This window comes from Capra hircus, chromosome 12 (genome assembly GCF_001704415.2).
Source record: "Capra hircus breed San Clemente chromosome 12, ASM170441v1, whole genome shotgun sequence".
Classification (NCBI taxonomy): domain Eukaryota; kingdom Metazoa; phylum Chordata; class Mammalia; order Artiodactyla; family Bovidae; genus Capra; species Capra hircus.
The window spans coordinates 55,197,713-55,269,801 of NC_030819.1; the positions used below are offsets into that span (position 1 = coordinate 55,197,713).

Sequence of the window (72,089 nt, forward strand, 5' to 3'; positions counted from 1 at the left end):
TGGGTTTTGGAGGGGGTGGGGTGGCGTAGGAAGTCACCTCCTTGGTCCAGCTGATTGGGAAAGGCTTTGGGAGAGATGCCTGATTTGGGGATTATTTGAATAGTGGTAGGTGGGGGGGTTTCAAGCTAGACACAAAGGGGTGTTTCAGGTTAAGGGTGTGTCCTGAGAAAGAGTTCAAAGGACAGAGAGGATCTTGGTGTAGGGGGAAGGAGACACCCAACCACAGCCAACATTAGTCAAAAGCAACCACTGACCCATAAAAAGAGATGGGTGGCATCCGTGGGTGAGGCTCCTGGAGAGTTGATAGCAGTGTCAGCCTTTACAGAAGCACAAAAAAGTCTCCATGGGCACTGGTTCAGTTTAGGGCCCCAACTTAGAGTGAGTGGCAGGGAACCTGGAGCCATTCCAAAGTCAAAGAGGTTGGGACTCATAATGTGGACAGCAGATGGCTTAGGAAAGACCTAAATTCTCTTCATTCTTTAAACGACTCCCTTGGGGACAGTGTGACTGCCTCTTCTCCATTCCCATTAATGGCAAAGTCACAGAAAGGTTTTGAGTTTCAGCAGAAGAATACAGTCGAGATAAGGAAAAAGCTATGATTCACAGGATTAAGACAAGAGGACAGTTTGATCAGAGGGCTATAAAATTTAACTCCCAAGAGTTCTCTCTGAAGTGGTGAAATCTTCATGCTACATTTGTCCGCAATCCCTCAGTTTATGACATTCTATCAATGGACATTTGCGAGAGCCAAGTTCATAAAGGCAGAAGGTAACCTTAGCACGCCCAGTGCCCAGGGCTCTGCCTTCACGTAAGCTTCAGATCTCCTTTAGCTCATGTTTTAGGAAATCGGCTTCCACCCTCTTCATTCGCAGGTCTCACTGTGGCTGCATCATTCCTGCTCCCCACTTCTGCTCACAGAGACCTTCATCTTTCTTCAACCCGGCAACTTCCCTCCAGCGGGCTCACAGACTTGAGCATGAGCCTCCAGAGAGGAAAGGCGTTCCTCTATCAAGGAATGTGGAAGAAGGAGGGTGGAAGTGAAGGGTTCTGAGCAGAAGTCAGGAGTAAACACACAGGCACGCACAATTCTTAAAATAGACAGTATGGCAGAGACTGCTGTGTGTGTGTTCACTGAAGTCTGTCTCCTTTTCCTCCCAGCAAACAGTAAGTCTGATTTCTCAGTTTCCCTTGCAGCCCCTTGGGTGATGTGGCTGAGTTTTGGGGAATGGCAACTGGGCAGGAGTGATGTGTGCCACTTCCAGGCCTAGCCCTTTAAAAATTCCCACGAGCTCCTCCGACCTGGAAAAGGACTAAGAGGTCACAGGGGCACAGAGGCATAAGATGGAAAGAGCCTGGGTCCTGAGTGACTGTGTGGATGCCTCCTCCCCAACCAGCTCACATTGGCTGTGATGAGAGAGGGAAGGAAACATTTATTGTGTTGGGCCACTGAGATGCGGGGAGATGTTGGTAACACTGTGTGGTCTACCCTGGCTAACATACATGGAGATTAGAGAGTGGCTTCTCTTTGGGTTATAGATACATTAGTGTACATGTTACAGAGGCTCACTTGTGGGAGGGCCTGGCCATGGTGCTGAGCTATGGGGCCAGAAATTATTGAAAATAAACATGTTCAAAGGAATTGGGGTAACACTGAGTGAAAATGTAGGATACCTAAAAATCTATTCCATGCCAAGAGGGTTCAACACAGAAAGAATATTATTTTCAACAAATGGTGCTAGGACGACCGAACATTCACATGCAAAAGAATGAAAATGGACCTGTTTGTTATACTGCACACAAAATTTGATTCCAAATGTATCAGAGATCTAAATGTAAGGGCTAAAACTATAAAACTCTTAGAAGGGAATATAGGAGTAACACCTTATGGAACTGAGTTAGGCAAAACTTCTTAGTAATAACATGAAAAGTGCACCAACAAAACAAAAAGTAAATTGGACTTCATCAAAATTGTAAAACTTTTGTTGTTCAAAAGGACATCAAGAAAGCAGAAATATAACACGCATGATGGGAGAAAATACTTGCAAATCACACGTCCCATGAATCCAGAAATCTTACAACTCAATAGTAAAAAGAATTTTATTTAAAATGGGCAAAAAGTATGAATGGAAATTTCTCCAAAGAAGATACACAAATGGCAGATGAGCAACAAAAATGCTCAAAATCATTAGTCATTAGGGAAATGCAAATCAAAACCACAATAAGATACTGTTTCACATCCACTAGGATGGCTGAAATAAAAAAGACAGTGATGTGTTAGGGAGGATGTGGAGAAAGTGGAATGCTCATACACTACCACTGAAAACGTAAAACAGTGCAGCCTCTTTAGAAAATAGATTGACAGTTTCTCAAATTGTTAAATGTACAGTTATCCAACAACTGAGCAATTCCATTTCTAGGCATGTATACACCCAAGACAAAGGAACGCTTATGTCCACAAAACATCTTGTACATGAGTGTTCATAGCAGCATTAAGTGCTAAAAAGTGGAAATAGCCCAAATAGACATCAACTGAAGAAAGGATAAATATATATCCACACAATGAAATATTATCCAGCAATAAAAAGAGCTGAAGTACTGATACACGGTACTACTTGGATAAACCTTGAAAACACGTTCTGGACCAAAAAAACAGTCTCGAAAGCCCACCTATTGTATAATGTCATTTATTTGAAATGCCCAGATAAATATATAGAGAAAGAAATGGAATTAATTGATGGCTGCTTATTGCTAGGATGGGAAAGAGAAGACCGGGGGGAAATGGAATTGGCTTTAATGGGCACTGAGAGTGACCAACATGTTCAAAAGTTGATTATGGTGATGGCTGCACAAGTCTGACATGCTAAAAAAAAAAAAAAGAAAAGAAAAAAACCATTGACCTGCACATTTGAAATGGGTGAATTGTATGGAATTTAACTTACATCTCAATAAAAGTGCTTGTTTTGTCTCTTTTGTTTGTCAAAACAAATAGAACCTTTTTTCTTTTAAAGAAATTATAGTTGACTTACAATAATTAATTTCAGGTGTACAATATAGTGATTCTGTATTTGTATAGCTTATACTCCATTAAAATTATTACAAAGTAATGGCTGTAATTTTCTATGCTGTACAGTAGATCCTGTTGTTTATCTAGTTTATCCACAGCAGTTTTTAATCTCTTAATCCTATACCCCATTCTGCCCCTCCCATCTCCCTCCTTGGTAACCACTAGCTTGTTTTCTATATTCGTGAGTCTGTTTTCGTTTTGCTATATATATCGTTTGCTTTATTTTTAGATTCCACAAAAGCAGACACATAGATCAATGAAACAAACTAGAGAGACCAGAAATAAACTCACACAATTACAGTCAATAGTCAATTAATCTCCAACAAAGGAGGCAAGAATACGCAATGGAGACAAGACAGTCTCTTCAATAAGCAGTGCTGGGAAAACTGGACAGTTACGTGTAAAAGAATGAGATTAGATCATTTCCTCACACCGTATACAAAAATAAACTCAAAAATGGATTAAAGACATAAATGTAAGGCTTGAAGCCATAAAACTCTTAGAAAATGACATAAGCAGAACACTGTTTGACATAAATTATAGTAATTGTTTTTTGGATCTGTCTCCTAATGCAAAAGAAATAAAAGCAAAAATAAACAAATAGACTGAATTAAACTTAAAACTTTTACACAGCAAAGGAAACCATGAAAAAACAAAAAGATAGCCATGGGAATGGGAGAAAACATTTGCAAATGAAATGACCAATATAGGGTTAACATCTAAAATAAACAGCTCCTACAACTCAACAATGAAAAACCAAACAACCCAATCAAAAAAAGGGCAGAAGGCCTGAACAGACATTTGTCCAAAGAAGACATACAGACAGCCAACAGGTTCATGAAAAGATGCTCAGCATTGCTAATCATCAGAGAAATGAAAATCAAAACTACAGAGAGATACCACCTTACTCCTATCAGAATGGCTATCATCACAAATAACAAACATTGGTGAGGATGTGAAGAAAAAGGAACCCTTCTTTACTGTTGGTGGGAATGTAAATTGGTGCCGTCACTATGGAAAACAGTATGGTGGTTCCTCAGGAAACTAAAAACAGAACTACCAGACGATTCCACTATTGGGTTTATATCCAAAGAAAATGAAACTGCTAATTTGAAAAGATACATACACCCCAATATTTTATTTACAGCAACCAAGATGTGGAAGCAACTCGTGTCCATCAATATACAACTGGATACAGAATGTTCAGTGTATGTACATATACACACATACACACAATGGAATATTGCTGCCGCTGCTGCTGCTAGGTCGCTTCAGTCGTGTCCAACTCTGTGCGAACCCAGAGACGGCAGCCCAACAAGCTCCCCCGTCCCTGGGATTCTCCAGGCAAGAACACTGGAGTGGGTTGCCATTTCCTTCTCCAATGCATGAAAGTGAAAAGTGAAAGAGAAGTCGCTCATTCGTGTCTGACTCTTAGCGACCCCATAGACTGCAGCCCACCAGGCTCCTCCGTCCATGGGATTTGCCAGGCAAGAGTACTGGAGTAGGGTGCCATTGCCTTCTCTGCAATGGAATATTACTCAGCCATTAAAAGAATGAAATTCTGCCATTTGGACCAATGCGGATGGACCTAGAGAATATTATGCTTTGTGAAACAGTCAGAGAAAGACAACCAGTATATGATATTACTTATATATGGAATCTGAAAAATAATACAAACAAATATGTATAACAAAACACAAACAGACTCATGGATACATAAAAACAAATAGCACCTTTAAAGATAATGTATGTCTGTTCACTGGCCTCCTAGGAAGGCAGGGGTGAGGGTTCCCTGTTCCCTTTTCCTGATGAGCTAGGATTTGTCCTGGACTCCTAAGCAGTACCTTCTCTGTGCTTCCACAGCTCTTGGTTTATTTTTCTATTACTGCACCCAGTCAGCAAATATTTCTTGAGCACTCAGTATGTGCTAGGCAACTGGGGATATAATCATAAAATGAGCAACTCAGTCCCTGTTTTCAGGAACCTTCAAGTCCAGTGAGAGAACTCTTCACCTTATATTAGTACCTTACCCATATCTATGTCTGTTTCACGAAGAGCCCAAACAGTCCAGCCTTCCGGACCCTGTAGGTGCTCAATACAATTTGTTAAATGAATGATACGGATCAGTAGAGACAGACCTGGGCCATGTCTCTGAAAGCTCCCAGTGAAAAATCTACCCTGAAGAAACCTGAAACTTCGATTTGTCAGAATTGGGTCACAAGTCTCCCAACTGCCATCTTCCCCCAGGCCTTACAAATGGATCGAGTTCTTAGCCACACACAAATGAGTGAATCGATACGTGAAATGGTAATTTCAGAATGACTTAAACTTCTGGGTCAGAGATACCCTGAAGAGAAAGCAAAATGATTGTTCAAATGCTGTTTGAAGATTCCTGGACATGGCAGTTTTTAACTGCTGAGAAGCAATCTATTTTTAACCAGCCATTGCATGAGAATTTAAGAAATGTCCTTTGAAAAATCAAATGAAGACAAAAGGGGGAATGAGGGACAGATGGGAATGTTCCAACCCCTTCCAGCCATGCCTGTCTATCATCTGCCTGACTGCAAACATCCTGGACTCAAACACCCTCGAGGAGACACGTAAACCTTCAGAGCACATACGTGTCTCATGCATGCAGGACCACCAATGACCAATGGGACAATCGGTGTCTTTTGGTTTTAACAAATGAACTCTTGAAAAAGGTATTTTGCAGGCAAAACAGCCAACAGTGATTTCAAAGGCAAAATCAGTATAAACCAAATGGACTTTTGCTCACTCAGTGCATTCTCTTGATATATTTAAAACGATCACCATGATGCCTGATTTTACACAAGTCAAATGGGGCCTCCTGACTTTGGAAGATAGTTTATCTGATGGGGTAAACAACTCTTTTCATCTACAAGGAAATACCGTGGAAAAGTTAAAATGTTTATGTCCTTTCCCAAACAGTGTCACATCCAACAAGAAAAACAATGAGAAAACATATGGAAGACTCCCCCAGACAACTCACCCCACCCTCAGCAAGCTGCTCTCCACCGCTGGATAGTCCACAGCAAGAGGAACCGCTTCACCTGTAATGAAGTCTCTGTGGTCACCGGAGAATAGGGCATTAGATTCTGCAGCCCCGTGTCCAGGGTGGGCGTCACAGAATGCGCTGGAAGGCAGGCCAGAGACCTTGCTTGCTTCATAGGAAAGAAAATGGAGGCCTCAAAGCTGGCAGACCTAACATGACATCCGGCAACACCTTTATGTTCAACACGCTGTTTGTCTTCTTAGATCTACTCTCCACCCGTCTTCCTCCCATTGTTGCGGGAGGTCCCCTCGTGTGGACTCACCAGCAACGTGGTCCCTAGATGAACATCCTCGGTTTCACCTGATAACTTATTAAACATGCAGGATCTCAGCTCCTACCTTAGACCTACTGCTTCGGGGACCAGAAGCTTTGGGGTGGGGTCCAGCCATCTGTGTTTTGGCAAGCCTTCCAGGGGATGCTGACTTCCTGTAAGGTTAGAGAGTCACCTCGGACGGGATCCTTAACCTGTGACTTCCAGCTGGGCTTGGCCTAGGGGAAACCCTGGCCCGAGGTCCCAGGCATGAGGAGGAGTGAGTTAAGGGTAATTTTTTCCCTCAGGTTCCCTTTTGGTGGGATTGTCAAGGGCTGGATTCATCCGTGCACCAAAGGTCACTGTACCTCAAGGGGACAGCCTCAGAGCCATGTGACTCACTCCTTGATCCAGTTACTACCCATTCCGCTGACCCTGTAGGTCTAGAGATGATAACAATTCCTCCTGCTACTCTAGAACAGGGGTGCCCAACCTCTGGCAATGAATGCCTGATGATATGAGATGCAGCTGGTGTAATAATAATAGAAATAAAGTGCACAATAAATGTAATGCACTTGAATTATCCCAAAACCATCCCCCACCACCTCGGTCTGTGGAAAAATTGTCTTCCAAGAGACTGGTCCTTGGTGCCAAAAAAGACTGGGGACGACTGCTTTAGAATACTGTCACATCCTTTGTGATTGCCTGCCCACATCTTTGTAAAGGGTCCCTTTACTTAGCCCTCCTCTAATTATCCTAATTTACACGTGCTTCTTGGGATGCCCACCTGATACAAATAGAAAGATGATTGCCTGGGTGATGGGTAAGGGGCATAGCCTTTATGGGAACTTTCTAACTTGGAATCTTGCTGTTTCTCTCCAACTTCATAACAGGAATGACTTTGGGAGAGTTCCAAATACCATATTTTACAGCAAAAGAGCATAAAATTTATTTATGCTAAACACAACCATGATGTTTATTGTGTAATTTTCAAGACATAGATATTTCTCCCCACAGATCACTTATTTTGAATTTCTTCTTCCCATCCTCTCCCTTCTCCTTGTCACACAACGTGAAGCAAGACATTTGGTTTAGTCTGGCTCAGACCTGGCTTGCTTTTATCTGCTGATCCATCTCCTAAGGGCTCTGCTCACAGACTCGTCTTTCCTTTAAAATTCACTCTGCCTCTTGTTTTTTTAGTTTTGGGGCCTTTGTTTTTTTGGTGGTGAAATACATGTAACATAAAACTTATCATAATGGTTTTTAAGCACATGGTTCAGTGGCACTAAGTACACTCATATGGTTGTGCAACTGCCACCACTGTCTACCACAAACTATTTTTTATCTTGTAAAACTGAAACTCTGCGTCCATGAAACAAAAACTCTCCATTCTTGCCCCCCAAGCCTCTGACAATCACTACCCTACTTTCTGTGTCTATGAATCTTACCATTCTAAGGATCTCATTCATATAAGTCAAATCATACAGAATCTGTCCTTATGTGATTGGCTTTTTCACTTAGCATAATGTCCTTAAGATTTATTCATGTTGTAGGAATATGTGAGGATTTCCTTCCTTTAGAGGAATGAATGAAATTTTATTGTATGACTAGATCACATTGGTTTATCCACTCATCCATCAGTGAGTGCTTAGGTTGTTTCCACCTTTCAACTATTATGAATAAAGCTACTGTTAACAAGATGTACAAATACACATTTGGTTCCTCCTTTTAATTCTTTCAGATGTATACCCAGAAGTGGTACTGTTGTATCACATGGTAGTTCTAGTTTTAATTATTTTTTAAGAACCTCCATACTGTTTTCCATAGCAGCTGCACCATTTTACATTCCCACTAACAGTGTACAAGGGTTCCAATTTCTCCGCATCCCCACCAGCTACTTTTTGACAACAGGCATCCTATGGCATGTAAGGTAGTATCTCATTGTAGGGTTTTTAGAAATGCTGTCTCCTCCACCGAGAATACTTTTGAACTGTGGTGTTGTAGAAGACTCTTGAGAGTTCTTTGGACAGCAAGGAGATCAAACCAGTCAGTCCTAAAGGAAATCAACCCTGAATATTCACTGGAAGGACTGATACTGAAGCTGAAGCTCCAATACTTTGGCTACCTGATTCAAAGAGCTGACTCACTGGAAAAAACCCTGATGCTGGGAAAGATCGAGGGCAGGAGGAGAAGGGGGTGACAGAGGATGAGATGGTTAGATGTTACCATTGACTCAATGGACATGAGTTTGAGCAAACCGCAGGAGACAGTGAAAGGCAGGGGAGCCTGGCGTGCTGCAGTCCATGGGGTCTCAGAGAGTCAGACACGATTGAGAGACTGAAGAACCACCTAGCATGCCCTCCCTATGTGCCTATTAAGCGCCCTGCCCAGATGAAATTAACCACCTCTGCTCCTGTTTTCACCACGATGCTTGTTCTGCTGTTTTAATCCTAATGTGTCTTCCTGGGCTCTCTTTTCTCTGAGCAACTGGTACTCCTGCATCCCCCTTTCCTGATAAAGATGTCTGTGTTCTCACAGAAAACCCAAAACGTAACTTACAGGGCATGAAGGATATCTAATCTGGTGTCGAAGTCTTTCATGACGCTGTAAGTGAACTGGCCCCAGAATCTTCCAGGCATCCGTTCATTTGCCTGCGATCTGGGGCATGAATTCTTCAATTGTTTGGCCCTCATGTCAGCTCTTGAGAGTTTTAGCCACAGGAGTCTCCTGGAGATTATGATTTAAGCCCCTGATCAGGCAGCCAGCATCCTGCTGACAAGACTGCCCTAAGCCCCAACAGCCTCTCAGATCTTACAGAAAGCATCTCATCTTATCACTTCAGAGAAGAGGTCTCCCTTTGCGGCACTGAGCTCCAAGTGGGATGCTGTGAGATCACAGGATAAGGGCCACTTCCTGCCTTCAGTCTCTGATTTCTTCTTTGGAGAATCTAAGAGGAAAGGAGAGAGAGATGGGAAAGTCTATGGTGCTCCTTTTAAGGGTCTTCTCGGGGAACCTGCCACCCTTCACAGGGCTTGAGGGGTCATAACAAGTTCCATGGGCCCTCAGAAGAGGGTTGCAGTAGCGTGAGAGGCCACACACAGTAATTCTGTGAGTTTCCATGGAGGTCCTGGATGGTGAGGCCAGGCATCAACAGTCAAAACATCCCCAAGTGTCCTTTACGTTTCAAGCGGATGAATCACTACCTGTTGTTTTTGGAGGCCTCTCTTGATCCCTGCGGTGGGCGCTGCTGTCCTTCCTGCCACCAGAATTCCTGTCGGAGCTTGTCCCAAGGGAGTACCACACATCCCATCTGTGTTTCGGAGAGATAGAGCATGACACAGTTTTTCCAGGGCTGTGCTGCCATTTTTCATGAAAAATTCCAGACGCTCCCTCATTAGACATGACTTCCTTTCATCCCCAGACCCCCTCCAAATGAGGCGCACCGCACTCAGTCACTTTGGAGTCTCATGGGACATGAATTCCTTGTCAAAGACTTTCCTCCCACTCTAGTTGGTCCTTAAACACTCATTTCTGCATTGATGCCAAGCCAGAAGAAAAACAAGGGGCCATTGCTGTCATCTGATTTGAAAATACATAAGACTTGGGATCAGAGTTTCAGTCTGTGCCTACATTGAGCTGCTGCCATGATAGACCAGGAGGAGGGGCCTTTACAGTGTTAAGGGTGAAGACTTCGGAACCCTACCGCCTGGGTTCACAGCTTGTTCACTGCACTGAACATCAGTTTGTACATCTATGAAATGGAGAGAACATGTCATCCAATCTCCCTACCAATGTTGCCTGGTGAATCCACGCAAAATATTCAGTGCAGTGCCAGATACTACTAATGAGTAGAGGATACTGGACTTATCTGGTATGAAAGTGACTTTAGTAACACGATATGTTTATAAGCCACTTCCAGAGCTCTCTGCCATGGTAAGCCTTGATCCCTGGAGCATCAGGCACCAGGACCCTTGGGTTTATTCTCCGCCCCTCAACCCTGTGCTGTTCCTGTGTATTCACTCAGTTCCTCTATCACCCGGGCCTGTCCTTGTCTAAAGGCTCAGTGGCTTCCTCACTGTCTATTTCATTCAGGACCTGATGATAAAACTAGACAAATGGGCAAGCTATTCCAAGATGTGAATTTGTTCAATATCTTCAGGGCATGTGCCAGTGCCTGGGAGGGGCTTCAGGGCGCTTGGAACATGTCAGAAAGTGACAAGATGAGGCCAGAGGGACTAGCTCTTGGGGCAAGCTTTCTAGTCCCAGTGTCCCCCTGCCATCTCACACTCTCTTGGTGGCTGTAGGTAAATGATAATCAGGCAGTGACCCAAGTGGGCTTCCTAAGTGCTAGGATTAGAGGAGAAACCACAGGCCAAAAAAAAGTAAAAAGAAGTCACAGCCTAGGTTGAAGAAGTGAAGTCGTTCAGTCATATCTGACTCTTTGTGACACCATGGACTGTAGTCTGCCAGGCTCCACTGTCTGTGGAATTTTCCAACCAAGAATACCGGAGTGGGTTGCTATTTCCTTCTCCAGGGGATCTTCCTGACCCAGGTATCGAACCCGGGTCTCTCGCATTGCAGGCAAATTCTTTACTGTCTGAGCCACCAGGGAAGCTCCTAGGTTGGCATGGAGTGAGACAGGTGAAAATAGAAAATAGAATAGTTAGTACTTTAATCTTTTGTTGCACTATGTTTATAAATTTCATGTATGCATTTATTCCTGAATATTCTGCAACTCATTCTTTTAATTCAGCAAATAGTTATGAGCTACCTGCTCTGTACTAAGCACTGTCTAGGTGCAGAGCTGATTAATCCTCACAGAACTTACTGTCCAGTGGGGAGAACAGAACAAAGGTAGTTCAGTTCAGTTCAGTTGCTCAGTCATGTCTGACTCTGTGTGACCCCATGAATCGCAGCACACCAGGCCTCCCTGTCCATCACCAACTCCCGGAGTTCACTCAGACTCACATCCATCGAGTCAGTGATGCCATCCAGCCATCTCATCCTCTGTCGTCCCCTTCTCCTCCTGCCCCCAATCCCTCCCAGCATCAGAGAGTTGGACTGTGAAGAAGGCTGAGCGCTGAAGAATTGATGCTTTTGAACTGTGGTATTGGAGAAGACTCTTGAGAGTCCCTTGGACTGCAAAATCCAACCAGTCCATTCTGAAGGAGATCAGCCCTGGGATTTCTTTGGAAGGAATGATGCTGAAGCTGAAACTCCAGTACTTTGGACACCTCATGGGAAGAGTTGACTCATTGGAAAAGACTCGGATGCTGGGAGGGATTGGGGGCAGGAGGAGAAGGGGACGACAGAGGATGAGATGGCTGGAACAAAGGTAAGAAAAACCAAAAAACAAACAAACAAAAAAAAAAACAAGGAAAGAAAATCACTGCAAGTTGTAATAAAATCTGAAGGAAATAAATGAGAATCCAGACAGGACACCTGCCTGCAGAATGGCATGAACTCCGTGAGTGTCTGATTTACTCAACAATCACCAGGTGTGTGGCAAGGGATGCCTGAAGGGGCCATGGAGATGGTCGTGGTCATGCTTCTTGTGTTCCTTCCCGGCACCGGGGACAGTTACCTAGAAATGCTTCAGAGAGGATCTGACCAGAGAATTGTCATTGGTGAGTTATTTGGGCAGACATCCATCTTATTCTAAAATCTCTCCTTTGAATTGAATCACTGGCCATTTCTCCTTCCAAGAAGTACCAAGAGCCTCCCCTTCCATCCCTTTGGGATGTCAAAAATGTTCTGGCCCACATTTTTTTTCTTTTCCATTACAGTTTATTACAGGTATATTATTATTATTATTATTATATTATATATTATTACTGCTACTGCTAAGTTGCTTCAGTCATGTCCGACTCTGTGCAACCCCATAGACAGCAGCCCACCAGGCTCCCCCGTCCCTGGGATTCTCCAGGCCAGAACAGTGGAGTGGGTTGCCATTTCCTTCTCCAATGCATGAAAGTGAAACGTGAAAGTTAATTCGCTCAGTCGTCCCTGACTCTTAGCGACCCCATGGACTGCAGCCTACCAGGCTCCTCCGTCCATGGGATTTTCCAGGCAAGAGTACTGGAGTGGGTTGTCAATGCCTTCTCCGTATATATATATATATTATTATTATTATCTATACTATTATCTATTATTATCTAGATAGATAGATATAGATATATATTATTATCTATTATATTATTACAGGTATAGTATTGAATATAGTTCCTTGTGCTATTCAGTAGAACCCTGTTGTTTATCCATTCTATAGGTGTTAGTTTGCATCTGCTAACCCCAGACTCCCAATCCATCCCCCTTGGCAACCATGAGTCTGTTCTCTTATGTTTGGGGGTCTGCTTCTGCTTCTCAGATAAGTTCATTTGTATTGTATTTGAGTTTGCACATAGAAGTTATATCATACGATGTTTGTCTTTCTCTGACTTACTTCACTTAGTATGATCATCTCTAGGTCCATCCGTGGCACTGCAAATGCCAGCCTACTCTTCAATGTCATCTCTCGGCTCCTTTTGCCTTCAGTTCACTTAGGACAATGGGTGCAAATGCACTCTCTTACAGATTGGGCAGGGCAGGGCCTCCCCACAAACAAATGCAGAGGGCTCCTCTCTCTTGGAGTTGAATCAAGGCAGTCAGGCAGCGAACACTTTCTGTGGGACTACCACAGCTGACACTGTCCAAAACTTATCTTCCAGTCCCTACGGGTTCTACTTTATGATGAAGAGAGGGCAGGGGGAGCCTTTCTGGGGTTGTCAGGCTGGACCCCAATATAAATGGACTTCTCATGAGCTGTGGGATCGCTCTGGTCGAGCCCTCCCTCAGGCTGCACCTGTCTCCTCCCCGACACTCCACAAAGGTCCTCCTGCCACATACACAACTTAGAAATCTCCCTTCTTTCCTGGGAATCTCTTCCCTCTTACCTCACCCTGTCTAAGTATGTCCCGCCCACAGCCCCTTCCCTTCAATACCTGCCTTGTGGCCCCACGTCCAGAAACTTGTCTGTTCTTTGTCCTTGGGTTCCTCGGAATACCTGTGGGCAGGTTTATGAATCAGCTTTCAAAGGTCAAGCCAGATCTGTGTACAATTTGGAACAACTGCTATGACAAAGCAAAATGTGAACCCAGAAAATGAGAAAACATATAAACACACCTAACACAGTACCTGTCCCAGACAGAGAAGGGACAATAGAAAGTAGTTAACAGTCAAAAATAGATTGTGTATGTATAACTGAATTTCTTTGCTGAAACTAACAGAACATTATAAGTCAACTATACTTCAATTTGGAAAAAAAATCATATTTCAGGAAAGAAAAAAAAAAGAGGAGATTGTTTTAAACTCTGCATCTGCTCTTTTAGGGAAGAAACCAGTGAATATGGTCTGGAAGGGCACAGGGTGAACCCTCTCCCCCAGTTATGTGATTCCCCCCTGCTGGCAGCCACTGCCACCCAGTGCTGGTGCTTTTCCCACAGGTTCTGTGAAGAGCTTCTTAATAAGTGCGGTTTGCACTGTGAAGAACAAATTACAGAACCTGACTTCACAGTAACACGTGGAAGCCATGACTTTCCTCTCCTCCCTGTTCCAGCCCATCCTTGTTATCACCTGCACATTTCCATGGCGTTATTCCATTCTGAAAAGGAGGTGAAATCAAAGTGGCAAAAAGGTTTGAGGGAATGTAGACTCCCCACGATGACCAAGGTGAGACAGCATTGAATTTGCCCCTTCAGAGCCCAAAGCCAAATTTCTCTATAATGGAATCATTCCTTAATTGGTCACTAATGAAAAAGAATTTTAACATCTGATAGGATAATTACATACTGTAAATCTATTTACAGAAAAACTAAATGCTGCATTGCTAGCACACCAGGAGAGATTTATAGATAATATAAAGGTGGTGATATTATTTGTTAATTGTTTGCCTGCTTGATTTTTCCTACTTTCTAAATATCCTTTAAGGGACTTCCTTGGTAGTCCAGTGGTTAAGACGTCATGCTTCCAATGCATAGGTTCGAGCCCTGGTTTGGGATACCTACTTTGAGGGATGGCCAAATAAATAACTAAAATAATATTTTAAAAATAAATATTCTTTAAAGTGGTCTTATAATAAAAATATCTATCCTTCATGATTTGGCCACCTGATGCCAAAGGCTGACTCATTGGAAAATACCCTAATGCTGAGAAAGATTGAAGGCAAAAGAGAAGAGGGTAAGACAGGATGAGATGATTAGATAGCATCACCCACTCAATCAACATGAGTTTGAGCAAACTCCGGGAGATAGTGATGGACTGGGACACCTGATGTGCTGCAGTCTGTGGGGGTCATAAAGAGTCAGACACGACTGAGTGACTGAACAACAACAACAAATTTGATTTAATTTTTTCTGGCATTCCCTCTGCATGTGTATTTAAATATTAATTACACTCCATTGAAAGAGGAAAGGTAATAAACTCTTTAACACAAACACACTGAGCAAATGAAAACCTATGCTGCTCTGGCCTGTTTATTTCTTGACAGCACCTACAGCATCACAGTAAGTGATGATTCTTTGCTCAGCTCGAGTGTTGAGGTCACCCGAGGATCTTTAGAAAAATACAGAGGTTTAGGTCTTGCCCACAGAGATTCTGATGCTCTGTGGTATGGCCTAATTTGAGGTTTTTCCAAGCTTCCCAAGTAATTCTAATGTGAAAACCACTGACTTTAAAAAAAGGAAATAGGAATGAACCCCACTGAGAATTTATTAAAATAAAGCATCTTGGAGAGTATCTCTGTGAAGTACAGCGAATCTTGCTCAAATCAGGAGAAAAACAGTATTCTTGTAGTTGAAGAAAGAAAAATACCCTAGAAATTTAAAAGTCTGTTAGAAATAACCATGCTCCTCCTTCCTCAGCATTTGCCTGGCATTTTACGTATATCACCTCTAACCTTCCTTAAATGTTCTAAAGTTAAACTGTGTGGTACCCATTTTATTTTTTTGGCTCCACCATGCGGCTTGTGGGAACTTAGTTCCCTGACCAGGGAATCCCTGCTCACCTCCTTCCGGGGAGTCAGGCCCATCACTTTTTGCTTTACATACTTTAAATATTTCTGTTGTTCAGATGTTTTTACGATGAGCATGGGTTCTATTTGTGATGTATAATCTACAAAAGTTAATACTGAAGCAACCTTCACCAGCAGTTGGGACTCAAGTCCAGTCAAGGGTCCCCTCAAACTTTGTCCTCTTCACTGTCAGCTAGGAGTCCCAGGCCTGCCTTGGAGGCTTTTGTGGGGGATTCACACAAAATGAATAGTGTGTGTACTATACCTACATTATATTACCTATAATCATCATAAAAATCTATGCATTGCTTTGCCATACAGCAGAAACAATATTGTAAATCAGTTAGATGCCAAAAAAAGAAATTAATCGACAAAAATCTATGCAGTTCTTTGCACTGAAAATATCTTTAAATTTCTTCCTTGTTTAAAAACCTGGCAGTCCACACACAGTAACTCCCATTTTTTGTGGATGGGGAACCAAGGTCCGACTCATTATTCAGCAGATGTCTACACAGCTTCTTCGAAGTTTCTGAATTCTGAATCTCCTGTCCTAGCACCAGCCCTCCTCCGACTCACATCCTGGGGAGGTTGGTGATTTCCCATCAAGTAACACCGGACAAAGATTAGATCATTGTAAAAGCTTGTTTTCTCCTTTAACCATGACGGGGGAGAAAAAAAAAAAAAATCAAAATTCGTTAAAACAAAACAGCAACCATCTGTGTCCAGAGATGTCCTTGGAGAAAGTGGAGATAAACAAGCTGCTCTCTTGAGTCCCCTCGCAGCAGTTTGCCTCAGCTCACTCTTTAAAAGCTGCAGGGTGCCAGGCCCTGGGCTTTATCAGACCCTCACAGCTACCCCTGAGGTTCTCCCAGGACTCATAGTGGGGGACCAAGAACCTGTGGTGTGGTTTCCAAACCTCAGGGAGGGCCTGGTCACCAATAGTTCCATGTTCTTGTTTATAGCATAAGACAGAACAAATAAACTCTGTAGACTGCTTCATCCTCAATGGTATCAATGAGGGGGAAACAGCAGATCACAGAGATGCACTTTAAACAAACAGGATGTTTGTGAGCCGGACGAAATTATATGAGCAGGACCAAGGGAGAAGAACCCGCTTTGGAGCACTTGTTGAAACCCTGCATTCAATTCTCAGATAAGAACTCCAGGATTTAACTGGTACCTTGACATGGTGTAAAATACAGAGCACCTACTTCCTGGAGGAAGTTGACTATAAGTTGAAGGGAAAGGAAAGATTGATTTTCTCTCCTCAGGAAGCAGGGAGATCCTCGTGGTCTCAGCAGCCCTTTCATTTGGACACGTAGCCGTGAGACCAGGGTTCAGGCCGAGTTAATGAGCAGCGGCTACAAGGGAGAAAGTCCCAAGCAGGATGCAGAGGTGGGAGGAGAGGCAGGCTGGAGCGCACGTAGGGGCCGACCCGTCCTGCTGGGCCTCTGACGACAAATGGGATGCGGGGCGTAGGCTGGGAAGTGATACTGGTACAGAAGAGAAAACACACACGTGCTCTCTCTCTCACACACACATACACACGTAGGGTGGGAACAGAAAACAAAACCCAGGGAAATGTGATGAAAAAACAGCTAAGTCCCAACAGGAGCCTGATTAGAGAATACTGAGATGCTGGCAAGCCAGACACATCCTTGGAGATCACTGAGGATGGTCCTGAAATGAAGGACCCGGTCAGCCTTCTGGTAAAGAGAGAGAAATAACTGGTGAAGGCAAAGGGTGTGTAAAGACAGGAAAACGGCTCATCAGAGAAATGGCTCCAGGCCTCAGGGCCAGCGCCCTGGGTTAGAGAGAATGAACCCAGGGTTAGAATCAGGGGAAATGAGAGGGCGGCAGCTCCTATGGACCAGGCAGCACCCTACAGGCATCCTTCAGCTATACCATCTCAATTTTCTCCATTGACTTGAGGTAGTTTCTAGAAAATTCCTCGGAAGGAATTCCGAGGCTGCAAAGAAATAAGTACTGTAATAGGATCAGCCTTATGCAGTCAGGAAAGGGGGCAGAGATGGGACTTCACCTCACTGTGACCCGACGCCAAAGCCCCTTGCTCCGTACCCTCCAACATGCTGTCAGTCAAGGTGGGGACAGACCATGGAACACCTTAAAAAAAAAAAGAAACAGCCTGAGAAAGTTGAGAGCAATAGGAAGTCAGTCTGACTGACCCTCTTGAGGGCCCTGACATCTTAAGATGCGTGTCATACGTGACACAGTGCCTGAGTAGGATCGTTTAATATTTGGGCATATTGTCTTTCTGGGTGTGGTGCGCTATTGTTACAGGATGCACACCCAGACAACATTGCTGCTTACCTGGAAACTCCGGGCACCAGCATTTTAACTGCAAGAGTCAGAAGGGGTCCACCCTGTGCAGGTATCTTGCTGTAATAATAGCTGGCAGAAGTCTGTGACCCACGACTTCATGAAGATAACAAAAGTACAGAGAAAGCTTGAAGCCACATTAGGAAATGAGACCGATCCAGGTACTTCCAACTAACTTACAATTTTAGGTAACAAACTGTATGTGATACAGAAAGGAGTTTGGGCATAAACACCCAAATTCTTCCCCCTAAAGGGTAAGAAAAACCCTTAGCCAGGGGCAGCTCACAGAAAATTCTGGTCCCGTCTGAAGTCCTCTGCATCTTGCGTTTTTAAATTCTGGTGATTCTCCAAAGCATATTCCACATTGGCCTTAGGTCTCTGCATGGGATTTGCTCAAATTTCAATTATACAGTAAACATTCAGCCATAATATTCCTAAGGAGGTATGTTCTCTACTGTTGGTGCGCCCAAATAACTGCTACTCTTTTACTGCTGCTTTGCAGACAGGTTCTCTACCAGAAAATCTGCATGCTCATTGTTCTGACCAGTGGCATAGGAATTCTGCCCAGTTGGTGTCAGAAGAGATTATGTCCAGCTTGTTTTAATGGGAAGGGTGACCTCTTTACTCAGGACCCTCCTCTGATCAAGCACAGGAATGCTGGGATACTTTGTCTGTAGTCCATCACAAATCTCTAGGTGCCGCAGTTCAGGAGGTTTCCTAATTACTATTTCATCCTCAGTGCTGTGGGGGCTGCACTATAATATGCTGCGAAAGGCAAATTGGTCTTAAAAGAAAACCATCCAGGTTTTGATAACAGGGGAACTAACTTAATTTGATTTCAATGTGGCCACTCAGGTTTGATCCCTGGGTTGGGAAGATCCCCTGGAGGAGGAAATGGCAACCCACTCCAGTATTCTTGGCTGGAAAATTCCATGGACAGAGGAACCTGGCAGGCTACAGTCCATGGGGTCACAAAATGGTAGGATATGACTTAGTGACAAAAAAAAACGGCTTTTCATGTGCTGGGTACTATGCTAGGAGCTTCACATGCATGCTTTCATTTAATCCTCAGATTATCTTTTTGAGATGGGTGCTCTATGCCCATCTTACAGATGAGGAAACTGAGACTAAGAAATTTGCTGGTTTGTATGAGGTCAAGGTCACGCAGCCATTGGGAGATTTATCTAGGATCTTTCTTTTTCTTTTGGCGGTGGTAAAAACACATAACATAAAACTTACCATTAAACTCTTTGTAACGTAGTCTAGTAGCGTTAACTCTATTCACAGATTGTGCAAAAAATCTCTAATTTTTTCATCTTGCAAAACTGAAACTCTAGATCAGTTTTGGCAACTCGCTTCAGTATTCTTGCCCCATTTCCCTTCCTTGCAGCCCCTGGCAACCACGAATCTACTTTCTATGAGTTTGACTACTCTTCTTATTGTTATTTAGTTGCTCAGATGTAAATATACTTGTTTATAAGTCACTCAGTCGATGGTCATTCGCTCAGTCGCATCCAACTTCTTGTGAAACCACAGACTATAGTCCACCAGGCTCCACTAGTATTCTCTGTCCATGGGACTCGCCAGGCAAGAATACTGGAGTGGGTTGCCATCTTCCCAGCCCAGGGATCAAGCCCACACCTCCTATGTTAGCAGCTGAGTTTTTCACCACTGAGCCACCTAGAAAGGCCTTGACTACTCTGGATACCTCTTATGAGTGGAATCACACCCAGGATTTTTCTTTTCGTGACTGGATACTTTCACTGGAATAATGTCCTCAAGATCCATCCATGTTGTAGCTTGTGTCAAAATTTCCTTCCTTCTTAAGGCTTCATGATATGCCATTGGGTGTAGAGACCACATTTTCTTTACAGAGCTAGGATTTTAATCTGAGTTTGGGAGACTCCAAATCCCATGCCTCTTTCTTGTGCGTAAGTCATGTTCCTTTGTCAGTACTTTAAAGAGAATTATAACTTTCACATTATACATTAAATGCAAGAAAAGTGAGCTAGTGGCGTCCTGGCTCTGTTCTCAGCATTGCAAGCTCAGAGACAGTGCTGGAAGGGCTGACAGACCCCTCGGAAGTGACTTACATACTTCTTGGGGAGGGATCCCATCCTTCTCATCACACAGGGCCCAGCCCTCTACTCCTCCCATCACCCTGCACTGCCCACAACTGCCTCCCACCACCCTCCAAACTCAGCACATGCCCTGGCCTCTGCTCTCCTGTAAGTCACGTACCAAGGTCTCCAGGACATCTTCAACGGAATATAAATAGCCCTGAGACCTCAGAGTCCCCACCCTTCCTCACGCAGCCTTCCCTGTTGCCCAGCTTCTCCATCCTTGTCCTTGTGGGCTGTGCCAGTGTCCTCCTGCTTCTGCAAGCCTCTGGCTTTGGTCATTTCTGCAGCCTCTCTGGTTTTCATCACTTGCCAAGGACAGTAGCTTCCTCCTCTGCAGCCTGAACTTTCCCTTCCCCAGAAGCCCATCCAGACCCCTCCTCCAGGCCCTGATGGCTCTGCACCTGCACCCTGGGTCTTTATATCCTCCCCCAGAACACTCCCACCCTCCCCTCCCCTCCCCCACCTCACCCTCAAGACTGGTCTTGAACCACCTATCACTGGTCTTCTCCACTATCATCTAATCAAGTCAAACTCAACATGGGCCTGCTCAGATCTTCCCCTCAGCTGCTCGTCCACCATCTTCACCCAACCCTCCCTGGTCAGCTTTGTTCGGTGCATGAGCATTTTCTGGCTCTGCCCCCACCCCCAACCCAATCCATTCACCTCACCTTCACCTCCAGCCTGTCGACAGGCACCTAAGCCACCGTGGTCCTGGGCCGCCTCTCTTGTCCAAGCATCAACCCTGCCTTCTTCTCCTTCTCTCTCCTTAGGTTGCAATTTGTGACCCAGATTCACTCCACCCCATTATCTTATCATTTCTGACCTTTCTCAGGTTTTGATATAATTAACCTGTATCTTTATAAATATTTTAATAAACTATATATGGATTTCTCTTTCTTTTTACCTAAGTTCCCTTGAGCATGAACTAGGCTGGCTCTTCAGACTCCCAAATGGCTCCGTCACCCTCACAGCATGTATTATACCATAAATAAATTATGCCATAAATAAATCAGGGCCGAGGAAAGGCAAGGTAACATCACACTGCTTTTCCAGCCAGGATGAGTCCAGTGGAGTCAGGGATGGGAAGGACAAGACTCAGAGGCAGTGGAGCCAGGGTCCAGAGGCTGATGAGTGCCTGAGAAGGGGGTGGAATCTTCTAGCAAAACGAGCTCTGATGGTGATCCCTGAGAAGTTTCAAGGGTGTCTCTGTTCAGGTTTGGCGTCTAAGCGTGAGGGAGGGCTCCTCGGGCACTCAGCTAGAGCAGGATGCTGAGGGAGACGGTCCCCCCCAGCTACACCCATCCCCCAGGCCAGATGCACAGAGACCCCAAGGAAAGGGAAGCCATAGGAAGGACACAACAGTCTGGTGGGAGCCTCACTGCTGCCTGGGGCCAAGGGCCACACTCTGGACCAGGGGATGAGTCCCCACTCATTGGAGGCCAAAGACACCACAGAACAGATGCAATCTGCTCTTGCTCCCCACCCTGTCACAGACATAAAATTAGCTGGAGCCAGCCTTCACCATCAGGAGGAAACAGGGTTGAATTGCTGAGCAGGCTTCGATGACAGGCTGTGGAACCCTCTCTGTACAATGATGTGCCCATAAGCAGCCTGTAGAAACAGGCGGCTTGTCCATTAGGCCCTCTGGGAGGGCAGGGGCTTTGGAGGTGACCTAGTGGGGCCTGTCACTTCAGTGACATTGACCCAGACCCGGGCGGGAGGAGGAATGTGGCCAGCAGGAGGGGGCCCAGCACGGGTGCCCACTCCCCTGCCCCCTCTCCCCCAGGCATTCCATCACTGGTCACTGGGGCCCAGTGCTGCTCTCCCATGAAAGCAGGAGACACCACACTGAGAGTTAGAAGGATAGGCAAACTGCATTAATATGACAGCACTGGCTTGAGTGATAGGACTTACTAGCTCCCAATACCATGCTGACATCAGTATATGCAGAGCCAAAAGGAACTATTTAACATAAAAATCTAGGTGGGACAGAGGGGCTGAGGGGGTGGGCAGGTCCTTGCCAGACCCCGGGTCGTGGTAACTTGGGGTCAGAGATCGGGCACCAGAAGCTTGCATCCTGCTAGCATCCACAGAGCTAAAGGGTTAAACTTCAGGCAGTCCTCATTCAAACAACATTTGTTTTACCTTTCTCAGGACAGGTGTTTCCCTCTCCAAATCATACCCATTCCCATAATCACCTAGCACTTCTTCACAGTTCCAGAGAAGTGAATGCAAGTTGTTCTTACCTTTTTGTGAGTACAGTCCTCTCCCCAGTCCCCCTCAGCTTCTGACCTGAGAGTTGAAGATGCTGGTGTCAAAGTTGGAGATTCTGCAGTGACTGAAGAGTCATCGTCTGCATGTGATGCTACGTTTCCCCCACAGAATCAACCAGGTGTAGCACGAAAGCAGAGAAATGTATTCAAAATCATATTATTAATATGAGTAATCTCATAAGCTCATTATGAGTACAGTTATTCCAGGTGATAAGTGAAAGTGGATACCTCTTTATATGGTGTCTAGACAAGCATGTCTAATGTTTCAGAAGCACTTGTTGAATGAAAAGTGTCTCAGTGATTGTAGCTAAATGTCTCCTTCAATGTCATTGGCTGGAATAAGCTGAAAATTATTCTGTTAATCATACCTGTCATTTATAACCCAAGCTATTGCTGTTTTTACACTATAAGACAAACATTTTCAAGTCTGTGAACCTAGTTTAACCTGTCAAATTGTTTCTGGCTAGCTTTTAGCGGTGGGGGTGGGGGTTGCGGAGGAGACAGGCAGATGATAGAGATGCCTGGGGCTTTGGCTTTGGGGAGACTGTCTGCCTGGGCTTATGTCCAAGTTGTCGTTCAGTAGCTCAGTCGTATCTCAGTCCATGACTGCGACCCTATAGACTGCAGCACACCAGATTTGCCTGTCCTTCACCATCTCCCGACATTGGCTCAGACTCATGTCCATTGAGTCACTGATGCCATCCAACCATCTCATCCTCGGTTGCCCCCTTCTCCTCCAGCCCTCAATCTTTCCCAGCATCAAGGTCTTTTCCAATGAGTCAGCTCTTCAAGTGAGGTGGCCAAAGGATTGAAGCTTCAGCGTCAGCATCAGTCCTTCCAGTAAATATTCAGGGTTAATGTAAGTATGTCCAAGTAAAAAGCCATAAGTAAAATCTTGAGTTGTCCAGCCCAGGGAGCTAGGAAAGGGCCTGAGGTCAGTGGTGCTATGGACTGAGGCAGGAAGCTGAGGACGGGCAGCCAAGTTGGAGGCCTGTAGTCCTTCCTGCTCACAAACCCCTAGATCATGACACTTACACAGGTGAGGGTAGCCAGCACCACTTCCTCGCATGGAATGCAAGGATAGCTAAGTACTCAGGTGATTTTGTTCAAGGGAGAGTCAAAGGTGACAGTGCTAATAGCGACCATGCAACTAAGGACCACAGGAGGAAGGCATGATGGACCCTGACAGAGACTGACAACTTGTGCCCCAACCCTCACCTCCATATGTTGAAACCTAATCCCCAAGGTGATGGTATGAGGAGGTGGGGCCTTTGGGAGGTGATTAGGTCTTGAGGGTATGGCAACCCACTCCAATTTTCTTGCCTGGAGAATGCCCATGGACAGAGGAGCCTCGTGGGGTATGATCCATAGCATTGCAAACGTAGGACACAACCGAAGTGACTTAGCATGCACACACGTGGGTCATGAGAAAGGACCCCTCCTAAAGAAGATTCATGCCCTTATAAAAGAGACCCTGGAGAGCCTTCCGCCCTGTGAGGACACAGCAAGAAGGTGCCAGCTATGAACCAGGAAGTGGACTCTCACCAGACCCTGAGTCAGATGCAGCCTTGATCTTGGACTTCTCGGCCTCTAGCACTGGGAGAAAATGTCTACTGTTTATAAGCCATCCAGCCAATGGTAGTTGTGATAGCAGCCTGAATGTGTAAGACAACCCCTTTCACAGGTAAAAAGGTCTTTGTGTTGGTGGGTAAAGATGGAAGTGGCAGCTGAACCCTTCACTACATACCCTTGCTCTGTTTTCTTTATAGTAAATAAATCAATGAGCACCGGAGACTCACTGTGCACCGGGCACTCTTCTAAACGCTTGGCTCAGGCTAATGTGTTTATTCATGGTGACCCTGAACCTGTCCACTCGCCCACGGAGGTGAAGCTGGGCCGTGGATGCTTCACAGCCGGGCCAGCCTGTGCCCAGGCCCTGCGCGGCACTGTGCTGAGGGTCAGGGGTGCTGAGTCGCAGTGTGCTCCTCGCTCTCTGGCTCTAATCACCTCTGTAACCACCTGACTATCTGTTTACTCCTTCAGCACCATGTCCTCCAAGATGGCCAAGACTAGCTGCGTGACACCCCCCACCATCTCCAGGACCCAACACGATACCTGGCACATTGTAGGCCTTAGAAAATGAATGGCTGGCTTCAAGGATCTGTTCTATTCATCTGTCATATACGTGGAACTGAGCTGAAAACGGGAATAGTCTTAGAATTCATCTTGTTCGGTTGAAATGAACACATTCCAAGTATATGAGACAATTCCAAAGTCTAAAATCATCTAAAAACTCTGGTTTTGCAAAACAGCAAAATGAGATATCATCTATTAAAAATGTACTCTTTTCTAGGCAGTTATGTTAAGTATGTGGCATGCATTTTCTCATATAATTCTTATCACAACTCCATAAAGTAGATACTACTTTGTCTATTTTTCTTTTTGTTGCCATTTCAAATGTACTAGAATTGGGTTCATTGTAACTGGGTTAATTGGTTCAGGACACATTGTCGTTCCAGGCTTGGCCCTCTTCTTCTCATCTTTTATTCATTTATTCATATTTTAAATAACAAAATAAACTTGCCAATGAACTTACCGCCCAACCCAAGAACAAAAACATGAACAGTAACTTGCGTCCCTCTCTGTGCTCCTCCCAATCCATTCTCCTGCCCGCCCCACACACAACCCCACTATCCCGAATTTTGCATTTCCTTGTTTTCCATTGCACGCCCAAATGCTTGATTGCTCAGCTTTCATTAGATTTGGACTGGATGCAAAGGGTGGCAGGCTTTTGTTCGCCAAGCATCACATTCCTTAGGTTCATCCATGCTTTCACAAGTGGCTGAGCTTCATCCATTTTCCTGGCTGTGTGATTTTTTTCCATACATACTTCCGTTGACTGGCATTTCTGTTGCCTTTCCTTTCTTTGCTGTTATGAAGGGGTGTTTCTCTCGGGTATGATGTCGATTTTACAGAGGAAGAAATGGGGGCACAGAGAAGTTAAAGAACTCACTAAAGACCTCCCAGCCAGTAAGTGGCTGAACCAGTATCTGAACCTAGATCTTTAGCTCTAAAGCATGTTCTACGGCTTCTATCGGCCTTCCCATGAGAAAGAGATAACAGGAGGTAAAGGGTACATTTTCCTTCCTCATTTTACCCCACCCTCACTTTGTCTATAGGAGAAGAAAAACTTGTATGTTGACTTAATTAGCCTTTCAAATAAAATCACTTACCCTCTTGAATCCAGCAGTTATCCACTCCTCCCCATTTCAAAAAAAATTGTTGGGTACAGTATTTATCTCAAAGATGACATATCCAAATAGTTTGGCTTTACACCTTACAATCCTTTAGCTCTTGGTTTGGGGCCTAAATTCCCTTTACGATAGAATCAATTGCACATGCCTATATGTTTTGTGTTTTTTTTTCCGCCCATTAGAAGTTTTAAATAAGAAAATGGTGGGAAAATAAAGTAAAATGTTCACTTCTACAGTCTGCTGTTATGTATCTAGAGGCACCTCTTCAGGTTAAAAATAGGTTTTACATGGAAGACAGCTCAGTAACATAAAAGTTGATCATATAAACTACAGACCACAATTTTAAAACACAAATGATTTTGCTTACTGGTGAAGAAACTTTCCAAAGAGAATGCTTAGTTATTTGGAAGTTAGAAAAAGAAAAAAAGGAATGAATACAATATGTTTGCATTTATCCAGCTTGCTCTTTGAAAAAAAAATAGATGCTGCTATACTTTGGGCACTAAACAAGGTAAACCTTGACTTGGTGGAGATGTTACCTGTGGACCAGACTGAGGTCTGGTTTCTAAAAGGTCATGCTCTGGCTTCAGAAACCTCACTGGCTCCTGTGCTATCACCCTTGCATTCCTTGCAACAGACCATGCTGTGGGCAGCCCATTTCCTTAACAGCTATTCCTCATGTCTGTTTGCAACCTTTCTGGGCATGAGAATTTGAGGCACACAGATGTTCTTACTATTGCTTAAAAATATGAAACAAAAAATATTTACATTCATATAACAACTGGACATAAAGTTTAGAAAATAGAAGGAAAAAAAAATCTAACATACTCTCACCATCCTCAGTCAAACTCCTGCCATTGTTGTTTTTCCCTTTCCTCCTGGCCTGTGTGTGCACACATCGTCTATAGGGACAAATACAGATGTGGCTACAATTCCCTGTGCTGCAGATCTTGAGACAAAGTAGTCATGCCAAGGTAGTTTATTTGAGGAGTGCAGACAATGCCACTGGGGGCATGGGGAATCCATACAGTGAAGGAGAGAAACCAATAAAGAGCACCCTTATCAAGTGATAGAAGCTTAATCCTCAAGGAAATTCGGGAACACAGTGCTAAACATGCAGCTCAAAGGGATACTGGAGGTAGGGTACTTGTACATCGACTGCCCATGGCCACTGCTTAAGGACTGGTGTGGGGTGGAAAAGAGGAGGTAATTTCTCAACTGTGTTTATGTCCATAATTGGGGGTGCTTGGGGCAGAGCTCCTCAATTCAGAGATGTTCAGCCTGGTGGCTGGAAATTGGTTAGAACAACTGAAAACCCTTAGAGACATGGGTGGACCCAGAGTATCTCCTCTATGGCTTTGTTCACTTGACATTTATTATGACACTTACCTAGACTTCCTTGTTGCTACAGTCTTATACCCTTATGAGATTAGTTTCCACATAACATTTCATAATAGAATCATAATCTACTCCTCTGATAGAGGATATTTACATTGCTTCAAAATGGAACAGGTGAGGGACTTTCCTGGGGGTCTCTGGCGGTCCAGTAGTTAAGATGCTGAGTTTCCAGTGAAAGGGCATGAGTTCTATCCCTGGTCAGGGAACTAAGATCCCATGTGCAGTGCAGCAAAAAAACTAAAAAGGAAGAAAGAAAAATGGAACAAGTAAGTTGGCAACAAATAGCTAACTTATTTCTGTCCAAGCTGTCAAAGCTGAAGCTGTGTACCAGGGGAAATATGTGTTCTTAAAGAAACTGAAAGTTCTCTGGTCAAACAAGACAAGTAGAATACCTCAGATGAAGACAGCTGAGAGAATCATGACCAAGTAGCCCAGTGGCACATGCTCTAAATAGGAGGTACTGTTATTTAGAGTGACTCTTTAATTGTTGGTGTTCTTGTGATAGCTGTACTTTGTTCTTTAAGATGTCTAAGGTCTATAAATTTCATATGCGAACACACTGTACTGGGGCCGTGATAGTTGGGAAACACAAGCTATTAAATCATTTGGTACCGGCAAGTAACACTAAAACGAGGGACCTAGATTTGGCTGTGGTTGGCCCCCAGGTAGATCCGCCATCTTGGGGCAGCCATGTGTATGTGTGTCTCACTTGAAAGTCAAGGTGTGTGGCAAATACGGTCCGAAGCTTCTCCTATAGTCATTACCACCCTCCCCCTTCTTCTTTACTAGCACTACTCTGATTTTCTGTAGATACCAGGTGGAGACACTCTGTTCTTGGGGTAAGCAGTCCTGACACAACCCCAGGGGAAAGTCCTGATTGGCTGGAGCCACCTCTAGTAATTCCTTTATCCTCAGCCACATACACACTTCCCCAGCTTCCTCTGAAGTTAGGAAAGTGATGGTCATTCAGTCATGTCCGACTTTTTGCGACCCCATGGACTGTAGTCTGCCAGGATCCTCTGTTCATGGGGCCTCTTAAGCAAGAATACTGGAGAGGGTTGCCATTCCCTTCTCCAGGGGATCTTCCCAACCCAGGGGTTGAACCCATGTCTCCCATGTTGCAGGCAGATTCCCTATCTGAGTCATGAGGGAAATTAGAAAAAGGCCAAGTTAAAAAAAAATTAAATCACACATGATGTAACATTTTCCATATGCCCCTCTTTAAATACTTCATGTATATTTCAACATTTAATTCTCACAACCACCCTGGGGCTAAGCATACTATTACCATCCCATTTACCAAGGAGGAAACTGTGCCCCAGAGAAGCCAAGTGAATTTCCCAGGATCACATGACTGGTAAGTCTTGGAGCGAAGACCTACCCCAGCTCATTTCCAAGATCAATGCTCTTTTGTCATATGAGGAATATCCAGGTTTGTCTTTAGGTAGCCAGGAGTCCATCCAGATATGTACCTAATTAGCAAAGGCTGTCCTGTGGAGGCACTGGCTTCCTGCACCACCTTCCTCACTACTAAGTCCCACAGGAGTCACCTCCCAGCTTTGAAGGATCAAAATTCGTAGTTTCTCGTAGAGGCCTCACAACTGATTATGAGCATCAAAGTCATGTTACTGAAAGGGAGGAATGCTTAATCCCCTTTCCCCTACTCTATTAAGGTTAGGTTGTGTGGGTTAGACTGTTGGCAGAACTGTCTTCTCTCTAGTTCTTCCTTCTGTCTCACAGGAAAGTGCAAGTGCATGTGTGCACTCACGTACACACTCACAGAGACACACACACCGGGCACCCGTATTAGTGGTGCTTCGGGACACTCTTCTTCTCCATGCTCTTTCCTCAACTTCCTACTTGGAGAAACTTCCTCAAACCTCATCCCAACCTGCTCTCAGATCTTGAGGTCACTGACTTGTACTTTTTCTTCAGGTTTTCTGTTGACTCTCACTTGTTGGTCCATGATGGACCACAATCCTTCATGTGAGAAGGATGGGGTCTTTTTCAAAGAGTCCTTATTTTCTGTCTTAGCAGTTGGCTGACACCACTCCCAAGTCCACAGGGTCTTTAGGTCCCAGCTACCTTGACCCCGACCTCCAAAGGAGCAACTTTGGTTGGAGCATCAAAGACTCAGGCAGTAACTTTAACTATCGGTTGTCAGCAACATGAGGCTTCCCAGCGAGCCCTGCTCATTCTTCATCCTAGGTCCGGGTCATCAAACCATGGTCCTGGAGGATATGACTTGAGGTTATATTTAAAGAACCATCCTTGATTCTCTTTGATAAGAGTGGCCAGAACACTGGTTATAGGAAAACATTGTCTCAGAGTTCAAATTGGAGAAGGCTGTATTACAGAAACGTAACCCTTCAGCTTAATCTGCCCAGGACACAGCCAAGAGCATTCAGAGAATAAGTTCATCATGAATTAAGAGTCATCATGAATTCATGAAGAACAAATCAGGCCAGGCTGACCTTGCCTTCACTCTTGAGGGGACTGGTAAATGAGGAAAGCAAGTCTTTAGCCTCACTCCTAATACTATCAGTGGAAGGAGGGCAGTAGAGGTATAAATTGACCCCCAGGGGTTAGACATATACTCAGTCTATATTAACCTGTTCTCTGTCTCTTGAAATATAAAAGAGAAAACTTTAAACTGGACAATTGTTACATCTGAATACTCAGAGGGCTGTTGTGTAGAAAAGGATTAGATTTCCAAGGGGAGAACCAGGAGCAGTGTGTGCAAACCGCAGGGAGGCAGTCCTGTGGACCACACGGGGAAAAACCAGCACACGCTTAGAGCAGAGCTTCTTAAACTGAGTTATGCATAGACCTTCATACAGAAAAGAACATCCTTCAAATCCCCAGGGTTTACAAGTGTTTTTCTATAATGTCTCTCTTCTTTTTTATTGGTATAGTTGATTTACAATGTTAGTTTCAGATGTACAACATAGTGATTTGATATTTTTATAGATTATACTCCATTTACTTATTACAAAAGAAGGGGCTGTGCTTGTGGGTTAGACTGCTGGCAGAACTAAAACAATTCTCTGTGCTGTACAATGTATTCTTGTTGTTTATCTACTTTATATGTAGTAGTTTGTATCTCTTAATCTCATACCCTTATCTTGCCCCTTCCTCCCCTTCTCTTCCCCATTAGTAACCACTAGTTCACTCTCTGTATCTGTGAGCCTATTTCCGTTTGGGTATATACATTACTTTTTAGTTTCCACGTATAAGCCATAACATAGAGTACTTGCCTTTCCCTGACTTATTTCACTAAACATTATACTCTCTAGGTCCATTCACGTTGTTGCAAATGGCATAATTTCATTCTCTTTTTAAATGGCTAAGTAACATTCCATTGTAGATACAAACATACCACATCTTCTTCCTTCATCTGTTGATGGAAACAGGTTGCTTCCATATCGTGGCTGCTATAAACAGTGCTGCTATGAACACTGAGGAGCATATATCTTTTCAAATTAAGTGTTTTCATTTTGTTTAGGTATATACACAGGAATGAAATGGCTGGATCATATGGTAGTTCTATTTTTTTTGAGGTACCCCCTTACTATCTTCCATAGTGGCTGCACTAATTTACATTCCCACCAACAGTATACAAATGTTCCTGTTTCTCCACATCCTTGCCAATGTTTGTTATTTGCAGTCTTTTTGATGACAGATACTCTGACAGGTGTGAGGTGCTATCTCATTGTGGTTTTGATGTGCATTCCCCTGGTGACTAGCGATATGAAGCACTTTTTCATGTGGCTGTTAGCCATCTGTATGTCTTCTTTGGAGAAACATTTATACAGGTCTTCTGCCTGCTTTTTATTGGGTTGTTTTTTTGATATTGAGTTGGATGAGGTGTTCATATATTTTTGATATTAACCTCTTAACAGTCATAGCACTTGCAGGTATTTTCTCTATGAAAGTGAAAGTCACTTAGTCGTGTCCAACTCTGTGACCCCATGGACTATATAGTCCACGGAATTCTCCAGGCCAGAACACTGGAGTGGATAGCCTTTCCCTTCTCCAGGGGATCTTTCTAATCCAGGGATTGAACCCAGGTCTCCCACATTGCAGGCAGATTCTTTATCAGCTAAGCCACAGGGAAGTCCAAGAATACTGGAGTGGGTAGCCTATCCTTTCTCCAGCAGATCTTCCTGACTCAGGAATTGAAGCAGCATCTCCTGCATTGCAGATGGATTTTTTACCAGTTGAGCTACCAGGAAAAATATTTTCTTTATAGCATTTCTTAATTATGGGCAAAAATCCTTATACTTACAGTTAAACAAATTTACAAATTAAATTAATGAACTACATTTACAAATGTATAAATTAAATGCAAAAAAACTACAATGTCAACAATATTGAAATAGCCTTATTTTAATGTGAGAGATGATGTTGTTTGCTAAAACAAAATCACCCTTCAGGACATGAATATGGTACCAAAGATAGTTTTTATCTTGGAGGTGTAGGCCACTGCATAATTTGCAATGACTCAAACAAAACATATTTCTTTTACTGAACCACAGACAGACCTCCGTTAGTGAGGCATGTTGTCACTTTTCTTCACTAAAATTAACAACACTTGTTGCCTGTTCAGTCCAGGTCTGTTCTTTACTTATAAGTCCCAAAGAAAGTTGAACTAGTCTCATAACACAAATGGAAAAGAATATGAAAAAAATGTGTATATATGTATAACTGAATCATATCACTGTAGAGCAGAAATCAACACTGTAAATCAACTATACCTCGATAAAATAAATTAAAAAATAGAACCTCTAGAATGTACAACACAAAGAACAAACCCTAGTACAAAGTATGGATTTTAATTAATAATAATGCACTGATGTTGGCTCAACAAATGTGCTACACTAATGTAAGATATTGGGCTTCCCTGGTGGCTCAGAAGTTAAAGTGTCTGCCTCCAATGCAGGAGACCTGGGTTCGATCCCTGGGTCGGGAAGATCCCCTGGAGAAGGAAATGGTAACCCACTCTAGTATTCTTGCCTGGAGAATCCCATGGACGGAGAAGCCTGGTAGGTTACATACAGTCCACGGGGTCGCAAAGAGTCGGACACGACTGAGCGACTTCACTACTACTAATGTAAGATATTAGTCATATGGAAACTGGAGGTGGAGTAGTCAGGGGGTATAAGGTATGTCTATACTTTTCACTCAATTTCCCTGTAAACCTAAAACTGATCATAAACAGAAAGTTTACTAAGTAGAAAAAAATGGTCACTGTAGCATGTTTACATACTAATCCTCTTTCAGTTGTTGTCCAAATGAAAAGACAAAAATTCGCACATCTCGTTTAGAACTCGTAGCCCTCCAAGAATGTGTTTGTGTGTTCCAGGCTGCTCACCATGGTTCAAGAAGTGCTAAAATCAGGGGTTTGGGAATGGAGTAGGGTATTCTGAAAAGCTGTTAGAACTCTTTCTTCAAAGTGTCCCAGAAAATGTCTTGAAGGTCATCTTTCAAAGATGTTCTTCTGGGGATATTTGTTTTTGGAGAGAGGTTAGAACACATGATCTCTAATTCCAAGTTTATATAATTTTAGTTTTTATGAAGATTTAACCCTCAATTAATTTGCTTTTAGTTCTATTTTTCACAGACTGCAGTGGCCCAATGCCAGAACAATAATGTGCTTGAACTTCTAGCTTTGTAAGTCTTTCTCCTAATTCCCACAAGCCTGTCCAAATAGCAACAATTTCATCTAGGCCAACCAATTGTCAATTTTTGGTCCTGGGAAAGAATAACTAATAAACCCCACTTCATTCCAGCAAACCCAGATCACATTCCTTTCTGATGGCTTATCGCATTCCACTCTGAGCTGAGTTCCATAGTTCTAGCTGCACTTGACATCTTTGTGCAATGCTCTTCCTAACTTTTCTCTTAGAGAAACCCTAGAAAACCTATATATTTGTTATTCCCTATGGAAAATATTTCCTTCCAGAAATCTGAGGCTAGACTTATAAAGGACTCCTGTAATTCTAAACATAAACACGTTATTGAGTTCACATGTGTACATTTTTGTTTAGTTTTAGCAAACAGCAATGGCACATGGACATCTTGGGCATTGAGAAAGTAAAAACAACCTTCTGCAAAGTGTTCACTGGATCTGAATATTGAATTCTTTCAACTGGGGTAGAATAGTTTTCCATTTGAAAGTAAGAGGGATCCTAGTCATAAGCTTGGGTGTCTAAGGGAGGAGTAGACACCCACGATTTCTTGCTCCCGACTGTCTCTCTCTCCTGTCGCATTACATCAGACTGCTCACACTTCTGATGGGACTTCCAGCAAGGATGGCTGGCTGAGGCACGGCTTTTCAACGCCACCTACCGTCTGCCCTGAGAACTGCATTTAGCATCTCAGACGTCCTGGTCCGGAATCCATGATGGATTCGACTCTCCCAATTGCAGGAAAAGATGTATTGTAATAAAAAGAAAGAATAAAATGGAAGGGGAAGTGAACAGTCAAAGATTCTGGGGAATAAGCCTGAAAAATAAGGCGACAAGGAAAACCTGTCTCTATTTTGATATTTCCAAAAGGGAACCCTTATTTATAAAAGGTTACAATCAAACTCAAATAGGGATGAGTGATGTTTCCAGTGTAGTAAGATCTAGTAATTACTCTCAAGTTTAATTAAAAGCAGTCATTTGATAACGTACCCACTGAAGGATGAAAACATCCTTCTTTTAATATTGCTATCCCAGTCTGTTCCCTGTCTGAAAGCTATCACAAGGTATTTTTGAACACAGTAATAAGTTAAAAGAAAGACAAAACATGCCTCCCTAAAGTGTTGAGACTCTTCTATTTTCACTTGAGTGGTAATTTTTTTTCATACTTTCACCAGTTTCAGGAAAGGGTGGGTTAGAGTCAGGGGCTTCCTGAAACTTTTCAGAACAAAAATTCTAATTCAGTGTGTTCAGAGGGGCCCCGTGAGAATCGTGTTTTGGAACATACCGACCCCATGTGGTATTATCTTTGCCAACTTTGCAGTTTCGTGTGAGATTTATTTTTAATCTTTAACAAAGCATGCCTGTGTTTATCTTAACTTACGAAAAAAGTATAATCGTTTAAAACAAAACTTTTAAAAATAATTAAATATACAATGAATGCTGAAACATAAAAGTCAGACAGAATGTTACCTTAACAAGAAAGAGCTTCCTAAAGATCAAAGGATTGCTGTTTGTTTTATTTGCTTAAGTAACCAGTACTTTCACTTTAAGGGATTCGGTGGCTATTTGAAGGAGGCTAGGAGGTCCCCATTGCCCAACCCCCACCAAGATAAAGGCTTCCCACCCCTCACATTGAGAGCTGGGAACTTTACTTATTGACACTAAAAATATATTCTTCGTGTTTAGAATGGAATGCTGAGATTTGATTGAAGACAGTACATGAATCAAGTGAATGGCATTTGGGGGGCATGTCTTTCAATCTTATTTAGAAGTTTTGGGGAAAGATCATCTTTTGAACTTGCCTTTTGTGTGTGTGTGTGGCCATATGTCATCATTGTAGCACTAAGGAGGTACTCTATGACTATCATGAAATGCAATGCTTCCGAGTGCAATGCACCTCTTATATTGTTGATTTTAATGCTAGCTTCAATAAAGGAGAGAAGAAATGGGCTTTAGAGCATGAATGTCTTTTTTTCCTCTAAGTACCTTCAGATTTGGGTTTTCAGTCAGCGATACTAAGTCATTTGTGGACTGACATGTGAGAACAGGATGAGATGGAAATACATTCTCAGTTCACTTGGTGGTGGCCTGTAAGAGGTGTGTTTGTGTAATGGTGGTCCCTCCTTCTGAGGCCACTGTGATCAGCCAAAGCAACCTTAGATGGTGCAGTATCCGGTTGCTCCCAGTCTGCTATCAGGTGAACACTACAAATGCTGCATAAACAGCACTCAAAGAGAAACGATAGCTCTTTTCATTTGTCTATGTGCCCCTCCAAACAGCTTCAAAATCTTTGCTACTTTTTCCGAAAACTTTCAACCAATACTTATTTTGCATGTGGCTAGATCGTGATTTCTGTGGTTTTTTAAAGGGCACTGTGGCTGAATTTTCTACCCAGGAACTATAGCTGAAGAAGGAATTCTTAGGGCCTGGACTCCATCTTAGGCCTGTTCATGCTGATCATGCTCGGCCACCTTTCCAATGGACTCTGAGCTCTGTGTTTAGTGCCTATGAAAACAACAATAGAAGGATAAGACCCCCTCAAGACAGGGGAACCTTGAAGATCATATCTAGGTTACTCATAGCCTAAGAGAAAACATACACTAATCACCCCTTCCTCCAGACAGGCCATAAATTTTTCTGTATCTATCGGAGTGTAACCTCGGGTTTATTGATTACTGGCTAACTGTTTGACTGTTGGAGCACATGAGCACATAGCACGTGAATGATGGGGTTATTGGGATTGTATTTTCCTTGGTCTACGTAAGTCTCAAAGAATTTGGAGTGGTGGGTTCAGACATGTACACATAGGGTATAAAAGGTTTTCACAAATGCTGGTCAGGGTCCTTGGCTAAGAGGAGACTCTGCCTTGGGCCCACCGGTGTGATAAACTGCACTCCACTATCTGCATTGTCCTTCTGAGTGAGTTTGTTTCCCAGAACGCGTGGCTACAACATAGCAAAATGCTGAGCTTGAGCTCTAGAACCTGACAAACTGATTCTGTCACTGACTTAACGACAGTCAGTGCAGTGAAGGTTTCTAAGTCTTAATTTGCTCATTTGCAAAATGGCAATTATTAATAATGTTTAATTTGAAAGGTCTGAACACAGGTAGAGGTCTCAACACATGGTCTGGCATTACGTGGGAACTGTTTTAAGGAAGGATATGTATCCAAGACCCTAAATCAATTACCAGAAGCCAAGTCAATTACCAGAAGGTTGAGGGAATCTCACACCATCTTTTATTTTTGCTTTTTGGCCACGCCATTCAGTCAACCAGGGATCAAACCCACACCTGTTGCAGTGGAAGAAGAGTCTTAACCACCGGATCTCCAGGGAAGTTCCCCACACCACCCCTCTTTTCACCTTGGTTCCTTTCTGTTACCATCTCACGGAATGATCTGGAGGTTCTTCTCAGTAGGATGTTCCTCAGCAGGCAGTCCACAAGCTCATGCTGTGAGGGTGGAAGGAAGAAAGTCCTGAAGCAAAGACAGCGACCCTGACAAATGCAGAAAGGACAGAATATTCATGCTGAAGAGGGTTTTTGGTTGTTGTTGGTTCAATCATTCTTCAGAACCCTACATAGTATTGAATTTAACTGCAGTGTGCAACAACTATCCCAGGACTCCAGGAAATCTTACAGAAAACAAATCCTCTCACGGTTGGGAGAGCCATAATGCAAACATTCCAAACATCAGATACTCCCCAAATCATGGTTTAGGAATGCACTGAGTCAGCAAATTACTTTGTTTTGCTTAGTTTACTCTAATGGGCGGTAGTATGGCAGAATGGTGAAGCGAGGAAGCGCGATTGTTAAAACAGTTTTAAAAATTATTTCATGGTATTGTTACCAATAATTGCTTGATTGTTGGTTGACACCTATTAACTACAAACCCATCAGAACTGGAAAGGTAGACCGTATGTATAAGAGATAATAAAAGCAAGTTTTAAAAGTACTGAGGACAGGGCAGGGGGCTAGTACTTTTAAAAGGGAGGAAATAAGACTCATTATTTGGGGTAGGCTAATTGTTATGTCAGGTTTTCAAGAGAGTTGTTTTGGTTTGCAGAAGGACTTGAGTTTGGATCCTATCAAATAAAGGCTTTTATTTAAGTTTCCAAATGACTGAATAAGTGATTTTTTAAACCCTTCATTTCATCCACAGCATGATGAACAAGAATACTTGGACCGAGTCCACGGTGCTTTTCCTAATGTTGATCTCACAGCTCCTTTTCAATTCTGGATTCAGAGAAGTTCTAGCCTAAGTGTGGCTGACTCAATAAAGTTAGATGGCTCTGTGGGCTCTGCTGTATCTCTGCTGGAATGTTTTTATAGTCACATCCTCAATTGCAAAATTACTGATGAGTAGACACTTGTAGCTCTAATCCCGTAACTTTACCACAAAAATAGAATTTCGGACTCTTTCAATATGAACATTATCTAGAGAAAACTCTATCCAGGTCTTCCCTGACAAGTTACATGATTCAGTGCTTTGTTTCTATAAGCTAAAGTTAGAAACTCAAAAGTGACTCACTTTTCTTTTTTGCATGCATCTAAGTGAACAAGGAAGTCACACTGCTTCTGGTGTTGCTTTCTTTACAAGGAAAAAAAAAAAAAACTTGCTCCTTCTTGAGCATCCTTTTTAGGTCAGCAATTTTGAAGTGCAGGACTTATTGGTGTCCAAGCGGAAAGGGCTGATGCTCTGATTTATCACGACTCCCTCTGAGTGGAGTTCTTCCATGGCTGGAGAAAGGAAAACATTTGTTGTACTAATACTGAATGTGCTTCCTGTGTAAAATAACCTTTAACTCTGTGGAGATCCCCCATTTTAATGACTGGGATATAGTAGAAATAGAAGGAAATCCAAATGCCCCAGTAGCAGCCACTCTCCTCCCTGGTAGGTCAGGCAGCAACCCTCTGAGGGACAGAAATGGTTGCTTTGGAAGCATTCAAGGCTTCTCTTTCTCTTATTTTAAGATATGACCATATTGATTGTTTAAAAATGTGTGTGAATTCTGACCCTTTAAGGAGCCTGGGCTATGTCAATCAGGGGGAATGAGGTGGGTAGACTGGGCATTTACACATTTGTCGTGGCGATGGGAGGGACTCTTGTCAACTGGAGAACCAATTCTCAAACCCAAGCCAGACTGCAGCTTCCTGCATCTCCCTATCCTCATGATACAAATATGATTGAGTCTACTCAGTCTACCTCAGCTCTACTGCTCAGGGTGACTGCTCTGAGCACTGAAACGATTCTTCCCACATAGAACCTGAAACAGGATTCCCTACACTGAATGAGGTGAAAACCTTGGGAGTAATCAACTAAAGAAACAAGCTTTTCAAGCATATTTGAGTTTTTGCAGTGAAGTTGTTTAGTCGCTAAGTTGTGTCTGACTCTTTGCAACCCCATGGACTATAGCTCACCAGGCTCCTCTGCCCATGGAAATTCCCAGACAAGAATACTGGAGTGGATTGCCATTTCTTTCTCCAGAGGATCTTCCCACACCAGGGATCGAACCTGCATCTCCTGCACTTGCACGCAGGTTTTTTTACCACTGAGCCACCAGGGAAGCCCTTTGCAGTACAGTAGAGGCCAGCTCTTTAGGAGCTGTGAGAAAATGTCTGTGATAGGGAAGAGAGGTTAAACACACACTTTCGGAGCTTCCCCAGACTGTAGGCTCTGTGTGTGTGCCCTCGTGCAGCACAAGATCACGTTCTGTCCCAGAAAGCCACACCTGAATAATGCAGTCAGCATTCTTAGAATGCATTTAGCAGTGGATGAATAGGAGCGCTTTCCACAGGTCAATCAGTGGCGTCTTTGCTTCTGGCTGGCTTGCAGATTGCTCCTTCTTAAGACATGTCTTCTTTTTAAAAGACAGCTGAGCTGGCTGGAAGACAGAAGAGTAAAGACAATCAGCTGTTGTGACCTCTCTATCATTCTCTATCTCACTCTCTCCTTCCTCTTCTTTCCTGCTTACACTTGCAACTCCTTCAGGCCAGATTTTCTGATTAACCTTGATTTTCATTTCTTTTGCCTCCTCCTTCCTAAGAATGAATGATATATTTCAAACATAATGACTCAAGAAGCATGTATGTCTCATATGTCTTTGAACGCATTTCTGGTTCCTAAGAATTAACTTAGGAACCAGAGTTCAGTTCAGTTCAGTCGCTCAGTCGTGTCTGACTCTTTGCAACCTTATGGACGGCAGCACGCCAGGCTTCCCTTGTGGTACTTGTCCAGTTAAGTCTGACAAGCTATGGCATAGTAGAAGAAACACTGTCTGGTACTTTTAGTAGGTATTTGATATTAGTTTGTCTTTTTAAAAATTGATCTGTAGGTCAGCTACAGGTTTTTGATTAAAAAGAAAATTCTTAAATCAAATTTATCAATATTTTCAAAGACAAACAGACTTCTTCACACACGATTCAATATGACCAGTAGTTGTTTGAAATGTTACTGAGCACTTACTCTGTTACAGTGCTTGTTGCACTTCAAAGAGAAATAAAGGATCATGTTCTGATTAAGATTAATTTTGGATGCAACTGAGTAACTGACTAAAGAACAAACATTAAGCAAAAAGGCGATTATTTCCTTCCTATACGTGAAGACTGGTGGTGATGGTGATTTAGTGACCAAGTCGTGTCTGACTCGTGCATACCCATGGACTGTAGCCTGCCAGGCTCTTCTGTCCACAGGATCTCCCAGGCAAGAATCCTGGAGTGGGTTGCCATTTCCTTCTCCAAGCATGAAGCCTAGAAGTAGGCAATTCAGTGCTTGGTGAGGTTATTAAGGACTTAGATTCTTTCTCTTCTACTTCTTCATTCTTGTGTTTGTAATCTCATGATTTCAAGATGATTCTCACAGGTCCAGATCTCATAACTGTGTTCAAATGAGGTGGTGGCTGAGGGAGGAAGGACAGGTCAGGTAAATGTGACTTTTTTTAGGAGTGTCATCCCTGTTCGAGCAAACTCCAGGAGACCGTGAAGGACAGGGAACCCTGGCATGCTGCAGTCCATAAGGCTGCAAAGAGTTGGACATGACTTAGTGACTGAACAACAACAACTCCTGTTTTATCACAGAAATATGCCCAACAAATTCAAGGCATGATAAGTAAAAAGGCACATTCATACCAAGGTACTTTGTGGTCAAAGATAAAGAAAAAAATCTTAAAAGCAGTCAGAGGGAGAAATTGATTATGCACAGGGGAAAAACAGACTTTGGGCACACTTATCAAAAGCAACATGGATTTCAGAAAGCACTGGAATAGTACCTTCAAAATGCAGAGAGAAAGTAACTGACAACCGAATTTTCTATAACCAACAAACTATCTTTCAAGAATACTGGTGGAATAAAAACATTTTCCGACAGACTCAGAGAAATTTATACAGGATATACTTTAGGATGAAGAAAACTCATAGCAGAAAGGTGAGAGATTCCAAACAGTGAAGAAAATGATGAATACATGGATAAATCTATAAAATAACTGTGTTAAATAACAATGATGCTTAATTATAAGGTTTGGAAATAATATAGAATCAAAATGCTAGCAGAAAAAAAATGGCATATAAGTAGGAAGGAGATAATAGGAATAAGGCATTCAAAGGTCTGTACTTTGTTCAAGAGGGTAAAACACTGACTAACTGAAGACATTAAATTACACATTTGATTAATTACACACCTTACTAAATTACACGTACACACTATGTACATTAAAATTCTAGGACATCTCACAAAATATTAAAAAAAGGTAATAAGCGCTGAACTAATAAAGGGAAAACAGAGTTAAGAGAAAAAAATTTTAAAATTAAGCTTAATCTAAGAAAAATTCAAGATTTAAAAAATGTAGGAAAAGTAAGAGTTAACAGAATTCATAACATAAGATGGTAGAGATGGAATACAAGCTGAAAGACTACTACAGTGTTCCTAAAGTAAGATGAAAGCTCCCAAAAGATGGTGAATGAGATTTACAGACGAAAAAGCTGAAAAAAAAAGGAGAGGCACATGTGCAAACAAGTGCAACAATGTGCTACAGCTGCACTCAAACAAGTATGCGTATGTTATGGGGCACGAAGGATCCCTTCTGCCTGAAGCGGGGAGAATGGGGCAGTGGAGCAAGTCAGGCAAGACTTCACAGAGGAGGTGATGCTGACCTGAGATGGTCCAACAGAGCATGCCAGAAAGAGGGGAGAGCAAGAATAAAAGTGCAGGGGCATGAAAGCAATGACATTTTCAGAGAATTCGAAGTAATCTAATATGACTGAAGTAAAGGATTTAAGAATGAGGTTAGCAGTCAGATCACAGAAGGCCTGTTTGCCATTGGACAGAGGCTGGAATTAATCCTGGAGGCCAGGAATGAGGAGCAAGTGAAGCGCTTTGAGGAGGGAAGTCACAGATTTGAATTTTAGGACACAAAATATCTGACAGCAGCAGAGAAGATGGTCTGGAATAAGGCAAGGAGTTCTTCTTGTGGCTCAGGCAACGGGTAATTATTTGTTAACTATGATACCCTATTTCTCATGAGATTTCACTGTGGTATTTGAGAAATAATACTTTCCTTTCTCACTGACATAAAGACATCTTAAGCCAAATGATAAACAAGGTCTTTTTTTCCCCTGTAAACTCTAATGTGTAAACTTAGTTGTACACTCTAATAAATGGAGTGAGGCTGAATAGCCTTTGGCATCAATCCCAGAGACTAAAACAGTGAGAAAACAACAAAACATGGAACATAATATCTATCCATAAATTCAATAGGTCTATGGCGCATTTTAAGAGTTATGATTTCCCTGGCAAAGCACCAAAAAAACGTACCTTCAAAAATTACTCAGAACAGCCACTTGGCATCCAACCACACTGACAGAATGAAAAATGTTGAGTAAAGAGCCTACGTGTAATTCTCCATTCTTGAAGAAGTAAAGGAAGGGTGTTTTCTAAGGCTTCAGAATGACATATTTTACTAAATAATAACATGGCCATGAAAAAAGCCAAGAGGAAACTTCCCAGCTCACGTAGAAAATGGAGTCACTCTATTTTCTTTAAAACGACAAACATATTCTGTCTTAGAATGTCTCAGAGCCCATGTGTTCACAGTGGTTAACTCTGTTCTCCATTCCCTTTTTTTCCCCTTATATTGTTATCTAATTTTCTACAATGAGCATGCATTGCTTCTAGAAGGAAAGAGAGTCAAACCAGTCATACAATCAGAGTGACTTAGGCTGTGTTTTTCAGCGTTTAGATTCTAAATCAGCTTTTAGATTCTAAATAAGATTAATATAAACTGCTTCTGAGATAATCTTCTAGTGTGCTTTGAATATATGCAGATTTTCTCTCAAATTTTTGTCCTCAGGGGATAAATTTTCCAATTTTCAAAAATATTAAAACTTCCCCTCTCAGTTATTCATGACAGTGGAGGGGACCACTGACACTATTATCCAAAACCAGCATCTAAACAGAAAACACTAGGCATGCAGGCATAATATCTCAGGCTTTGTAAGGCACTGCACAATGTTTGTTGGCAGATATATCTTCAGAATTAAAATTTCTAGTTACTATTAAAATGATTCTATGCTCCTACATGTAGACTGGCAAATGAAGGGTAAAAGAAACAGGTCTAAAATTTTAAATTCTTTGCATATAACCTACCAGCTGTATGCTCCACAGGCAAATAAATAGACTCTCCATGCTGAAAATATAAACCGTTTCCTAAAAATACAGACTCGGAGCTTCCCAGATGGCTCGAAGGTCAAGGATCTGCCTACAATGCAGGAGACACGGGTTCGATTCCTGGCTCAGAAGATCCCCTGGAGGAGGGCATGGCAACCCATTCCAGTATTCTTGCCTGGCAAACCGCATGGACAGAGGAGGCTGGTGGGCTACAGTCCATGGGGTCGCAAAGAGTCAGACATGACTGAGTGACTGAGCACACATACACCCAAGGTAAAAATTCAAAAAGTAAAGGGGAACTTCCTTGGTGGTCCAGTGGTTGGGACTTTGTGCCTCCGATGCAGGGGGCACAGGTTTGATTCCCTGGTCAGGGAGCAAACATCCCACGTGCCTCACAACACAGCCAAAACAAACAAACCACACATACCTGAGACAGGGCTGTGAAAGCAAGGAAAATGGAATGCTAACTTCAGTTGTTCCTGAGGCAATGCAGATGTCAGAGAAAACACCTGGATTCCAAAGAGTCCACTCTAGTATTATCAAAACCCAGCTTTTCATAAGCAGAGGATACTCTTTAAAAGTAGCTCTAACTGAAATCATAGCAAAATGTTTCAGAGGAAATATGAAACACCCACCTCTGAGGGTTAAAGGGTCTGTCAAATAAACCTGATGTAACATACTCCATCTCTTAACATTTATAAAGGGACTTGCAAAGAAGGATGTGTAAATAGGATTTATCTTAAATTAAGCACACTGGACCTTTCCCAACACTGTCAGAATTCAGACAGTTTAAAGAGGAGCTGGAGATACTCTTCATAATCTGGAAGTTATTTTATGGTCCTCTGAAACATAATAACTTTCTTCTTAGTTGAAATTTGTACCACCCTTGCCAATTGCAGGGGAGCAATTTCTGAAATTTATACTTAATACAACAGTTCTAAGTTTACCTTAGATGTTTACCAAGGGAAACATCTAATGTTTACCAAGGGAACATTTCATGCAAAGATGGGCACAATAAAAGACAGAAATGGTATGGACCTAATAGAAGCAGAAGATATTAAGAAGAGGTGGCAAGAATACACAGAACTATACAAAAAAGATCTTCATGACTCAGATAATCACGATGGTGTGATCACTCACCTAGAGCCAGACATCCTGGAATGCAAAGTTGGCCTTAGGAAGCATCACTGTGTACAAAAGCTAGTGGAGGTGATGGAATTCCAGTTAAGTGAAGTCGCTCAGTCATGTCCGACTCTGGCGACCCCATGGACTGTAGCCTACCAGGCTCCTCCTTCCATGCGATTCTCCAGGCAAGAGTACTGGAGTGGGTTGCCATTTCCTTCTCCAGGGGATCTTCCCAACCCAGGGACCAAACCCGAGTCTCCTGCATTCCAGGCAGACGCTTTAACCTCTGAGCCACCAGGGAAGTCCCGGAATTCCAGTTGAGCTATTTCAAATCCTAAAAGATGATACTGTGAAAGTGTGCTCAATATGCCAGCAAATTTGGAAAACTCAGCAGTGGCCACAGGACTGGAAAAGGTCACTTTTCATTCCAATCCCTAAGAAAGGCTATACCAAAGAATGCTCAAACTACTGCACAACTGCACTCATCTCAGATGCTAGCAAAGTAATGCTCAAAATTCTCCAAGCCAGGCTTCAACAGTATGTGAACCGTGAACTTCCAAATGTTCAAGTTGGATTTAGAAAAGGCAGAGAAAACAGAGATCAAATTGCCAACATCCAGTGGATCATCGAAAGAGCAAGAGTTCCAGAAATACCTCTACTTCTGCTTTACTGACTATGTCAAAGCCTTTGACTGTATGGACCGCAATGAACTCTGGAAAATTCTTCAAGAGATGGAAATATCAGACCACCTGACCTGCCTCCTGAGAAATGTGTATGTAGCTCAGGAAGCAAAGTTAGAACTGGACATGGAACAACAGACTTGTTCCAAATAGGAAAAGGAGTACGTCAAGGCTGTATACTGTCACTCTGCCTATTTAACTTATATGCAGAGTACATCATGAGAAACGCTGGGCTGGATGAAGCAAAGCTGGAATCAAGATTGCCAGGAGAAATATCAATAACCTCAGATATACAGGTGACACCACCCTTACAGCAGAAAGTGAAGAACTAAACAGCCTTTTGATGAAAGTGAAAGACGAGAGTGAAAAAGTTGGTTTAAAACTCAACATTCAGAAAACTAAGATCATGGCATCTGGTCCCATCACTTCATGGCAAATAGATGGGGAAACAGTGGAAACAGTGACAGACTATTTTTGGGGGCTCCAAAATCACTGCAGATGGTGACTGCAGCCATGAAATTAAAAGATGCTTGCTCCTTGGAAGGAAAGCTATGACCAACCTAGACAGCATATTAAAAAGTAGACACATTACTTTGCCAATAAAGGTCCAGGTAGTCAAAGCTATGGTTTTGCCAGTAGTCATGTATGGCTGTGAGAGCTGGACAATAAAGAAAGCTGAGTGCTGAAAAATTGATGCTTTTGAACTGTGGTGTTGGAGAAGACTCTTAAGAGTCCCCTGGATTGCAGGGAGATAAAACAAGTCCATCCTATTCATTGGAAGGACTGATGCTGAAGCTGAAACTCCAATCCTTTGGCCACCTGATGTGAAGAGCTGACTCATTTGAAAAGACCCTGATGCTGGGAAAGATTGAGGGCAGGAGGAGAAGGGGACGACAGAGGATGAGACGGTTGGATGGCATCATCGACTCAATGGACGAGTTTGAGTAAACCTCGGGAGTTGCTGATGGACAGGGAGACCTGGTGTGCTGTGGTCCATGGGGTCGCAAAGCGTTGGACACAACTGAGCGACTGAACTGAAGTTTTACCTACCTTGGAAAGAATATGTTTTTTTAACTTCTTCCATGAATTGCTTTCCCTCCTTTCTCTCTCAGACAATGAAGAGCTCACTCTTCTACCTTAAATGCTGAGGGAAAACATCGCTACGGCACCAAGCCTTGCACCAGCCTCTCCCCAAATCCCCCCATTCTGAATTCAAAGCTCAAAAGAATCCACCTGGCTGAGAAGTGTCTTGAGAGGCTGGGAGGGAGAAAGGATAAGCAAGCCCAGCCAGAATTTGCAGCTGGAGGCAATGAGAAGGCTGGGCACAACACACACATACACACACACACTGTGGCTCCTGATGTCAGCTGATAGCAGAATTGTAGAGACTGTGGTAGGATGGCAGTTTTTGTTGAGTCCAGTCCTGAGGGAAGGGGCATAATTGGAACCAGACAAGGATTTAGGGTCTTGGCTTATAGTGCTGAGCTTTCAGGTTGGGCTCCAGGTGCAGAAGGGTGATTCTGGAAACTTCTCCAAACCTACTTCCAGCCTACTTCCCAACCATATTAGTCAGTCTTACCTCTTAGGCACAAGTATCCATTTATGCGTTCCTCCCCTCCACTTTTCATTTAATAAACATTAGTGGGTGCTTTCTACAATGCAGACAGGACACTTTGTAAGACATGACCCCCAACTGCAGGAGTCTGTGGGAAACAGTCTGAGTGCCAGAGATTATGGTAAAGTGTGTATAGGCTGCATGAGGGCAGAAAGGAGAGAAACTGACATCTCTACTCAGGTACTCCTCAGCTACTGTGGCCCTGAAAACATGCAACCAAGACTTCCTGGTACATTTTACTCCGCTCCAAGTTATCTGCACATCTTAGCGCTGGCTGAAACCTAGCTTTCGCAGATGCCACTGTCCTCAAAAGCTGATCCAGTGGTGTCTGCTCGCTCTTCCACTTGCCACAAGGGAAACCCAAGAACACTGGAGTGGGTAGCCTCTCTCCTCCAGCAGATTTTCCCGACCCAGAAATTGAACCGGGGTCTCCTGCATTGCAGGCGAATTTTTAAAAGCTGAGCTACCAGGGAAACCCAAATAAAAGCCCTCAATTAGCTTAGCTGTCACCCTGGCCACCGCCAAAAGCTCCTCTACTGCTGTAGCGAGGACCCACAACCAGCCGGTTCATTTCTCTATTTCTAGCCTCGGCCCAGGGTTCTAAACACAGGACGCCGTCGATACGTGATTTAAATTTTAAAAAAGCAAAAGAAACTGGGAAAACCTTGGGGTTCCAGGTTTGGTGCAGACTAATCACTCATCCCACCTGGGCCTTGCTTATCCTTATGAAAAAAAAAAATGTCATTTTTACCTCAGAGATTTTGTACTGACGGGGCGACGCACCTGGCAAAGCACACTGCCCCTCCCCCGGCGGTCGGGGTTGCTGACGAAGAGAGCAGAGGCCCGAGCCCCCCCTCCCCGCCCTCCGCCAAGCCTCACAGCGCCCTTGGCCCCAGGTCCCTCGGGACCTCAAGCGTGGGAGCCCCGGCCCCGCGCGGCTCCCTCCAGGCGCCCCGCGCCCTCCTTCCTTCCTTCGCCCGGACGGACGCACTTCCGGCGGATGTTGGGGGGGCCAGCCCGGAAACGGAAGTGAGCGGCGGGGCCGGTTGACCGTCAAGGGGAGAACGTCTGTACGCCGAGCGAGTCGAAGATGGTAAGTGAGAGCCCCCCTCCCGACCCCGAGCGACCCGAGTGGCCGGCGGGCTCGGGTCGGTGGCCGCAGGAGTAACCCGCCGCCTTCCTGCCCGTCCCCCCGGCAGCGGCGGGAGGAGGAGGAAGCCCGCCTCTCCCGCCATGATCTGTTGAGTCATGGGGTTCGGGGGTACTCGTGGCCGTCCGGGCTGGGCTCCGGCGCTGGTACCGGGAGCCGCGCCTCGGCTTCCTCCTCTCTCACCTCTTCTTCTCTCTTCCCACCCCCTAGATCCCCCAGCCGACCCCGACCTGAGTCTCTTCCTGGAGTCGGCGCCGAGCTGGCAAGGGCAAACCCGAAAGTTGCGGCGGTCTTGGGGTGGGGGCACCGCCCGTTAGTCCTCCTCCGAGGGGCGAACCCTTGAGAGTCGCGTCGAGCAAACTTCTCACCCGCCCCTCGACCCTCGGAACCGCCTGGATGACAAACCCACAACTATGAGTTGGCTTTCCATCACTCTGCTTTTACTTTGCCAACGTTTTGGCGAGTTTGTAGCATGCCAGGCTTTGGAGGGGGTAAAATTAGATACTTGTTACTCCCCATATGTTAGCGTTGTTAGTGGAGTCCTCCTCCTCCCCCACCCCTTCTCTTTTTTTCCTCTTAACTTAAAAAAGTTTGATATTCGGGAGAGATTTCCTGAATTGTCATTGCCCGTGACTCTTACTACCAGTCCAAATCTAGAAAGCTTCTTTCTGTTGGTGAATGGGTTCCCTTGTAGCTCAATCGTAAAGAATCGGCTCGCAGTGCAGGAGACCCAGGTTCGATCCCTGGGTCGGGAACATCCCTGGAAAAGGGAATGACAACCCACTCCAGTATCCTTGCCTAGAAAATCTCATGGACACAGGATCCTGGTGGGCTGCAGTCCATGGGGTCCCAAAGAGTTGGGCATGACTGAGCAACTAACACTTACTTCTGTTGGTGAATACTGTTGAACATAGAAAAGAGGTTTTATAAACACTCAGAGGGACTTCCCTGGTGGTCCAGTGGCTAAGACTCTTGGTGTTACCCATGTAGGGGCTGGGGGTTCTTCCATCCCTGGTTAGGGAACTAGATGCCATATGCTGCAACTAAGAGTTTGCATGGTGCACCTAAAGATCCCACATGCTGCAACTAAGAGCTGGCACAGCTAAATAAAATTTTTAAAGACACTCTGAAATAACTAGTGTTAACTTTGCATAGATTTGCTCCCCTCTGCTACTTTCTTAGAAACATCATGTACTGATTGCGATATTTACAGAAGGGAATTGGCAAAGTGATAATGGGTAGAACCCGGAGATCACAATCCCCCTTTTCTTTGTGCCTAGAAGAGACTTTTCTTGTGTCGCTTTACAATAAAGCAGTCTGGGAGGAGGGAACTGTGCATGTAGGAAATAACATTTGGGAAGGTACAGTCATACAACTCTAGTCCTGTAAGGAGTTCAGATACCTGGAAGGATGAGTAGGCAGGGCCAGAAAGGTTCCGTTCCTTCATCACAGGCACCTGTTAGGTTAGTGACGGACACTAGATTCCAGCTTCTTTTCCTAATTGACTGTGACTTCTGTTCAGGGGAGTTGAAACCTGTTGTGCAGGTTCTTGAGTTCCAGGTTTTGGGCCTTGGACATTGTTTTTCAGACAAGGCATTGACGAGTGAGTGAAAGATTTTTTTTTTGTTTGTTTTTTGGTTTTCTCCCAGCATTGTTGGAGGAGATTGCATGTCAAGCAGACTTTGCTGTGTAGAACTGGATAATGGAGGAGTCTGCGGGCAGCAAGACCCAGTAGAGTGCTCTTAAAGTTATCCAGGTGTGAGAGCCTGGACGCGATTAGTAGATGGGAGAAACCCTGGACAAACTACAATACCTGACCATAGTGAAATGCACGAATTGAAGTAAAACAGCAATTTAAAAAGCTAATTTCTCAGAGTAGTTTCTCCTAGGAGAGTATAGACTGAACGCCAAACTGCTTGTAGCTTTTTGACATTTTTCTTCAGGATTGCAAGGATGTTGTATTTAGCGCTGCTGCTGCTGCTAAGTCGCTGCAGTCATGTCCAACTCTGTGCTAGTTTAAATTCAGCATCTTGTGTTTTACCTGTTGTAACGTTTGAGACATTTTTATTATGCATGTTTATTCTCTCTCCATTAGACTAAGCCCTAGACGCCAGATATGTATCTTCAGCATCTAGTAGAGTACCTGCCACATAGTAGATATAAATATTTGGTGAATAAATTATAGTGTAAATGAGTAGGGTGACAATACACAAGTACCACATATACTGTGAATCTTAGCATTTTGTTTCTTTTTATTTAGGCCAGCCTGATTAAGTGCGTTTATTTTTCACAGGTAGCACCCTCTTAAGGGAACCAAACGCTTTCTGAGATTCCCTTTTTTCCTTAGCTTCTGTGACCACTCTCTTCTAGCTCTTCTGTCCATTCTTAATTCCATTTTCCTTGTTCTTTGTCCTTAAGGAATGGTATTCCCAGGATTCTGTCCTCAACTTTTTTCATTCTGTGCTCATCATTCCAACGTAAAGAAAGGATCTTCCCAGTGAAAGTAAATCTGATCATGATCAGGTGCTCAAATTTAGAACAAAATCTTAATTTCTTTGCATATTTAAGCCTTTTCATTTTTTCTTTTCACCAGCCTTTCTTTCTGCCCTACTCAGACATATAGTTAGCTGATCATCTCAAACCACTTGTGGCTTGTTCATTTATATTTTTATACCTTTACCCATGTTCTTGTTTTCCTGGAATGCCTTTCAGTCTCAGAGCACTCAGCTCAGGAATCCTTCCTGCCCCAAATTCCAGATTATTCACTGAACCTTGTGCATCCCTCTACGTGATACTGAGGCTCATAGTAATGACCTAGACTATAGTCTTAGAGGGCAGAGACCTTATCTTTTCTCAGATGCTTAAACAGTATTTTTACATAGAGGTTCAGTATGAGTTGTTAACATTTTTAAAATATATAATAGTGTTGTTTTTTAATTTAATTTAATTTTTTTTAATTTTAATTTTTACTTTATTTTACTTTACAATACTGTATTGGGTTTGCCATACATTGACATGAATCCACCATGGGGGTACATGAGTTCCCAAACATGAACCCCCCCTCCCCCCTCCCACCTATAATAGTGTTTTTTATTTGTGTTGTAGAATGCCAGAGGACTTGGATCTCAGCTAAAGGACAGTATTCCAGTTACTGAGCTGTCGGCAAGTGGACCTTTTGAAAGTCAAGATCTTCTTCGAAAAGGGTATGTAGGGGAGTTGTGACTTTGTTATAATAAGTGAATTATTTTTCACAATATTCTTTAAATCTTTTGATAAGCCATAAATATGTATTTAATTTATAAGATAGCAAGTAGTGTACTTTAGACTAAAGGGAGGGAGGAGAGGAAGCATGAATGTTTCTATAGTGGAAGAAGCATTTTAGCAGAATACCAGGTTCCCAAGAAAGTGTGTCCTCCTAGGAGAGATTACCTGGCAGCACAATTTGGTGGGATTCCTCTTTTTGCTTCTGATAACTTGGAGAGCCCTTTGTTCTTCATCTTATTAACCAAGGTAAATTGGGAGTAGTTCACTTTTCTTTGGGAGATGCTAGAACATAGCAGTAAAAATCATGGGCTCTGGGTTTTGGTCATGACTCTGCTATTTATTAGATGTGTGTCCATGGGCAGTTTAACTTAACTGTTCTGTCTCTCATTGCCCTCACCTATGAGATAAGGCTAGTAATAGCATCTGTCTTATTTTGAAGAATAAATGAGCTAATCCCTGGAAAATACTTAGACCAATATGTGACATTAGTAAGCAGTAAGTAAGTATTAGCTGCTCTTGTTTTTCATTTCTAGTTATAGCACAGTTACACCACTTCCCTTTATGTTTTCCTTTACGTTTTTATATGTTTAGGTCTCATTTTCTGGTACTGGTCCTTTTTCTTGGCAGATGGTTTTTTCTGTTTAGTCAAATATCCTCCCCACTGTGTACATACTGTGTTTTGAATTGTATATTTACTTGGAAGGTATTTAGTCATAGAATGTCATTCTAATATTGGTCTCTGGAAGCTGACATAATGCCTCATTGTTGTCTTTCCGTTTTGTAGTGAAAGATGCAGTATATTGCCTTTGGAATTGGAGATATAATTTGATTTATAGTATAATCAAATTCATAAGCTAGCCAGTAACCGAGTCCTGATGATTTGGTTTTGGGTTTTGGTCCGTTCCCCCCACTCCCACCACACATACACAAAATGCTCCTTTTTCTTCTCAGATTGTAAGATTACCATGAGCAGGACCATTTTCAAATTCTACTTATGGGTAATGCTTTGTACAAAGACAGTATTCAATAAATACTGATGTTGCAGGATTTCTAAGGTTTCTTTCAGCTCTTAAATCCTGGTTTGGAGAATAAGATGGTGATGTTTATGTAGAGAGAATGATAGAGACCCGTGGCCCGGTTCTAGCTATGTGTCACCTAATGTAGTACTTCGCATATAGTAGGTAGTTGGTAAATCTCAAACACGTTTTTCAGTATGTATTTATCAAAAATATATTAACTATTGAATATGCATTAGATATGAGCAGGAGAGATGTAGATACTTTATGTAATAAAAGAATCACATCATCAGAGTAATAGTAGTACACACACTATTAAATTTCTCCAGATACAGAGCGTCACTTAACACCACTTTTTGGAGGGTTCTCCCCAGTTTATTGAGTTCTTGACCTCCAGGATCTATAATAGATATATTTACAACAATATATAGAATGCTTGATTTTTTTCCCTCTTAGTGTAGTTCTGTGAATTATATATGTATTAATTCCCACAGTCACCACCATAGTCAGCATACAGAATAGTTTGTTCATCCCCCTCAAGCTCCCTGTGCCATTTCATTGTATGACAGCACTGATAGATAATTGTGAGCTCTAGGTATTGAGTGATCTGTAACCTCCCTTTTAAATGTTTATTTTCAGTTTCTCTTGTGTGAAAAATGAACTTCTACCCAGTCATCCTCTTGAATTATCAGAAAAAAATGTGAGTATGTTACCTGTGTTTTTATTTTTACCCTCTGGTAGAAAAATGATGTTAGTAATACCTGATTAAAACAATTCTGGTGTTGAGCATTTGACTATAAAGAACATGAAGCCTTGTTTTCAATATCCTATGGAATAGGCTTTGGTTCACTAAAGCTCCCTTTCTACACCTTTGTCTTTTTTATGGACATTTCTAGAGGTTGGTCCACCTCTCCATTCCTCTCATAATATTTCCTCATTTGGTGATCTTTTTTTTTCTTTTATATTTTTCCCCTGCCATTTTTGCTGTTGATATCCAAGCCCGTCCCTCCAGCCTTGGATCTTTCTTTCAGGCCCTTCATCTCCGAGTTACTGCTAGGCACAGGACATACACAGATGGATGTGACGTCATCCCCATCCTTTAGGGGCTGAAAATTTATTTTTTTTTTTTTTAATTTTTTTTTTGATGTGGACCCTTTTTAAAGTGTTTTATTGAATTTGTTGCAATACTGCTTCTGCTTTATGTTTTGATTTTTTGGCCTTGAGGCATGTGAAATCTTAGTTCCCCAGCCAGGGATCGAACCCACACCCCCCGCACTGGAAGGCAGAGTCTTAGCCACTAGACCATCGGGGAAGTTCGGGGCTGAAAATTTAATGGGAAGATAAGCAGTGGATTGGGACTACCTGAAGCATTGTAGAGGACCACAGATGAAGCAGCCAACCTATGGGAGGCTTTCTAGAAGAGGGGACATTTGAACAGTTTTAGACCATATTAGTCAGTTAAATAGGTAGAGAAAGGTCACTCCCAAAGGTAGGACATGTATAGATGTCCTGAAGACCACCTAAAGGTTCTGTGTATGTGTGTGTCACATGGATGTCAGTGGTTACTGTTTTGAAAGCAGAATGTCACATTTAAAATTATGTGTTGTCTTTGTAGTTCCAGCTCAACCAAGATAAGATGAACTTCTCCACATTGAGAAACATCCAGGGTCTTTTTGCACCACTAAAACTGCAGATGGAATTCAAGGCAGTGCAGCAGGTGGGTTTCCAGGTGTCAGTTTGCATGCATCCCATTTGTGTGCTGAATTGATTGGGAGGAGTCTTCTATCTGGTAAAAGCTGTACAAACCTCACCTTCTCTTCTGGCCTGCAGCCTCTTCTACTTTCCCCCTGTTAGGATATGACCTCCATTCCTACTTCATGGAGAAAAGCAGCTTTGAAATGGGAAACCCGTTTGATTAGAGGCTCAGTGTCTGGATATTTACAGGCATCCACTTTTATATTTCTCTCCTTTTGAGGAATTACTTTGAATTTGTGATGCCTCTAGGAATATCCAAGTGGAGGTGTCCAGTGGACAGTTTGTATATCGCTGAATACACATGTTGCTCAGGAAGAAAATGTCCTTCAGGTGTTTAAGAACTGTCCCCCATCTGTGCTCTAGATTCTGTCATAACACACTGCATTGATTCCGGTGACTGCTGGATAGCTAACAGCAGAAAAATGGAAAATTTGGTTTGGCTGCATTAAAGTTTGTTGAGTAAGTGCCAGTGACTGCCATACTTTACAGCACACTGTGCTGCAGGTGTGAGGGAAAGGTGCTGCTGTCCTGTGTCACAGGTCTTGAACCAGGGTGAGACAGATCAGGTAACTAGGCAAGGCTGTTGGGTTGGTGAGTACTGAAAGCAGTTTGAACCTCTGAATCTATAGCCCATGCTTTCTGCACTATACTTAGGTACTGGTCTGCAGTATGAGTGAAAGTCATCCAGTCATGTCCGACTCTCTGTGACCCCATGGACTATACAGACCATGGAACTCTAGAGGCCAGAATATCGGAGTGGGCAGCCTTTCCCTTCTCCAGGACATCTTCCCAACCCAGGGATCGAACGCAGGTCTCCCGCATTGCAGGCGGATTCTTTACCAGCTGAGCCACAAGGGAACCCCAGTCTGCAATATATGTATTTAGTAATTGGAAAATGTAGATAGCACTAGTTCAGAATGGCACTGTAGTTTTTAAAAGCCCACAGATGCCTTTGATCTTCATCTCTAGTTATCACTACTGTTTTAAAGGGTCATGACTTGTATTTGTGCTATGAGCATTACAGAACAACATACAAAATGAATAATCAGTTTAGTAAGTGAAGTAATACTCTCAGTGCATTTCTTCAGAATTTCTTCAAGAATTTGATTGTCCCATGTTTTTTAGAAACAAAGCATGATGTTAGACTCGAGAATGTTGTGTTTCATTGCATGGTATGCTTTGGTTTTCCTGGACAGATGCAAAGGTCCCAAATAGTGTGCGGACCTGATGGGATGATTAAGTATGAGTAAAAGCTTTCAATTTCAGTGTCTATATTTTGAATAAGGTTATGAAGAATTAAAAATTTGGGTCTAAAATATGGGCTTATCATTCCTCTCCTCCCCCCCTAGTTAAATAGATATTTTATTTAGTTTGTGAATTTTGCAAATAATGAAGACACTGAAATGTGATCATGTATGTTTTTTCCTCTCTACTATTTCTAAGTTTGCTCTTTTATACTTTTCCTGAAGGTTCAGCGTCTTCCGTTTCTTCCAAGCTCAAACCTTTCACTGGATATTTTGAGGGGTAATGATGAGACTATTGGATTTGAAGATATTCTTAATGGTAAGTGTCATTCCACACCTTTTTCAGGAGCCCCAGTAATGTACAAGGCAACAGCAGCAAATGAAACCTACAGTGTCTTTGTCATCATGTAGCTATAGTTGATTAAATTTACTTGTGTTTATTCACTGAAATAAGATAAAATTTAATGGTAATAACTGTTCTTTAACTGGTTTTAAAAGTGAAAGATGTCTGTGGCGTTCTGAGATTATAGTCCTTTCAGGCAACCATTGACAGTCATTGATTTCATGTCCTGAGGATAAAGTCTGATGTGTGAGTCCAGTATGATATTCTTAGGGCAGCTTAAACAAGGATTGTTGTTGCAGTATTCAAAATATTTGTGGGATATAACCAGCTTTAAAAACACCTAGAAAAAAATGAAAGTTTTCTTCAAAAATACCCTCCTTGTCCTCCTAGATGTGTTTCTGTAGATGGTGAATACTAAAGAAAAAAATGTTAACAAGTTTCTCTGGATGATTGTATTATGTTTGAGGTCAATGACTTTTAATTAAGAACATGTAGCATCCTGTTTTTTTCTGGTTCTGAGGAAAGAGACCAAATACAGTTCTGTCCAGTATCGCCTGTGCTCATTGTGCCCCAGCAGTTCAGGAAAAACAGAATAATGAAGCGGGATTATACTAGTTTTGCTTGGCTGCCGATGTTTAGTAAGAAGTGCTGTGGACACAGCAAAAGTCTCATGAGCCTCTTCTGTGAGGGCATTTTTTGAGTGCAGGAAACCTCGGATTCTTAAGCTTTTACATTTAGTCCTCATTTAAAACAGGTAAGGTGAACAGCTAGGCCTTGCCTTAGCTGTTGCTTCTGCTCTGAATACTTTCCCCTCACTTCTCAAGTCCCAGTTTAAACGCCACCCCTTCACAGAGGCCTTCCTTGACTGCGCAGTCTAATGTGCTCCCAGTCACCTTGTCACTTCACTTTAATTCTTTGCATATCACTCTTCTGGTATTTTCTTGTTTCTTAATTGTTTTCCCAACTTAAATACAGGCCCCAGGAGAGTTGGGGGCTTTGTCTTGTTCACTCTTGGGTCCCCAGGGCCTCCTAAGGTGCCTGGTTTGTGCTGAGTGAGAAAAGCTCTGGCTCACCACTTTCTCCTCATCATCTTTGATACAGAAGGAATTTTAAAGTCTACAGTGAGGGAGTACTGTGTTAATCTAAGTCCAATGTGAAGACTATTAAACTGGGATGAAAATCCATGTTTTTTTGAAGTATTGGAGGTGATAAAGGTTTTGCTTGCTTGCTCATCAGAGAAGTGCTTGGCCAACAAAAATCTGCATGTTGTATTATAAGGAAGGGAAGACAATGTGAGACTTTTTCCTAATGCTGAATGTGGTCTTCTGTTTACTCCCTTCCTGTCACTTGAAGATGAGGAAACAAACTGACCAAGGTGTCTATTCCTGCCTGGGAGGACCCTCCACGGGCTGGGGCTTGCTCACCAGCACAGGGTGTGCTGTCTTCTAGGGCAAGCGTTTTATCAAATCAAAAAGCTTAGACAAGCAGTTTCAAGGAAGGTTGGCATTATATAAATGAGGATATTCTTTCTTTAAAAATTGAGAACATCACAGCCGAGAGTCACGTTCTCCATGATTAATTACCCCCAACCCATCTCCTTCCTTCCCTGTTTGGCTGCTGCTTTTAGTTAGTGGATGTCCTTCTAGACTTTCCATATAAAAAGAAGATACTTGTCATTGCTTAGTATTTATCTTTTAACACAGTTGGTTTTGTACTGTGTGTATCTCACAGGAGGAATGCTGCATCAGCACCTGTGTTGAGGGGTGCATGCTTCTCTCATTAACACGAAGCACTGCTTCAGCAGACACCTTTATTCTTTGTACTCCTGTGTAAACATACCTTTGGGTTTTGGATGCCCCTTGTATACATAGTCCTCTACTCTGTTAATAATTGTAGCAAACTCTTGTATATCTAACCATTTATTAATAATTATAACAGTATCAGCTGTTGTTGAGGCTACTATGTTGTGTGACAAGTGGCCAGAGTCAGGATTCCTGAACTGATAATGACACAGTCATCTCCAGTCTCAGGAGGTCCAGTGAGGAAATATCCAAATCGATTTGTTCTTGATAATCATTATTTTAATGATTATTTAACAAACTGATTTTACAGTTTAATTCATTGGGTATCCTGTTTCTTGTTCTGTGTGGAGGAGTAGAGGGCAAAAAAGAAAACGCTCTATTTGTTTGTAGGAAGCTTGCTGTTGGTATTCATTTTTTCTTAGGTGCATTATCAAAGTTAAAGTAAGACTTTTGTCTGACTCATCAGTACAGACGAGAGAAGATTCCTAAGGTTTTTTTACTCTAGGATTCTGGTTTGTGTGTATATGTGTTTGCAACAGAGCACAGAATGATAGAAATGAAATTGTAGATTGCATTAAGGATTGCTTAATCTCTTAGCGATTGTTCCTAGACTCAACTTGGAAGCCACTGGAAAATTTAAGAACTTTGAAACATGAGAACTTTTTCAATCTATATTTTCTTTTAAAATCAACTGAATTGAGGTATAGTCAATATACAGTGGAATGCATCTGTTTTACAGTGTCCAATCTGTTAATTTTAGTAAATGTGTGCGGCTGTGGAACTGTCTCCTCAATCAAGATATAAAATGTTTTCATCATCCCTCAAAAGTTTCCTTGGTCCTTTTGCAGTCAGCTCCTCCACCCTTGGCCTCAGGCGGCCAGCCGTATATTTTCTGCCACTTTATATTTGTTTTGCCTAATTTAAATTTTCATGTGAGTGGAATCAGAGAATTTATCTTTTTTTGAGACCCTTTAACATGTTTATTTTTGTTTCTTTTCAGACCCATCACAAAGTGAACTAATGGGAGAACCGCATTTGATGGTTGAATATAAACTTGGCTTACTGTAATGCCGTGTGCTGTTCATGGAAGTGGAGGGGCTGCGTCTTGTTTATAGTTGTCTTTTTCCTATAATTTGATGTGCACAACATTAAAAGTACTGATACATGAGAAGTGTTGCCTAAACATCTCATCATTTGAAATTATTTGGGTCATTGCTTTATGTGATAATTAAAAGCACTCAAGGGAGTTGGTTTTAAAACTTCTTATTTATATGAAAACAGCTTTCTAGGTCTTTAAAGAAATGTTACTAATTAGTATTATAAAACTATGCACAGGTTCCAAATCAGCCTATTTTCTAGTTATTCCATAAATTTAATTTTGAGTAGTTTTGAGCCTGCAACCTTTATAATTGCATCTTTTAGAATAAACATCTATAATTGATTTCAGGGGCAACATTTCAAAGTAAGGACAGAACAAGACTATTAGATTTTACCTTGTTTCAATATAGTCCATTAATACTCAAAAGAATAATGCTTGGTTTGTTGATGCTACATTAGAATTATAGGTATATTCTTTGATTCTTTCAGGTTTTTTATTTTGGTCTTATCTTTAAACTGAAAACTTAAACACCCAGGAGATATCAGTTTTAAACTATAGTATTGCATAGATTTATGTATCACAAGATGTTTAAAAACATAAGATCATTCATGTACATAGACATGCTATCCGTGAACAAATTCCGTGATAGTTTGTTTAAAAAGAAATCTTCCCTATGGTGGTTTGTTCTTAATGTATTTTTTATGAACCTAGTTTACAGAAATTAAAGATTATCTGTTTCTCAGGAACGTTTTTATTGTGTGAGTCACTGATGTATGACTGAAGGCAGTGTTCCCCTCCGCTCTCGGAGGTGGGGGCGGGTCATTGAACAACATCGATGGGAGGTCTAGGTTGTCACCACTCCGGGGAAGGGTTTCCAGCTGGCATCTGGTGCTTGGAGGCCAGGGATACTGCTGAATATTGTAGAGTAAAGACTGCTCCTGACTGTCGAGATCAAGTGTAAAACTGTTTGCCAGCACAGTCTTTGCCACCCCACTTTACACTTAAATTATGAGAAAATATAGAAATAATGAAGGTTCACTTGTTTCTAAACGTGTTCTCTTTCAGCTAATTGTAAACAAAAGTTGGAGATTTCTGTACCTTAGTTGAAGAATCTTAGATACCTTTCCTGACCAGTAGAGGGTACTATGAAATTAATGAACACAGTCTAAATGGTAAAGCTGATGCTTTAAACACAGAAATGGACATAAGTGCCTATTTTCTGAAGGTCATTTGCTTCCTACCCCCTGCCCCCCACCCCTTCCTCTTTAACCTTCTTTGTGTTTATGCCAATGATCCTCATCCCTGGGTGTGTGTAAAATCACCTGGAAATTTTAGGGGAAAATGTTTATATCAGTCTGAATCTCAGTCCCAGTAGGACAAGTCTGGGGTGGATCCCAGGAAGTCTGCTTACTTTTGAAAAGCTCTCTGATTTATATGCTTGCTTTCCTTTCTTTGCTTGTTTCTGCCTTTATATTAATGACATTTGTCAGCACTGGTTAATTCTTCGGGTGTACCCCAGTGCTGAAATAATTGCTACTATTTCTTAGTCTTTGCAGTCCCTAGTTTTTACCTGGAGTTACGATAATTTGGGTTCCCTCAAGAGTAAACTGCAGGTTCCTCTGAGTTAACTTTGCTTAGGTGTCAGGCTCTTCAGTTAGGCTTTTTTTTTTTTTTTTTTCAGATGCTGTGATTTTTCTTAAGGAATCAGTTTAGTATTTGAGGTGTCTTAACAATAGTTCACAGGTTGCTGCCTGATTAAAATTAATTTTATTAACACTAAAATAAAATTCACAATAAAAGATACTTAATGAGACTAGGATGTAGTTCTATGTTATGTTTTTTTAAATATCTGTGAATAAAGGAACTTGCAGGTTTTACTGTCTCAAAGTATTGGGTGGGTTGGCAAACAGTTGAGTACTGTTTGGCTCATTGTAGGGTGGCTCTTTGAGTGAACATGCTTCTTCACACCTATCCTTGTATAAAATACGTATGACAGGCTGATCACTTTAATCAGTGTTTCTTTGCGCTGAGTATAATCCCTCTTTCACTAGTAGACAAATATAACCAGTGCTTTCATGCATTTTGTTATTCCTTGGAGTATAGACATTGCAAGAATAGAAGATAGCCTGAACAAGTAGATTACTTTTGAAACAGACAATATAGTGTATAATCTAACACTGGAATCTGCAATTGGGTGACTCTAACAAAGCTTTGACTTGTTCTAATAAAGCAAAACCAAAACTGTGATATTTCAGTGAACTTATTTAGCTCATGATTTCAAAATGAAATTCAGGTTCCTTCATGTACCATAAATCCTTAATTAAGAACCTGTACTTTGGTTTGGGCAGCGACCAAGATGGCAGAGTACAGGGACCCTGAATGTACCCATGGACATGCCAGAATTACAGCTGTTTACAGAGCAAGTACCTGTGAAAACAACCTGAAGAATAACAGAAAAGATTTCCCACAAGTAAGAACATGAGGCATGAGTCAGGTAGGCGGGACAGAGATACAGTACAGTCAGGACTCACACCCAGAGGTTGGTGAGGAAACGGAAGGAACATCACAATTATAAAGATCCTCCCCAAGGAGTGAGGAGTTTGCACCCATCAGACTTGCCAGCATGGGGCACCTACACCAGGAAAACAAGCCTCCAGAACATCTGGCATTGAAAACCAGTGGGGCTTATGTTCAGAAGAGCCAGAGAGCTATAGGAAACAGACTTTTCTCTTAAAGGGTGTATATAACCCAGTGTAGATGTCAATTTGAAAGGACTCTGGGTCAGGCCTGCTTGCTGATCTTGGATCCAGGGAGGCGGGAGGCAGCTGGGACCCCCCCTGGACATGGAGATGCTGGCACTTTGGAGAACTTGCTCTGTCATGATAACAGCAGCATTGGCAGGCATCATTTGGAATTCTCACAGCCTGTTAGTGCTGGGGGCCTGGCCCCACCTACCAGTGGGCCAGCAGCAACCCTGCGCCTGTATGGGTCAAACATCCAATCACGTGGGAGGCCTACCCTCGGGTACAGCTCATTGCACAAGGCACAGCCTCAAAACCAAGTGGGCCAGGGACCAGCCCCACCTGCCAGCACACCTACAGTAGTCAGTCTTGCCACAAGAGAAGGGCACACACAGCCCACATAGGGACAACCTGGAGCACAGAGCTCTGTGGCCAGAAGGGAGCATGCTGGGCCCACAGGACATCGGCAACATAGGGTCACCTCCAAGGTCAGGAAAGGAGCTGACTTATGCAACAGAAATAAACACAAAATTGGGCAAAATGAGACAGAGGAATGTGTTCCAAGTGAAGGAATGAGACGTAACTTTAGAAAAAGAATTAAATGAAGTGGACATATGCAATCTCCCTGATACAGAGTTAAGGTAATGACCTTAAAGATACAGACTAGGGGGAAGAACTGATAAGCATAGTGAGGTTTTCAGCAAAGTGTTAGAAAAGAAGAACCAAATAGAGCTGAAGAAAACAGTAACAATAGAAGGAATCAACAGTAGATTAGATGATACAAAGGACTAGATCAGAGATCTGGAAGGCAGAGCAGTGGAAATAACCAAAAACTGAACAGAAAGAGTTTTTAAAAATTGATGACAGTTTAACAAGACCTCTGAGGCAATATCAAACATGCTAACATTTGCATTACAGTGGCACCAGGAGAAAAGAGAGAGAACTTATTTGAAGAAAAAAAAGACAAAAACTTTCCTTATCTGGGAAAGAAACACATCCAGGTCTAAGAAGCATAGAGTCGGTTGTAATAAACAAGATGAACCCCAAGAGGTTCACAGCAAGACACATTATAACTGAAGTGGCCCCCCAAAAAATAAATAAGAAGAAGCAAGAGAAAAGAAACTAATTACATGCAAGGAAACTTCCATAAGACTGCCAGCTGACTTTGTAGCAGAAACTTTACAGGCCAGAATGGAGAATATATTCAAAGTGAAGAAAGGAAAAAACTTATAACCAAGAATATTCTACATGACAAGGTTATCATTCTACTATACAATCCAGTGGACTTCCCAGGTGGCTCAGCAGTAAAGAATCTGGGTCATGATATCCCCTGGAGAAGGAAATGGCAACCCACTCCAGTATTCTTGCCTGGAGAATCCCATGGACAGAGGTGGACAGGTGAACATGGAGTCACAGAGTCAGACATGACTTAGCAACTAAACAACAACAACAAATGCAATCCAGCAACCTACTTCCAGGTATTTTTCTGAAGAAAACAAAAATTTGAAAAGATATGTGAACTCCTATGTTCACTGCAGCGTTATTTAGAGTAGCCAAGACATAGAAACAACTGAAATGTCCATCAACAGAGGAATGCACAAAGATAATGGAATGCTACTCGGCCACATAAGGAAGGAAATCTTGCCATTTGTGACAATGTGGGTTGACCCAGAAGGTATTACGGTAAGTGAAGTCAGAGAAAGACATAAGGTTTCAGTTATCGTGAATATAAAAATCGAACAAACACAACAAAGCAGAAATAGGCTCATAGGTACAGAGAGCAAACTGCTGGTCACCAAAGGGGAGGAGTTTGGAGGGTTGGGCAAGAGAGGTGAAGGGGATTAAGAGGTAGTACCCTGTTGATGAAAGGGAAAGAGGAGAGTGAAAAAGTTGGCTTAAAGCTCAACACTCAGAAAACAAAGATCATGGCATCTGGTCCCATCACTTCATGGGAAATAGATGGGGAAACAGTGGAAACAGTGTCAGACTTTATCTTTTTGGGCTCCAAAATCAATGCAGATGGTGACTGCAGCCATGAAATTAAAAGACGCTTACTCCTTGGAAGAAAAGTTATGAGCAACCTAGATAGCATATTCAAAAGCAGAGACATTACTTTGCCAACAAAAGTCCGTTTAGTCAAGGCTATGGTTTTTCCAGTGGTCATGTATGGATGTGAGAGTTGGACTGTGAAGAAAGCTAAGCGCCGAAGAATTGATGCTTTTGAACTGTGGTGTTGGAGAAGACTCTTGAGAGTCCCTTGGACTGCAAGGAAATCCAACCAGTCCATTCTAAAGGAGGTCAGCCCTGGGTGTTCTTTGGAAGGAATGATGCTAAAGCTGAAACTCCAATACTTTGGCCACCTCATGGGAAGAATTGACTCATTGGAAAAGACCCTGATGCTGGGAGGGATAGGGGGCAGGAGGAGAAGGGGACAACAGAGGATGAGATGGCTGGATGGCATCACCGACTCGATGGACATGATTTTGAGTGAACTCCGGGAGTTGGTGATGGACAGGGAGGCCTGGAGTGCTGCAATTCATGGAGTCGCAGAAAGTCGGACACGTCTGAGCGACTGAACAGAACTGAACTGAACCTCTAGTTATAAAATAAATAAACCACAGGGATGTAATATACAGCATAAGGAATATGTCAATAACACTGTAATAACTTTTACAGATGGACAGATTGGTACTAAGACTTACCATGATAATCATTTTGTAATGTATGAAAATAAATTATTATGTAGTATGTAGTACACCTGAAAATAACATAATGTAGTAGTCAACAATATTTCGAACTTTAAAAAACCTATACTTTTAGTTTGTTGTAGTACATCCCCTTAAATATTACTAAATTATTAGAACTTACTGTTAGGTTTGTTAACAGAATTTCAGGAGGGTTTTTTTTTTTTATATTGAAAAATCAAATTTTGAAAAGTTAGTTTGCTCCCAGATCTTGAATTTATTTCTGGAGCCAGTAGATGTGCTTCGTCTGCTGTACTTTGTCTTTTTGCTTCTTTTTGGTTTCTTGACCTGGTGGAGACAAGAAAACGCTATATTGTTCATCTCTGTGATGAAACAGAAGTCATATAGAGGGTATGGCTTCAGATCAGTGAGGGACCAGAAGGAATTCTGTTTTCACTTTGGCTAGGCTTATTTACTTTTGGAGAGATGGGTTGATTTTAAGTAAAGACTTCAACCACTGTTTTTTTGTCTGTTTTCTGTGTTGTATATAAACATTGCAAAACAGAAACCATATTGTTTTTTCCTCCAACTTTTAATTTTGAAACTTAAAGGGAAATAGAATGGAGGGGAATTCCCTAGAGGTCAAGTGATTAGGACTTGGGGTTTTCGCTGCTGTGGTCCTAGACTGAATCCCTGGTGGAGGAACTAAGAACTCCCAAGCCTCATGTTGTGGCCAAAAGAAAAAAAAAAAAAAAAAAGCACACCCGGCATAACCTTCATGAAATTCACCAGTTGTCAGCATACTGCCTTTATTTCTTCATGAATAGATTCAGGATAAATGTTTTTGGCAAGAAGTCTGCAAAGATGATATATGTACTTATGTGTCATACCAGGAGCCATATGAGGTCAGGTTGTCCCACTTATTGGTGTTACTAACTGCGATTGATTTGTTGACAAGTGATGGCCGCCAGAGCTCTCCATTGTAATAGTATAGTTTTCTTTTTGTAATTAATAATAATTAACAATAGGTGAAGTAATAGTTTGAGACCCCATGTATGTCCTGTTCCTCAAGAATCTTTCACCCAGAGGTTTTAGCATCCATGAAAAATCTTTGTCTCAATCATTTATAACATGGTCACTGGGGACAGGAAAGGACTGAAAAATTGTGATCTTGTATTCCTTCTGCATTTATTGGTTGACAAATTTTGAAAGGCCAGGTTCCCCACCCCACCTCCCCAATCCCAATTTCTCCTCCTCTTTAAGGTATCCTTATGGACTCATGGATTCTTACTTAATGTTTTATAATCCATTTCTATCATTCCTTTTCTTATGACCCTAAATCAAATCATTTTGATTAATACATAGACTTTCCATTTGAACAGAAAATTACATTGGTGTTAAACTGCTCTATTTAATTTTTAGCATTACTAATGAATGTTATTTCACAAAATATTGAATATACTTGAGACACGTTAGTGATCATAATCATAGTTATCATAGAAGTTATGACCAAAGGATCCCTGTTAGCTACGGGGAAATACTGCTACCCTTAATCCCACCTGCGTCTCGCCCAATCCTGATCACACGAGAAAGTCACAAAATCAGAACAAGAAGCAGAGCCAGAGCCTTCCTCCCCTTGGCACTGTGGCTTAGAAGAGTCACTACAGGGACTTCCCTGATGGTCCATTGGTTAAGAATCTGCCTTGCAATGCAGGGGATGCAGGTTTGATCCCTGGCCAGGGGAACAAGGTCTCACATGCTGCTGGTTAACTGAGCTCGTGCGCCACAACCAGAAATCCCACAGGAGCCAGTGAAGATCCCAAGAGCCACAACTAAATGAGACCTGGTGCAGCCAAACAAACAATTTTTTTTTAAAGTAAGCATTATATTAAAAAGCAGAGACCTTGCTTTGTTGACAAAGATCCATCTAGTCAAAGCTATGGTTTTTCCAGTGGTCACATATGGATGTGAGAGTTGGACTATAAAGAAAGCTGAGCACCGAAGAATTGATGCTTTTGAACCGTAGTGTTGGAGAAGACTCTTGAGAGTCCCTTGGACTGCAAGGAGATCCAACCAGTCCATCATAAAGGAGATCAGTCCTGAGTGTTCATTGGAAGGGCTGATGCTGAAGCTGAAACTCCAATAATTTGGCAACCTGATGCGAAGAACTGACTCCTTGTAAAAGCCCCTGCTGCTGGGCAAGATTGAAGGCGGGAGGAGAAGGGGACGATAGAAGATGAGATGGTTGGATGGCATCACCGATTCACTGGACATGATTTGAGCAAGCTCTGGGAGTTGGTGTTGGACAGGGAAGCCTGGCATGCTGCAGTCCATGGGGTCGCAAAGAGATGGACACGACTGAGCGACTGAACTGAACTGAGGCATATTATGAAAATTTAATAGAAGACTCAGGAAACTAATAAGACCCAAGAAGCTTTGCATCATTCTTCTTTTTACATTTTTTATTATGGAAAATTTCAAACACCTGAAAGTAGATGGAAAAATACAACATAATCACATGTTTCCCTCATCTAACTTCCAGAATTTATCCTTGGCCAATTTTATTTCATCTGTATTTTTTACCCACTTTCCCCTCAAGATTATTTTGAAAAAAATTCCAGATATAATTTATAGGTATAAATATTTCAGTTTATAAAGCTAAACATAACCACAATACTATCATTATCATACTTACATTAATAATAATTCCTTACAGTTAAATATCAGTCAGTATTCAGATTTTCGAAGGTCCAAAAAGTTGTCATAATTTTTTTTAAGCTGTTTTGTTTGAATCAGATCCAAGTAACTTACACACGTGATTGGCTCTTGTGTCAACTGTTTCATGATTTATGGTTCTATCTCCTGTTTTTCTTTTTCTTGCTATTTCTTGAAGAAACCAAGTTGTTTGTTCTCTGGTTTCCCACAGTCTAGTTTTTACTGTTTACATCTTTGTGGTGTAGATTAACACATCCTTCTCAACCCTGTATTTCCTGTAAATTGCTAGTTGAGTCTGTGAACTTGATCAGATTCAGATTCTGCTTCCTTCTTTTGGGGAAGATCCCCTTATCAGTGGTATGTTCTTCCATAAAAAGACATTAATGCCTGGACTTCCCTAGTGGTCCACTGTTGAAGACTCCACCCTCCCATAGCAAGGGGCCTAGGTTTGAACCCTGGTCAGGGAACTAAACCTTGCATGCTGCAACTAGGAGCCCACATGCCACAGCTAAGACCTGGCACAGCCAAAAACTGATGCTTGTACCTAACAGGCTCTCATTCTGCGATGTTTGTGGCCATTGATACAATGCATGGATCCACTTATTTGTGAGTATCTGCAAAATGGTCATTCTGAATCTGTCATTCCTTCATTCTTTTTCAATCAGGATACTTCCTTTGAAGGAGACTTACTGTGACCTTCCATTTGGTTACCCAAGGACAGAGTTGATACAGGAGGGACAGGGAAAATGTGCTTTCTTCTTAATTTTATTTTTGTCCATTTTCAAAATAACACGTTTTTGTTTTTGTAATACCCTGTCCAGAAACCAGTTCATTTTTGTTGAAGGTGCATATTGTTTAATCAGTGTTTGATTTGCTTTGTTTTGCTGGTTTGAACACAGAGCACATTACCATTTTAAGGACTAAGCCTGGCTTTCGAAGCCTCTCTCTTCCCTCAATAAAATGAAAACTGAACACCTCCAGGGTTTGGCTTCAAGGGAAAGGTAGGCAAAGTCAGCACCCAAATGCCATTTCTCTCAATTTCCCCGTGCACTGTGTAGGACCTGTCTGTCTTATTTTGTGTGTCTGACATCCACTGTCACTTCCTGAGAGACTTTGGACTCTCTGTGTTGTGTTTTCTGGGGGAGGTAGTGCCTGTTATCTCTCTAGAATGCTAGGAAGGTCCACCTTTCTGCTCCTGGTGCCTCCTGGAGGCAGGCATGTGATCCCAGTCAGCTGATCAAACCTCAGTCCTGGACTTGGACTCCAGAGCAGGCCAGGAGGGGGACGGTGAGGCCACTTGTCACTGGTGCAGGCCATGCCCTCCGCCCTTTGTGCTGCACGATGGTAGCTGTGTTGCTGTGACTTTATCTCTGGAGTCCCCCTGGTTCTTGGTTGTTTTCTGAACCTGAGCCTTGTTTAGGCTTTTTTTTTGGAGCTGTGAACTCCTGCTATCATTTCAGTAGATCCCTGTATGCTTAAATAAACAGTGCAAGTTGGCAAGTTGTTGCCTGCAGTTGGGATCTCTGGGTGATTCAGTAATTGGCGTTAGACAGTTGGTCTTATAGGAGACACGTCTCCAGAGAACTGTGGGATTGGGGATGAATTATCTGACTGAGTGGGATTAGACAGAGTCCAAGTAGGAAATCCAGCTGTCTCTGGCAGGCAGTTGTGAAATAGCTACCCCACCCGGTCACATGAATTCACGTTGCACAATTTACAGCAAGGTTCTGGGCAACCAGAATATTAACTAGTCAGGATGGTGGGGTGGCTGCTCCTGCCTGCAGTGGAAAGTTTAAAGCAAGTAAACAACACATTCAAGTCTCCAAACTAACCTACTGAACCTAAAGAACGTCATTTCTTATAGGTAGTGTGCATGTGTGTGTGTGTGTGTGTGTGTACAAGTGTGCTCGTGCACTCAGTCATGTCTGACTCGTCCAACTCTTTGTGACCCCTCCCCCCATGGACTGTAGCCCACCAGGCTCCTCTGTCCATGGGATTCTCCAGGCAAGAATGCTGGAGTGGGTTGCCATTTCCTTTTCTAGGGGATCTTCCCGACCCAGGGATTGAACCTGGGTCTCCTGCATTGCAGGCTGATTCTTTACTATCTGAGCCACCATGAACAGTACTGAACATTTCACTGAGGTATAATTTACTTTGCAGGGTTATTAAGAGGATAAAATAAGTTGATATAGAAAGCACTTTGTAAACTGTAAAGTACTGTTTCTTTGTTTTTTTTGGTTTGGGAAGAGCACTGAACAGGAAGTTAAACAAAAATAAATCAATCAATCTGAGAATAGCCCAGAAGACCTTAGCTAAACCTAAAAGGAATAGTCTTGGAAATAAGAATTTCTAGTATTTTAAAATATGAGTGTTATCTGCTGGTCAAGCAATCATTGATTATCCTACAGGAAAAGCAGTGCTATAAACAAGACTCTATCTGCTTTGAAGAGCTTACAAAGGAGTTAATCATCTAGGTGTACTTCAGGACATTTGTGTTATTACAGACGGAAACTTAGAAAATGGGAGATATGGTTTAGCGCATTTTTCAATCTCTTTGCAAGGCTGGCTTCATGACTGGCATATCATTGGTTAATCTCATACTTCATTAAATATATAGCTTAAAATGATTTTTTACAAGTGAAAACAAAATTCTGTGGTCACTGAATTCAACTTTTATTGAGGATGTAATGAGGAATCAAACTGCCCCTGTCCTCAAGGGACTCATTTGCAACTAGGTAAACAAATTTTACAAGACAAGGGAAGACGCTGGGAGGGCAGTGCCCACAGAGAGCTTGGGGAGCCCTGCAGGGACTAGGGGGACGGTGGTGGTGGGGGAAGTAGAAATGTTTGGAAGCCACATGGAGAAAGCGGAAGCTTTGCCTTTGCTGAGACTTGAAAGTTTCAGTGCAGCGGGGGAGGGAGGAAGGCCCAGTGGAACACTGCGTGCAGACAGGAGGCAGGAAAGGATGTGGTGTTTTCAGGGACCACGGAGAAGGCAGTAGGAAATGGATTACTTTTCACGAAATAAGGAATGAATATTGGCTCTATAAGCACTAATTAATTTACATCATGATTGGCTGTCTACTCGGTGTTTACCTTTCTTTAGGAACTATTTGTAATTTTGTCCCACTGTTATGGAAATATTATAATTGATGAAACATATTAGGAAAAATGTAAACATATTCATTAAAGTGCTTCTCTCTTAAGGATTTTGCAGCTACTGAAAGCTTTGACTACCACTAACGCCTTAACACCACTAACGCCTTAACACCACTAACACCTTGATGAAACGAAGCATTACCGGAGTAGAGAAGAATTATAAAGGCTTGAAATGTCTATAGTTTTCCGATCAGTGACTGACTCATCATAATTTTCAACAGTTATGCCTTCAGAATCTTTGAGAGAGGTCAGAAATCCATTGTGCAGATGAAGAAACTGAAGCAAACAGGATTCTTCTAGGTCTCAATGTGAGAGACCAGAGTACATCAGGGAGATTATTGCTTTTGATCGTATGAAGTTTCTCAGACTGGTAAGTTTCCGTTTGTTTTGTAAATCCCAAAGTGGAAGGCGTTCTGAGGTTTCTTCTTCTGTCTACTGGAAATATGTCACTTGTTCTTCATAAAGTGCTCAGAGTGCTTGGTACTATAAGAAGCTAGAGGAGGGACTCTTTCTCTGAGAGTTTAGAAGAAAGGACCGGCAGCATTGATTATTCATGAAGTCCTGATCGGAGCTAGTTTAGATCCTTCAGAAGTCAGAGCGTATGATATGTGCATTCGGATTTTTTTTAATCACGATTAATCATCTGTCTGAAGTGTCTTCGCTGGATTCTTCTTGTATAAGAAGGACATAGCTTCCCGCATTTCTGCTGACGTACTTGACAACACTGCCAAAGCAAATGAGACATTTAAAAACCTGTGATTAAGGCACTACATAAACAATCTGTGTTCTATCCTTTCTCTTGTTACATGATTTTTTAATAAATTATGCAAAGAAGGAGGGTAGTGGTTATTTTGAATCTAGCACATTTTATTCATAGATTTCTGAAAATATTAATAAAAAAAACTACATGAGTTCTACCTCTTCCAGATTCCTAAGATGTCCATCTCCCACTGTCTACTCTGCGTAGTCCCCACAAAATATTATAAGCTATTAGTGAAGTTCATGTTTCATGCCTATAACTGAAACTTGGACAGAAGACATCTAGACATAATTAAAATAGCAGGTAATTTTAATTTTAAAAATACTGAACAGATTTAAAAAATAAAACTCAGAAGACCATCTGCATTTACATTAGAAGCATTATTAAAAGGATAACAGCCTTTTATCTCTCTGCACTAATTTTTCCAATTATAAAAGCAATATGTGTCCACAACAGAATATTTCTAAATATAATGAAGAATAAAATTTAAATGAGCCATTATTCTGCTTCCCATGTAGTACAATTCTTATAAAAGTCATTTTTCACCATATGGATGCACCATCATTTATTTAACCAATTCCTATCATCAGCCATTTTGGTCATTAAAATATTTTGCCATAATGAACTTTTTATATATAAATTTTTGACATTGCTGATCATTTCCTTAGGGTAAGATTCTAAATGGAATCACTGGTTCAAATGCCATGAACTTTTTTGGGGAAACTTTTGATACGTGTTCATGAATTGCTTTCCAAAAATGATAATGCGCGATAACACTACTTCCAGCAAAGAACAAGGTTGCTGGTCTCATCAAGTGCTCACTGGCTCAGCATGGAGTTTTAGTATTGCCAATTCAACAGGTGAATAGCCTCCTTCTAAAAAGGTATCTGGTAAGAATAGCTTTTCATCACAGTTACAGAGGACTGGTAAACACTACTGTCGTCCAGCCTCTGCAGATCTAAGTATCAGCGTTCCGCTGAGAGAGACATGCTGAGGTCCTACTAGGAACAAGGTGCCTGCCCAACCTTGAAGGAGTTAAGAGCCTGTGCAGACAGGCTCTGTCCTCCCTCCCTCACGGCCACAGCCCACGGCGCTCAGGGGGGGCGAAGATCCCAGGCCCTGTGCCCCAGCTTACACCCCCCTTTCCTGTTCTCAGCCGTGTGAGATGGGCAGGCCCAGCAGAGGCCGGTTGAAGGGCTCTTGGCTCAAGGCTTGGGCCCCACAGAACGTGTCAAGTATACTTGCTCGTGCGTTTTCACAACCACTTACCTAGATGGCTTACACTTTTTGTTCATTGAAAGGCAGAGGAAGAAACACATTATTTCTCACGAGTCTGTGCCTCTGGTCATTTTATTCTATGTACTGTTCATAAATAGAATTCTGTACTTGGCATTTATTTGTATATTTACATTTGAAAAGGAAATAATTTAATAAGCCAACTCTCAGGAAAGGAAAGAGAATTCTTAATATCCAGTGCATTCTATCTGCTCTTATCATTTACCCAAGAATCTGTATTAAAGTATATCTTCTCAGAGCAATCTTTGACCTTCAGGGGATAATATACTATAGGAAATCATTTGAATATATATATGTATATGTGAATATATATATTCTTAGAATATATATGTGAAAATATATATAGAGAGAATATACATATTGATATATATTCTTAGACACTAATTACCTCAGTTGTTCATTTAAAGATAAGGGGTAGCTTCTCAGAGTCTCCGTCTAATCCAGTCTTTCTTCCTCCTAGACCTGGAAGGCCATGCCACTATCTCTTTTTTCTTAAGTCTACAAAATTATTGACAGATGTCATCATGTCTAAAAGTTCTTGAGAAAAATACATTCTTAGGCAAAACTTCAACAGATCTATGTTATTGTATTGGTAAAGTCAGGGAGTTCGTTCAATCCATCTAGCCTTTGATAAAAGGATAAAAAATAAATAATGACCTACCATAGACTGATGGTTGGAATTACCAATAAAACAGCGGAGAGCAGAAAGACAAAGCCTTTGTACCAAGCAACAGTGGCTGAATAAATTCCGTTGAAAGTAGAAACCGCAGTGATTCCGCCAAGTGTTTCTAAGAAAGCAAGACAAGCAAACATGGTGCCTGTTTGGGGGCGGGGTGTGGAGGGAAAGAGAGAAAAGGCTGAGTTACAAAACAACAAGCCAAAATAACAGAAAACTGCAAACATGGGGGCGCTGCCTGGTGAAGGAGGCAGTCACCCATTTTGTGGGTGAAGAAACTGAGGTCAGGAGTTCTCCTTGGACCTGACGAGAGAGGAGCTGGAATCAGTACTTCCAGGATCCACGGGGAAAAGCTAAAAAGCACCGGCTGTTTAGGCGTGTGGAATCAGCTGTGTGTCTGCCCTGACCACAGCCTCAGACACAGAACCACCTGCCCCTGAGGTTCCAGGCTCCCCCCTGCCACTCTTGGTCCCTGGGCTAATCTGTGACACAGCTGCGGGGCAGGATGGCTCCCTGTGGGCAACATCCAGGTCACGTCAGATCCGGCAAGAGTGACAGGCAAGGCAGAGAGACATAATCTTATCACATGTACCTGCGTGCTAAGTCGCTTCAGTCGTGTCTGACTCTTTATGACCCTATGGACCATAGCCCTCCAAGCCTCCTCTGTGCATGGGATTCTCCACACAAGAATCCTGGAGTGGGTTGCCATTCCCTCCTCCAGGGGATCTTCCCAACCCAGGGATCTTATGTTTCCTGCATTGGCAAGCAGGTTCTTTACCATTAGCGCCACCTGGGA

General features: G+C 42.4%; 2 protein-coding genes and 1 long non-coding RNA gene across 5 annotated transcripts in view; 1 reads left to right on the forward strand and 2 right to left on the reverse strand.

The window, feature by feature from the left end:
* On the reverse strand, window positions 35,712-46,573 carry LOC102188230. Of its 2 annotated transcripts, none has more exons than XR_001296349.2 (4): window positions 46,341-46,573; window positions 38,241-38,393; window positions 37,040-37,248; window positions 35,712-36,006 (listed from the first exon to the last, which is right to left on the reverse strand). It is a non-coding gene; the product is annotated as an uncharacterized LOC102188230 (long non-coding RNA). The 2 variants fall into 2 exon arrangements; XR_001296350.2 differs by having other exon boundaries at window positions 46,373-46,462.
* POMP (proteasome maturation protein) lies at window positions 46,505-58,008 on the forward strand. 2 transcript variants are annotated; one of them, XM_018056602.1, is made up of 6 exons: window positions 46,505-46,682; window positions 49,845-49,942; window positions 51,659-51,719; window positions 52,635-52,736; window positions 54,244-54,337; window positions 57,164-58,004. In XM_018056602.1, the coding sequence occupies exons 1-6, from the start codon at window positions 46,680-46,682 to the stop codon at window positions 57,229-57,231; spliced, it is 426 nt and encodes a 141-aa protein (XP_017912091.1). In that variant the 5' UTR covers window positions 46,505-46,679; the 3' UTR covers window positions 57,232-58,004. The 2 variants fall into 2 exon arrangements, with proteins under 2 accessions (XP_017912091.1, XP_017912090.1); XM_018056601.1 differs by lacking the exon at window positions 46,505-46,682 and adding an exon at window positions 47,102-47,230 and having other exon boundaries at window positions 57,164-58,008.
* SLC46A3 (solute carrier family 46 member 3) overlaps window positions 68,055-72,089 on the reverse strand; it is an 18,729-nt gene continuing 14,694 nt past the window's right edge. Inside the window, exons 5-6 of the mRNA XM_018056604.1 lie at window positions 71,279-71,435; window positions 68,055-69,285 (exon numbers count right to left, since the gene is read on the reverse strand). Coding sequence (XP_017912093.1) covers window positions 69,201-69,285; window positions 71,279-71,435 — 242 coding nt within the window. The 3' untranslated portion in view covers window positions 68,055-69,200. The remainder of the gene's footprint in view (window positions 69,286-71,278; window positions 71,436-72,089) is intronic.

Bases quoted from the DNA above. Each gene is read 5' to 3' on its own strand.
- POMP (XM_018056601.1), top strand. From the start codon at position 47,153: ATGAGTTGGCTTTCCATCACTCTGCTTTTACTTTGCCAACGTTTTGGC. The intron at 49,943-51,658 runs GTATGTAGGGGA...GTTTATTTTCAG, and splicing joins CAAGATCTTCTTCGAAAAGG to TTTCTCTTGTGTGAAAAATG. The intron at 51,720-52,634 runs GTGAGTATGTTA...TTGTCTTTGTAG, and splicing joins TTGAATTATCAGAAAAAAAT to TTCCAGCTCAACCAAGATAA.